The 72,089-nt window shown below is 38.6% G+C and overlaps 1 protein-coding gene, 1 long non-coding RNA gene and 1 pseudogene across 10 annotated transcripts in view; 1 reads left to right on the plus strand and 2 right to left on the minus strand.

The window, feature by feature from the left end:
- Positions 1-806: 806 nt before the first annotated feature.
- Positions 807-28,389, minus strand: LOC309868366. The gene is made up of 3 exons (XR_014313658.1): positions 28,128-28,389; positions 1,575-1,681; positions 807-1,367 (listed from the first exon to the last, which is right to left on the minus strand). It is a non-coding gene; the product is annotated as an uncharacterized lncRNA (long non-coding RNA).
- Positions 28,390-41,708: 13,319 nt separating this feature from the next.
- ADIPOR2 (adiponectin receptor 2) overlaps positions 41,709-72,089 on the plus strand; it is a 94,545-nt gene continuing 64,164 nt past the window's right edge. Inside the window, exon 1 of one of the 8 annotated variants that reach the window (XM_082738194.1) lies at positions 41,709-41,763. The gene's annotated coding sequence lies outside the window, so the exon portion shown is untranslated. Of the gene's footprint in view, positions 41,764-42,618; positions 42,827-43,126; positions 43,282-43,356; positions 43,474-44,481; positions 44,530-64,147; positions 64,290-72,089 lie in introns of those variants that run through there. The other 7 variants (XM_082738191.1, XM_082738192.1, XM_082738198.1 and 4 more) reach the window with 7 other exon arrangements.
- On the minus strand, positions 63,002-64,623 carry LOC309868359 (COP9 signalosome complex subunit 8 pseudogene; annotated as a pseudogene). The gene has a single exon. The product of its transcript is annotated as a COP9 signalosome complex subunit 8 pseudogene (transcript).

Below are 72,089 nucleotides of genomic sequence, written 5' to 3' on the forward strand. Positions count from 1 at the left end.
TTGGGGTAAATGTTTTCAGGGGGAATCAGCCATGCTAAAGGCCCATAGAAGATGCAGAAGGTCAACTCCTGAGAAGGGCACTGCAAAACAAAAAGGCTAAAGGAATTCACCATTCAGTCCAGAACAACTAATGAACTTCTTAGTTGTGGTTTTTTTTTTTTTAAGATTTTATTTATTTATTTGACAGAGATTACATGTAGACAGAGAGGCAGGCAAAGAGAGAGGAAGGGAAGCAGGTTCTCCACGGAGCAGAGAGCCCGACGCTGGGCTCGATCCCAGAACACTGGGATCACGACGCAAGCCGAAGGCAGAGACTTTAACCCACCAGCCGAAGGCTTTAACCCCACCGAGCCACCCAGGCGCCCATAGTTGTTTTTTTTCTCCAAGATTTTATTTATTTGACTGAGAGAGAGAGCGAGCACAAGCAGGGGGACTGGCAGGCAGAGGGAGAGAAACAGGCTCCCTACTGAGCAGAGAGCCTGATACAGGGCTGGATCTCAGGACCCTGGGATCATGACCCAAGCCTAAAGCAGATACTTAACCAACTGAGCCACCCAAGGATCCCTTTAGGCTTTTGTTTTTTTCTATTTTTTTTCACATTTATTTATTTATTTATTTGTTCAAGATTTTATTTATTTATTTGCGAGAAAGAGAGCACAAGCAGGGGGGAGAAGCAGAGGCAGAGGGAGAAGCAGACTCTCCACTAAGCAGGGAGCACGATGTGAGACTTGATCCCAGGACCCCGAGATCATGACCTAAGCTAAAGGCAGTTGCTTAACCAACTGAGCCACCCAGGCTCACCCTTATTTATTTATTTTCAATTTTTATTTTATTTTATTTAAATTCAAAGAACTAATTCAGGGTATAGTGTATTATTACGTACAGTGCATTTCTGAGGTAGAGTTCAGTTGCACAGCAAACCCAGGGCTTATTCCACAATGGCCCTCCTTGATGCCCATCACTCAGTCACCCCATCCCTCCACCCTGTTTTGTTTTTCTCCTTGGGTCTTAGTTTTTTAATCCCCCAGTGCTTTCCTGCAGCAGTTTCTATTTGTGATAGAAGAGCTGTGGGAGAGCCCAGGAAATAGCGGGCCACACCTCTGTCTCCACAAATGGGGGAGAGAGATTCAACGAAGAAGATGAAGAGGCTGTGTGTGTGTGAAACCTTTGAAGGCTGCACAAAAGCAGATTTTCAATTGTGCACGCAGCTGTACTATCTGTATTTCTCTCGATAGCTTTCTCTAGGGCTTGGAAATCATGACTTCACGCTGATAGCCAGATTCTAATTCCAGTGGACGCCATTAAAGTTCATTCTTGTTTTCTCTGACAGTGAGAAACCTGGCTCCAAGGAGGAGTATTTTAAGGAGCTGAAAAGAAGAAAAAAGAAGCAATAGGTTGACATGATCTTTGCTTCCCACATGCCAGCCTCTCTGCAGTCCCTTTAAGGGCAGAGGTCAGACGAGGACAGAGGCAGTGTAAGCAGACCAGCTTGGCCATGGGACACCCCCAGATTATAAGAAGTCCCAGAAGTGTTAGTGCCTCAGACTGATTTAGGACACCCTATAAATACACACCAGGGCAGAGTTGAGTCCAAGCCAGCTGGAACCTCTGTTTATATCAAAGCTCCAGGGTTCACCTGGATTATCTCTGGGTGACTTCAGTTGCTGATCTCATTTTAGACCTAGGAATATGAGGTATGATTAATTTTGGTATTTGGAGAAAATGGGAAGGGAGGAGGGAAGGAGAAAGAAGAGAAAGCAATAAATGTATCATCACTTCAAAGCATTCGTAAAGATGGATAAAGTTGACCACATACAGAATATCCATGGGACAAAAATAATAAGGCAAATCAGAACATCAGAAAATCAGGCAGTAAACTGGGAAAATCTTTGTAGTGTACACCACGAGAAAGAGCTAATTTTCATGTGCACATGCAAAGAACACTTGGAAGTCAGTAAGACCATTTAACCGAAAGAAAAGTGGGCAAAGGACCTTAAAAAAATCATAAAAGAAGAAATATGCAAGGCTTTCAAACCATGAAAAAGTGATCAGCCTCCTTTTCAGCAAAAGAAATGCAAATTCAAGTTAGAAGAGAGAATTTTTCGCCTAATCGATGAGTAAAGATGCATGATTTCGGTAAAATACTGTGTGAGAGAGGATGTGGAGAAACAGGTGCTCCATGTATTGTTACTGGGAGTACAAGTTGGTACCACTTCTTTGGAACAATCTATTAAAATGAAAAATGCACATATCCTTTGCTCCAGTGAACCCCCCTTTACAGAATTATCCTAAGCATACCCTCATGTGTCTGTACAAAGATGTATGCACAAAAAACTTCCCGCATCATTATTTGAGGAGGAAAAGTCTGAAAGAACCTGAATGCTTGTCTATAGTGGGAATGAATATCACACATGGCTATTATGTAAATTGAAAAATTACACAAAATGGTTCTTAGACATATATACCTGTTTGCATGTGAAAGTATACAAGCTTATTGAAAGGATATAACAAATTTATGATAGTGCTTACCCCGGGGGATGGAGAGGAGGAAACAGGATTGGCTGTGAAGGTCATAGAATTTTTTCTGTTGGTCATAGAATATTTCAATTTTTCTGAAACATTTTATTTCATTTATGTAAGAAAAAAAGAAACAGTTATGACTAAATGTTCTCACCAGCTCTGAAACTTCCTGTATTATACTCTCACTTTTCTGTGTTTTTCCATGAGGCACGATACAGATCAAGGGGTATAAGGTGATATCTTTTGTATAAAAGAGGTGCCCGTGTGCTTGTTTACATGGGATTGTCTCTGGAAAGACAGACAAGGTGGCAGTGGCTGACCGCTGGCAAGGGGAACAAGGAAGCCTGTCAGGGGTGGGAGGGAGATTTATTTTTCACAGCACATTCCAACTGTGTTCATAGTTAACCCTGTGAATGTGCTACTTACTAATTATAAGGAGCAAACAAACAAAAAGCCTGTGTTAAGAGCCAGTGGTACTTAGGAAGATAAGCATGGCCTGCCCTCCAGGTCTGGAGTCACCTCGCATTACCAAAGGAAGGAAGGGCTTCTCTGGGTTCCCCTGAGGTCTTTTGCCTGAGGAGAGAGTCAGGGGTGCACACCCTCCCATCTTCCTGGGGAGCCAGCCTGAAAACCAGGGGCTGCCATTAACACAGCCAGTACGTACTGGACAAAGCAGGCAAAAAACACTGAAAAATGTCCAATATGGTAAAGATATGTATATTTTAGGGTGGTGAGACGGAAGCCCCGTGGCCAGACCAACTATCAGGTGGCTATCCTGTTTTCAAGTCAGAGTCCTCAGCAAGAAAAACAAACAAACAAACAAACAAACAAACAACCCAATCCATGGAAAAGAAGCCATACAAATTTAAGGGCAAATACGGATGACCCTTAAAGCCTTTATGCTAAGTGAAAGACACCCATCAAAGAAGGACAGTTGCGGTGTGGTTCCACTTCTGTGAGGGATCTAGAGGAGTCGGAGTAGTCTCCAGAGAGAGTAGAGTGGGGATGGCGAGGGATGGGGTGGGGGTGGGGGGCGGGGAACTCACGTTTAATGGGGACAGAGTTTCAGTTGGGGCTGAAAAAGTTCTGAAGATGGATGGTGGTGATGGAGGCACTGCAATGGGAAGATACTTACACTTAAAAATAATTAAAACGATAAATTTTATGTTACGCATATTTTACACAATTAAGAAAGAAAGTTGCCTACCTAGCTGACAGACAATCCTAAAACCTTGAACTAGTCATTTATTTATTTTTTTAAAAGATTTTATTTATTTATTTGACAGAGAGATCACAAGTAGGCAGAGAGGCTGGGAGAAGAGGGAAAAGCAGACTCCCCGCTGAGCAGAGAGCCAGATGCTGGGCTGGATCCTAGGACCCTGAGATCACCCCGGGACCCTGGGATCATGACCTGAGCTGAAGGCAGAGGCTTAACCCACTGAGCCACCCAGGCACCCCCTAACTAATCATTTAAAGGTGGCAGTGCTTACCCAGTCTTGTTATTGCCTCCTGATCTTTAACCAAGCCCTCCTTTATTTTTTCCCTATAAATTTTCTGAGGACAGTGTGAGATACCACTTTGACACTCATACATAAACAGGGGAACCTGTTTGCTATTAACATAACAATGTATCTAGAACCAACAATGTATGTATAACCAAACTAAGCAAGCATGGCTCTTGAGTGATGAAGGCAGTGAATCTTACTTAGATTTCCTTTACAGAGGGAGGAAACATCCAAAAAATCCATTTCTGTTTTCTGTGATGGCCAAGAGAGGAGAAAATTTGCAGTTGTGAGAATAACCCTGCCCCCTCCCCCCAATCCTTCCACACAAAGCCACCCCTTGCTAACATTCCCAGGAAGATGAGATTTCACTGCTCTTTCTGACTTTTTCTCCAGTGTCCTAGCTGACTTTCTTTCCACAGACAGTGTCATCATCTGGGTGAGAGAGCCTATCTCCAGCTCTGGGCTTTAGGGAGAGGCCTGGTCTCTGGAGTCTGAACAGAATTAGGGCAGAGGGAGTCTGGTATGTGGAAGAGATATTGCTATCTACTTATGCCAGCCAGATGCTGGTTTTGTAACTTTGGGTAGCCATGACCCAATCCCTACTTGCCCTAATGCCCACTTTATTCTGCTTTTGAAATAACAGTCTGAGTGAGAAACAAGGTGTCTGGTGGCGTGTCACCCTATATGGCATCTACCAATGAGAGGACCCAACCCGTGTGCCCAGCCCAGGTCTGTGCTCTGGACTCTGAACTTTCCACTCGGCACCCTGGGGTCAGCGCATGGAAACACAGCCTACTGGCATGGAAATGTAACCTCCATAACCGAGACTCCGCCCAGGGAGAAACCGAAACACCCATCATGCATTGGCAAATCTACCTAAATCTAATGAAAATATTCCTCATCAGCCTTGACCCTTGCCTGAAAAGAACTTTTGTTTCACTTGGGGTTTATTTGTCTGGCAAATAGGAGCTCTGGCTCCAGGAGCAGGACTGGGAGAAAGAGACGACTGCAGCAATTGTACCTCAAATGATCTCTGCTTAGTTGTCAGAAACAGCACAAGCTTTGGCTCTCCCAGACCAAAGAACCCCTCAGTACATCGTATTTTTTTTCTGGTGTGAGAAAAAACAGGGCTCTCTCCACAGCCTTATAAACCTGCAAACATTCAGGCCACAGGTGATCCTTGGTTTCTTCCACACTCCCATCTGACTCTCTTTTTGGAAAAACACGGAGAGGCAAGTGCTAATATCACATCCTTTTCTTTTCTTTCTTTTTTAAAAGATTTTTTAAAAAATTTATTATTTGACAGAGAGAGAGGGATCACAAGTAGGCGGAGAGGCAGGCGGGGGGGAGGGGGAAGCAGGCACCCCACCGAACAGAGTGTCCAACGTGGGACTCGATCCCAGGACCCTAAGACCACAACATGAGTCGAAGGCAGAGGCTCAACATACTGAGCCATCCAGGCAGGTACCCTTTCTTTTCTTTTTTTTTTTTTTTTATATTTAAGATTTTATTTATTTATTTGACAGATAGAGCATACAAGCAGGGGGAGCAGCATAGGAAGAGGGAGAAGCTGGCACCCTGCCAAGTAGGGACCCCGAAGTGAAGTGGGGCTTCATCCCAAGACTCCGGGATCATGTCCTGAGCTGAAGGCAGCCGCCCAACCAACTGAGCCAACCAGGCACCCTCACATCCCTTTTTGAGGGATTGAGCCTCTTACCAGGCTTTCTGCTCAGGGGGGAGCCTGCTTCCCTCTATCTTTGCCTGCTTCTCTGCCTACTTGTGATCTCTGTCTGTCAAATAAATAAAATCTCTTTTTAAAAAGATTTTAAAAATCTCTTTTTAAAAAGAGATTTTATTTATTTATTTGACAGAGAGAGAGATCACAAGTAGGCAGAGAGGCAGGCAGAGAGAGAGGGGGGAAGCAGGCTTCTTGCTGAGCAATGAGCCCGATGCAGGGCTCGATCCCAGGACCCTGAGATCAAGACCTGAGCGGAAGGCAAAGGCTTAACCCACTGAGCCTCCTAGGCGCCCCAAATAAATAAAATATTAAAAAAAAAAAAGAAAATGAGATGGTTTACAACTCATTTGAAACTTGTTACATTTCTCACTTCAACTAAGTTATATATTTTTTTCAATATGAAGTTGTTGGGGTGTTATCAGATGCTGTCCAGTAGAATGTTGTGAGTCACACGTCTATACTAGACATCTGGCCAAAGGTTGGCCAGTGTATTTACACCTGCAATTACAGTGCTCATTGTACCCTGTGGTCCTCACTGGTACCAATGTCTTAATCTGGAAGATGGAGAAGTAGAACTTTTCCCTGAGATTCAAATATACTTACTTTTTCACCTTTAAAAAACCCCCAGCATTTTGGGATGCTTGGGTGGCTCAGTCAGTTAAGCGTCTGCCTTTGGCCGGTCATGATCTCAGGGTCCTGGAATCAACCCCCACATGGGGCTCCCTGCCCAGTACCTGCTTCTCCCTCTGTCTCTACCCCTCTCCCTGCTCTCTCTCTCAAATAACTAAATAAAATCTTTAAAATGAATAAATAAATAAAAATAAAAACCCAGCATTTTAATTTCACCAGTACCGCTAAACATGTATTGTTTTTCCTCCCATTGGCTCCTCAAGCTGGATACTCCTGGAGTTTCTTGTCTCTCCCAGGCCCATTCCTGTCCACAACAGGGATGGGAAATACACAAAGGCCTCAGTCCCATTGTTGTAACTCTGATTACAGCCCCGGGGTCTGCTGTTCCCTTCCTAGTTTTTTACATTGGTGCCATAGGTCTGGGTTTTTACTTGATTTCCCTGTGTAGCCTTCTAGTTTCCTATTGAGATTGAAGACTACAGTGTTTATGTCTTCCCAATATTGGTTCCTTTAGGCACCCCTCTAAAGTTTAAGTGATCCTGGTGAAGCTATGGAGGCTGACACCATCTCCTTCCTACTCCCCAGATAATAAAGCGTGGGTGTGTGGCCTCGGCTGGCCAGTCAGAGGAGTCTATCTTCCCTGGCTCTAATGGTTGGTTCAGGAATAGGTAGAACCCATGCCAGCCCAAACAGAGCCCATATTATACTTTTTTTCTTTTTCTTTTCTTTTCTTTATTTATTTTAAAGATTTTATTTGTTTATTTGACAGACAGAGATCACAAGTAGGCAGAGAAGCAGGCAGAGAGAGAGAGGAGGAAGTAGGCTCCCTGCTGAGCAGAGAGCCCGATGTGGGGCTGGATCCCAGGACCCTGGGATCATGACCTGAGCAGAAGGCAGAGCTTTAACCCACTGAGTCACCCAGGTGCCTCTATACTTTTTTTTCCTAATGAAAGTTACTTGGAAAGATTTTCTCTGTCCATTAGGACTGCCAAGCTTGGGAGACAGGAGCAGCTAACAGCCATCTTGCCTTTGGCCACAGAGCTAGAAGCAGGGAAAGACAAGCAGGGACAAGGAAATTATGGTGGATTGGATTATTGCTTCTAACTCTTTATGCTTAATTTGAAATTATATATAGAGATTTATCTATCAATATATCATCTATTTGTCCAGCTGTCTCTCTCTCTCTAATCTTTTGCAATTTGACTTTGCAGTGCCTCCCACTAGAGTAAATGGAATTTACATCCATGTTCATTGACTTTGGACTTAGTCATATGACTAATCTGAGACCATGAAGATTAACACCTATGTTTTCTCCTAAGAACTTTATCTGTTTAGCCCTGACATTCAAGTCTTTGATCCATTTTGTGTTAATTTTTTAAAAAATTGTTGTTAAAAAAATAAATATTTTATTCATTCATTTGACAGATAGAGGGAGAGCATAAACAGGCAGAGTGGCAGGCAGAAGGAGATAGAGAAACAGGCTCTCCACCAAGCAGGGAGCCGGACAGGATCATGACCTGAGCTGAAGGCAGCTTCCTAACTGTCTGAGCCACCCAGGCACCTCAGCTGTGTTAATTTTTATATGGTATGAGGTAGGGGTCTAAATTCATGATTTTGAATATGGCTATCTGTTGCCTGAGCACTGTTTGTTGAATTCTTTCTCCAATGAATGGTCTTGGCGCCCTTGTCAGGAATCAACTGACCATAGATATATGGACTTATTTCTGGACAAATTATTCTATTCCATTGATATATATGTCTATTCTTATGTCAATATCATGTTGTATTGATTATTGTAGGTTTGAAGTAAGTTTTGAAGTTGAGAAGTATGAGCCCTTTGACTATTCTTTTTCAAGATTGTTTTGGCAATTCCATGTCCCTTGCTTTTTCGTGTGGTTTTAGGATCAGTTTTCTATTTCTGCAAAAAGGTAGCTGGAATTCATAAATCTGATTCAAATCAACTCCTCAATAAGGCCTTGTTTAACTTGGTCATTGTATCTCCAACATCCAGCACAGGGCTGGACCCAAAGTAGATTCTCAATATTTTGTGCATGAATTTAAAAAAGGGTAGTTTTAAAAAGCAGTAATAGAGGGGCGCCTGGGTGGCTCAGTGGGTTAAGCCGCTGCCTTCAGCTCAGGTCATGATCTCAGGGTCCTGGGATCGAGTCCCGCATTGGGCTCTCTGCTCAGCAGGGAGCCTGCTTCCTCCTCTCTCTCTCTGCCTGCCTCTCTGCCTATTTGTGATCTCTCTCTGTCAAATAAATAAATAAAATCTTAAAAAAAAAAAAAAAAAGGCAGTAATAGAGTGCCTGGATAGCTCAGTCAGTTAAGTGTCTGCCTTTGGCTCTAGTCATGACCCCAGGGTCCTGGGATCAAGCCCCACATTGGGCTTCCTGCTTGGTGGGGCCCTGCTTCTCCCTCTCCTTCTGCCCATGACCCCCTTACTTATGTGCTCTGTAAAATGAATAAATAAAAATCTTTTAAAATTTTTTTTAAAAAACTGGCAATAATGTACCTAAGCCATGATATGGAACATTATTACACCTCAAAAGCCACTTGTATGCCACTCCCTGATCAAACTTCCTCATCATTTCTTTTTTCTTTTCTTTTTTTTAAAGATTTTTATTTATTTATTTGAGAGAGAGACGGTGAGAGAGAGCATGAGCAAGGAGAAGGTCAGAGAGAGAAGCAGACTCCCGTGGAGCTGAGAGCCCGATGCAGGACTCCATTCGTGGACTCCGGGATCATGACCTGAGCCAAAGGCAGTCGTCCAACCAACTGAGCTACCCAGGCATCCCCCGCATCATTTCTTTCCTTTTTTTTTTTTTAAAGCTGACTCTGTGTCTATCCCAAAATAGTACATTAGTTATTTTTGCCTATTTTTAAACTTTTATATCAGTGAAATCATATTGTATATATTTTACTGTGACTTGCTTATTTCAAAACACATTATATTTTGCAATTCACTTATGCTAACGTAGTTTTTAAAAACTGAAGTATAGTAGACATACATCACATTAGTTTTCAGGTGTACAACATGATCTGACATTTGTAATGTATTGCAAAATGATCACCATGATGTCTAGTTACCATCTGCAAAATAATCTTTTGCTGTAACTGGTCTATTCAGACTTTCTCTTTCTTCGTGAATCAGTATTGGAAGACTCTATGTTTTTAGCAATTTATTTTTTTCTAGATTGTCAAATTTGTTCGCATATAATTGTTCACAACAGTCTCTTATGATCTCTTGTATTTCTTTTAGATGCAAAATGTGACATCAAAAACAGAAAGTTACAGAGAGATGTAAAAATGTAGTGTTAGGGGGCGCCTGGGTGGCTCAGTGGGTTAAAGCCTCTGCCTTCGGCTCAGGTCATGATTCCAGGGTTCTGGGATCGAACCCTGCATCAGGCTGTCCGCTCCGCGGAGAGCCTGCTTCCTCCTCTCTCCCTTTCTACCTGCCTTTCTGCCTACTTGTGATCTCTGTCTGTCAAATAAATAAATAAAATCTTTAAAAAAAAATGTAGTGTTAGAATGCATTCAAATTTGTTATCAGCTAAAAATAGACCTCAGTTTGCTATCACAATTTACATATTTTTATTTTGTACATCCCTTAACTAATTACTGTGGTTGTAGTTATTTTTGCTACTTTAAAAAAATATATTTTATTTATTTGACAGACAACACAAGTAGGTGGAGAGGCAGGCAGAGAGAGAGGGAGAAGCAGGCTCTCCGCTGAGCAGAGAGCCCAATGTGGGGCTTGATCCCAGGACCCTGAGATCATGACCTGAGCCGAAGGCAGAGGCTTAACCCACTGAACCACCCAGGCACCCCTATTTTGCTACTTTTGCTTTTTAACCTTCATACTAGCTTTATAAGTGATTAACTCACTACCTTTACTACATATTTGCCATTGAGATTTTTACTCTCATATGTTTTCTTCTTACTAATTTGTACCCTCTCCCCCAACATTTTTTTTTTTTTTTTTCCTAAAGCAAGCAATTCCTCTAACATTTCTTGGAGAGCCAATTTACTGGTGACAAACTAGTCCTTTAACTTTTGTTTGTCCGGAAAGCTCTTTATGTCTCCTTTAATTCTGAATGATAACCTCACCAAATAGTGTGCTCCAGGTTGGAAATTTTTCCCCTTCAGTACTTTGAATATATCGTGACACTCTCTTCTGGCCTGAAGCTTTCTTTTACATAATGATTTGTTTTTCTCTTGCTGTTTTTAAGATTTTCTCTTCATCTTGACATTTTAATTATAATGTGTCTTGGCATGGGTCTCTCCAGGTTTATCTTTTTCTCAAGTCTTTGGCCTCCCTGCATCTGGATGTCTTTTTCCTTCTCCAGGTTAGGGAAGTTTTCAACCATTATTTTTTCAAATAAACTTTCTGCTCCTTTTACCTCTCTCTTCTCCTTGGGAGACCCCTCGAATGCAGATGTTATTCTGTGATGTTGTCTCACAAAAAATTATTTTTTCTTTTTGCTGCTCTGATTGGGTGAGTTCCACTTCCCTCTCTTCCAGCTCACTGATTCTTTCTTCTGCTTCATCGAGTCTACTGTTGAACCTCACTAGTGTATTTTTTCAGTGCAGTTATTATATTCTTTAGTTATTTAACTTCTGTTTGGTACTTTTTATATTTCCTATCTCTTTTCTCTTTGTTGAAGTTCTTGCTGTATTCCTCCATTCTCCTGAGTTCAGTGAGCATGTTTATGACCATTATCTTGAACTCTTTATCAGGTATGACACTTACATTAGTTTCTTTTCTTTTTTGTTTAAAGACTTTATTTTTATTTATTTGACAGAGAAAGAGCATAAGCAGGGAGAACAGCAGCAGAGGGAGAGGGAGAAGCAGACTCCCGCTTAACAAGAAGTCTGATTCGGGGCTCAATCCCAGGCCTCTGGGATCATGACCTGAGCCGAAGGCCATTCCTTAATCAACTGGGTCACCCAAGTGACCCCTTATCTTTGTTTCATTGAAGTTTTTCCTCCCTTGGGTTTTAGCTTGTTCTTTTGTTTAGGACATACCCCTATCTCCTTATTTTGCTTGACTCTTTTTCTATGCATTAAGTGAAACAGCTATCTCTGGTGTTGAAAGAGTAGCCTTTTGTAGGAAAGAAAGCTTATCATTTAGCTGACCTTAGCTCTTGGTTGTTTCTCAAACTTTAGTGATTGTCTAAGTAACCTGATTTATTCCTGATAGGTCCCAGTTACTGAGAGACTTCCAGTTCCAGAAAGAAGGGTCTCAGTCCCTAATTTCAGGCTGATTGGAAAGTAGACCCTCAGGCAGCAGCTTTTAAGGTAAATACGTTCCTGTGGTACCATAATTGAACAACTCTGCTGGCCTACTGGCCAGGTAATCTGGAGGTTTCTCCATGGAGATAGTTATAAAAAATTGGGGCTCCAGATGAGTCTTTTCTAAGAGGTATCAGAAAGCTTTAGTGAGGCCAAAGGGAAGTGCAAAGATGGCACCCCCTAGGCTATGTTCATTCCCAGAGAACATCTCTGTAGCCTCCGGATGTGTGGCAAACCTGAAATGTGCCCCTCAGGTTGAAGTTCCAGTAAAAATAAATAGGTGTTTTTCATAGAAGGACTGGAGATGTGTTTTGGTCTGATATCTATGAAGTGCCCTGGGGGGCGATAGCCTGCCAAGAATTGTGTCTTCAATTATCTCAGAACTGTGAGGCCCAGAAACACAATCCTCCCTGGCCACCAAAGCCAGACAATCAAGGGGCTTCCCTTATGTGGGCTACACATACCTGCTGGCTCTGGCATGGCTGTGAAGGTGGTATGGGAGTGGAGTGTACCCACCAGTGCTAGCGGGTTAGAGGGACAGTGCAAAAATGTTGCCTGCCTGTGCCTCCATTCCTGGAGAGTTTTAAGAGGACAGGTCCACCCAACATATAACTAAAGATAAGCAAATAAATCTACTACACATACAGTCTTAGAACTTTTCAAACTGGTACTTTCATTCTGGGTCCCAAAATGAGTGAGACTGCATACAAGCCTTTCATGAGTAGAAGCTCTATTCCCTGTAGTCCTATGCTTCTTTTGTATATAAGCCCTATTGGTTTTCAAAGCTAGACATTTTGGGGTCTCATTTCTCTAGGACAGATCCCAAGGCTTGAGGTGCCTAATGGGAGGCACAAACCCTTCACTCCTCAGGGAGAATCTCTATATTTGTGAGATCCCTCCTGATGGTGAGTCACTTCAGAGACCATGTCTCTGCCCCTCCTACCTGTCTCCATGTGGCCTTTTTATCTGTTGTGGAGGAGGTGCCCAGCTGTCTTTCAGACCTTTGTTGGAGGGAGTTATTTCATATGTAGTTGCAGATTTGTGTGGTCATGGGAATAATTGAGTTCAGGATCTTCCTAGCCCACTTTCTTGAAATTCCTCCTCCTTGTAGCTCTTGTTTATTCATTAATTTCCACAGTTTATTCTATTATGTAAATGTACAGGATCTTATTTATCCATTTGGGTTGTTCCAAGGTTTTTGCTATAATGACACATGATGCTAGATATTCCTGTATGTCTTTTAGTTACACATATAAGAGTTACTATACTTAGCAATGAAATTTCTGGGTCATAGGATATTTGTATATTAAACTATACTTAGTAATCCAAGCTGTTCTCCAAAGTGGTCATATAACTTTACACTCCCACCTTAAGTAGGTGAGAATTCTCACCATCGTCTTTTACATTTTATTCCTTCCTTCTGGATTCAGTATCCTTCTCCCTGAAGAATACACTTTAGTTGTTGGTTTTTGGTTTTTTTTGTTTATTTCCAGAGAAAATCTGCAAATGCTAAGCTGTCCTGGTCTTTATTTTATTGATAATGTTTTTGTTTTACCTGCACTCTGAATGAGAATTTATCTGAACATAGAATTCTATATAGACAGTGATTTTTATTTTTCTCTCATCATTTAAAAAATATTATCCCATCATCCTTGGGCCGTTATTGTTCCATCTGCTTGTAATTCCTGTCTTTTGTCTCAGGTACAGTTTAAGATCTTTGTGATACCTACAACTTTGGCTTGATATGTCTAGGTGTGCATTTCTTTCTTTCTTTTTTTTTTTTTTTTAGAGATTTAAAAAATTTATTTATTTGACAGAGGGAGACACAGAGATCACGAGTAGGCATAGAGGAAGGCAGAGAAAGAGAGGGAAGCAGGCTCCCTACTGAGCAGAGAGCCCGATGGGGGGCTCGATCCCATGACCCTGAGATCATGACCTGAGCCAAAGGCAGAGGTTTAACCCACTGAGCCACCTAGGTGCTCCTAAGTGTGCCTTTCTTTTTATTTATTTCACTTGGCACTTGTTTTGATCCTTGAATTAGAGGATTCATAGCTTTCATTAATTCTGAGAAATGACCAGTGAGTAATTTCTGAGTTTTGACTCTTTCTCCATTTTCTCCCTTTTCTCCTTTTTTAATTTTTATTTATTTTTTTTTAAAAAGATTTTATTTATTTATTTGTCATAGAGAGTGAGCACAGGCAGACAGAGTGGCAGGCAGAGACAGAGGGAGAAGCAGGCTCCCCGCTTCGCAAGGAGCCTGATGCGGGATTCGATCCCAAGACGCTGGGATCATGACCTGAATCGAAGGCAGCCGCTTAATGACTAAGCCACCCAGGCGTTCCATCTCCTTTTTTTAAATTTAAATTTTAATCTTTTTATTTATTTTCTAAAAGTTTTTATTTTAATTTCCCAGTGCTCATTGCAACAAGTGCTCTCCTTAATCCATATTCCCTATTTTGCCCAATCCCCACCTCCTTCCCCTCTGGTAACCATCAGTTTGTTCTCTTGGTTTGTCTCTCTTTTTTCCCCCCTATGATCTTTTGTTTTTGTTCATTCTTCTTTTTTTTTTTAAGGTCTTATTTGTTTATTTGAGAGAGAGAGAGCATGAGCTGGGACAGGGACAGAGGGAGAGGGACAAGCAGTGTCCCCACTGAGCTGGGAACCCAACACAGGGCTTGATCTCAGGACCCTGAGATCATGATTGGAGACAAAGTCAGATGCTTAACCAATTAAGACATCTAGGCACTGTGGTTTTTTGTTTGTTTGTTTGTTTTGTTTTTTCTTAAATTCTACATAGGAGTAAAATTGTGTGGTATTTGTCTTTCTCTGACTGATTTATTTCTCTTAGTTTTATACTCTCTAGCTCCATCTGTGTCATTGCAAATGGCAAGATTTCATTCTTTTTTATGGCTGAATAATATTCTTCTTTTTCTTCTTTTTTATTTTTTAAAGATTTCATCCACTTCTCTGACAGAGAATGAGATCACAAGTAGGCAGAGAGGCAGAGACAGAGAGAGGAGGGAAGCAGGCTCCACCCTGAACAGAGAGCCTGATGCGGGGCTCAATCCCAGGACCCTGAGATCATGACCCGAGCCGAAGACAGAGGCTTAACCCACTGAGCCACCCAGGCGTCCCGATATTCTGTTATCTATATATATCTCGCATCTTTATCCATTCATCTATTCACAAACACCTGGGATGCTTCCATAGTTTGACTATTGTACATAATACTGCAATAAACATAGGGGTGAATGTATCCCTTTGAATTAATGTTTTTGTATTTTTTGGATAAATACCCAATAGTGTGATTGCTGGATCATAGGGCAGTCCTATTCTTAACTTTTTGAGGAAACTCCATACTATTTTCCACAATAGTTGTACCAGTTTACATTCCCACCAATAGTGCAAGAGGGATCTCCTTTCTCCACATTCCTGTCAACACCTGTTGTTTCTTGTGTCGTTGATTTTAACCATTCTGAGAGGTATGAAGTGATATATCATTGTAGCTTTTTTTTTTAAGATTTTATTTTTAAGTAGTTTCTACACCCAAAGTGGGACTCGAACTCACAACCCTGAGACCAAGAGTCACGTTCTCCCCCGACTGAGCCAACCGGGCACCCCTCATTGTAGTTTTGATTTGCATTTCTCTGATGATAAGTGATGAGCATCTTTTCACGTGTCTGTTGGCCATTTGTATGTTTTCTTTGGAAAAATGTCTATTCATGTCTTCTGTCCATTTCTTAATTAGATTATTTGTTTTGGGGGGTGTTGTGTTTTACATGTTTTTTATATATTTTGGATTCTAACCCTTTTTTTTTTTTGATATGTCATTTGCAAGTATCTTCTCCCATTTTAAAGGTTGCCTTTTAGTTTTGTTGATTGTTTCCTTCCCTATGCAGAGCTTTTTATTTTGCTATAGTCTCAATAGTCCCTTACCGTTTTTGTTTCCCTTGCCTTGGAGGCCTATCTAGAAAAAAGTTGCTAAGGCTAGTGTCAGAGAAATTACAGTCTGTGCTCTCTTTGAAAATATTTGTGTTTTGAGGTCTTCACATTGAGGTGTTTAATCCATTTTGAATTCATTTTTGTGTATGGTATAAAAAAATGGTTGTTTCATTCTTTTGCATGTTGCTGTCCAGTTTTCTCAATGCCATTTGTTGAAGAGATATTCTTTTTCCCATTGGATATTCTTTCCTGCCTTGTTGAAGATTAATTGACCATAAAATTATAGCTTCATTTCTTGGTTTTCTATTCTGTTCCATTGATCTATGTGTCTGTGCTTGTGACAGTATCATACTGTTGATTACTTCAGCTTTGTAATATACCTTGAAGTCTGGAATTGTGAGCCTTCAGCTTTTTTCTCTTTTCCAAGATTGCTTTGGCTATTCAGGGCCTTTTGTGGTTCTATATAAAGTTTAGTATTGTTTGTTCTTGTTCTGTGAAAAATGCTGTTGGTATTTTGATAAGGATTACATTAAATGTGTAGCTTGCTTTGGGTATTATAGGCATTTTAACAATATTTGTTCTTCCAAGCCATGAACATGGGATATTTTTCCATTTCTTTGTGCCATCTTCAATTTCTTTTATCAGTGCTTTATAGTTTTCAGAGTACAGGTCTTTGTTTAGGTTTATTCTTAGGTCTATTATTATTTTTGGTGCAGTTGTAAATGGAATTCTTTTATTTTTACCAAAACATTTTTACAAAAAAATTATTTATTTATTTATTTATTTATTTATTTATTTATTTAACATAAGTAGGGGGAAGGCCAGAGGAAGAGGGAGAAAGAATTTCAGGTGGACTCCACACTGAGCTTGATCTCATGACCCTGGGATCATGATGTCAGCCAAAGCCAAGAGCTGGACATTTAACCAACTGAGCCACCCAGGTGTCCCTTGGGATCTTGGGATTGTTTTCTTAATTTGTCTTTCTACTGCTTCATTACTGGTGTATAGAAATGCAACAGACTTCTGTAGATTGATTTTGTACCCTGTGACTTTATTGAATTTATTTTTCAGTTCTAGTAGTTTTTAGATGGAGTCTTTGGGATTTGCAAATAGTGAAAATTTTACTTCTTCCTTACCAATCTGGATGCCTTTTATTTCTTTTTGTTTTCTGATTGCTGTGGCTTCTAGTACTATGTTGAATAACTATGGCGAGAGTGGACATCCTTGTCTTGTTCCTGACTTTAGGAGAAAGGCTCTCAGTTTTTCCCCACCAATGATGTTGTTAGCTGTGGGTTTTTCCTATATGGTCTTTATTATGTTTAGGTATGTTACCTCCAAACCTACTTTTTGGGGATTTTTACCATGAATGGATGTTGTACTTTGCCAACTGTTTTTCCTGCATCTATTGAAATAATCCTATGATTCAAATCCTTTCTCTTATTGATGTGATGTATCACATTGTTTGATTTGCAAATATTGAACCACGCTTGGCAATCCAGGCATAAGTCCACTTGATTGTGGTGAATGATTTTTTTAATGTGTCATTGGATTTTGTTTGCTAGCATTTTGTTGAGGACTGTTGCATCTATGTTCATCAGAGATATTGGCCTGTATTTTTCTTTTTTTGTTGTGTCCTTATTTGGCTCTGGTTTCAGGGTAATGCTGGCCTCATAGAATGATTTTGGAAGTTTTCCTTCTTTTTCCTATTTTTTGGAGTAGTTTGAGGAGAGTAAGTATTAACTCTTCTTTACATATTTGGTAGAATTCACCTGTGAAGCCATCTGTCCCTGAACTTATGTTTGTTGGGAATTTTTGGGGGGGGGATTTTTAAATTACTGATTTCTCAATTTCTTTGCTGGTAATTGATCAGTTCAAATTTTTTATTTCTTCCTTTTCATTTTAGTAGTTTATATGTTCTAGGAATTTATCCATTTTGTCTAGGTTGTCCAATTTGTTAGCATATAGTTTTTCATAGCAGTCTCTTATAATTGTTTGTACTTCTGTGCTGTTGGTTGTTAGTTCTCCTCTCGCATTTGTGGTTTTATTCACTTTGTGTCTTTTCTGTTTTTTCCTTGTCTTGTCTCTTTTTTTCTTGTCTTTTCTCTTTTTTTCTTGTGATTTTATTTACTTTTGTCTTTGTCTTTTTTCCTCTTTTTTCTGTTTTTTCCATTTGCATGATAATAGAAGTCCTGTAAGTGGTTTATGGGTCCCGTATCAGACTCCTTGCTCAGCAGGGAGTTTGCTTCTTCCTCTCCCTCTGACTGCTGCTTCCCCTGATTGTGCTTGTTCGCTCTCTCTCTCTCTGTTTTTCTCTGACAAATAAATAATAAATTTGTTGAGGCTTATCTTGTGGCCCTAAATGTGATCTGTTCTGGAGAATGTTCCATGTGCACTTGAAAAGAATATGTATTCTGGTGTTTTAAGATGGAATGTTCTGAATGTATCTGTTAAATCCATCTTGTCTACTGTGTCATTCAAAAACCTTTGTTTCCTTGTTGATTTTCTGTTTGGATGATCTGTAGGTGAAGGGTTAATGACCCCTACTACTATTGTATTGTTATCAATTAGTCCCTTAAGTTTCTTGTTAACTCTTTTATGTATTTGGGTATACCCATGTTGTGTGCATAAATATTTACAATTGCTGTATCTTGTTGGATTGTCCCCTTTATAATTATATAGTGTCCTTCTTTGTCTCCTGTTACAGCTTTTTGTTTTAAAGTTTACCTTGGTATAAGTATTGCTATTTTTGCTTTCTTGTGACATCTATTTGCATGATAAATTTTCTCTATTCCTTCTCTATCAATCTGCAGGTATCTTTGGTAGGTAGCATATAGATGGGGCTTGTTTTTCAACCATTCTGTTATCCTATGTCTTTTTTTTTAAATTTATTTTATTTTATTTTTTAAAAATTTTTATTTTTTATAAACATATATTTTTATCCCCAGGGGTACAGGTCTGTGAATCACCAGGTTTACACACTTCACAGCACTCACCAAAGCACATACCCTCCCCAATGTCCATAATCCCACCCCCTTCTCCCAAACCCCCTCCCCCCAGCAACCCTCAGTTTGTTTTGTGAGATTAAGAGTCACTTATGGTTTGTCTCCCTCCCAATCCCATCTTGTTTCATTGATTCTTCTCCTACCCACTTAAGCCCCCATGTTGCATCACCACTTCCTCATATCAGGGAGATCATATGATAGTTGTCTTTCTCTGCTTGACTTATTTCACTAAGCATGATATGCTCTAGTTCCATCCATGTTGTCGCAAATGGCAAGATTTCATTTCTTTTGATGGCTGCATAGTATTCCATTGTGTATATATACCACATCTTCTTGATCCATTCATCTGTTGATGGACATCTAGGTTCTTTCCATTATCCTATGTCTTTTGATTAGAGCATCTAGTCCACTTATATTCAAAGTAATTATTGACAGATATGTATTTATTGCTGTTTTATTCCTTGTTCTGTGGTTGTTTCTGAAAGTTTTTCTTTTTTTTTTTAAGATTTTATTTATTTATTTGACAGAGAGAAATCACAAGTAGATGGAGAGGCAGGCAGAGAGAGAGAGAGAGGGAAGCAGGCTCCCGCCGAGCAGAGAGCCCAATGCGGGACTCGATCCCAGGACCCTGAGATCATGACCTGAGCCGAAGGCAGCGGCTTAACCCACTGAGCCACCCAGGCACCCCTGAAAGTTTTTCTTGATCCTTTCCTGTTCTTCTCCTTCATGGTTTGCTGGTTTTCTTTAGTGGTATATTTGAATTTTTTCTCTTCGTTCTTTGCATATCTATTAATAGTTATTGGTTTATAGTTATAATTTGGTTTATATATAATATCTTCTGCATATAGCAGTCTGTATTAAACTGATGGTCATTTAAGTTTAAGATTTTATTTATTTATTTGATAGACAGAGATCGCAAGTGGGCACAGAGACAGGCAGATACAGAGGAGGAAGCAGGCTCATGCTGAGCAGAGAGCCTGATGCATGGCTTGATCCCTGATGCATGGGATCATGACCTGAGCCGAAGGCAGAGGCTCTAACCCACTGAGCCACCCAGGCTCCCCTGTGGTCATTTGTGTTTGAGCCAATTTTTACTCCTCTTCTCCCCATGTTTTAGGTATATGATATCATATTGTACATCCTCTAATTTTGTGACTTCCTTGGCTTGTTTTTCACAGAAATATTCATTTTTTACTGCTTTTTTTTGTTTCCTACCTTCATACTGTCACTTTTGGCCTTTCCTTTCCGCTCAAGAGTCCCCTTTAGTATTTCTTGCGGGGCTAGTGTAGTGTTCATAAACTCCTTTGGTTTTTGTTTGGGAAATTATCTCTCCTCCTTTTCTGAATAATAGCCTTGCTGGATAGAATATTCTTGACTACAGGGTTTTCCCTTTCAGCACTTTGAATATATCATGCCAGTCCTGGCTTGGAAAGGACTGTCTTCTTTTATCTTGTAGCTTTTAATACTTTTAAAAATCACTATATTTTGCCATTTTTAAAAAAGATTTCATTTATTTATTTGAAGGAGACAATGATAAAGAGCATGAGAGTGCAGAGGTCAGAGGGAGAAGTAGACTCCCTGTGGAGCTGGGAGCCCAATGTGGGGCTCGATCCCAGGACTCCGGGATCATGACCTGAGCTGAAGGCAGTTGTTGCCTAACCAACTGAGCCACCCAGGTGCCCTATATTTTGCCATTTTAATTACAATATTTATTGGTGTGGATCTGCTTTGATTGATTTTTTTGAAGGTTCTCTGTGACTCTTGGATCTGGGTATTTATTTCTTAGCCCAGATTAGGAAAGTTTACAACTATTATGTCTTCAAATAAATTCTCTGCCTGCTTTTCTCTCTCTCTTCTTCTTCTTCTTCTTCTGGGACTCCTATAATACAAATGTTATTACATAAGTCTCATTTGCATAATTTCTTTTTTTCCTCTTTTATCCACTTAATTACTTTCCATTACTCTGTCTTCTAGGTCATTGATTTGTTCCTCTGTTTCTTCCAGCCTGATGTTTATTCCATCAAGTGTGTTTCTTGCTTCATATATTTATTTTTTTAAAGATTTTTATTTATTTATTTGAAAGACAGAGATCACAAGCAGGGAGAGAGGCAGGCAGGGGTGGAGGGAAGCAGACTCCCCGCCGAGCAGAGAGCCTGACATGGGGCTTGATCCCAGGATCCTGGATCATGACCTGAGCTGAAGGCAGAAGCTTTAATTCACTTAGACTCCCAGGCGCCCCCCCTCGTTTCATTTATTGAGTCTGTTGTCTCTACTATGTTATTCCTTATTTCTGTATTAAAGTTCTCATTCGGGGTGCCTGGGTGGCTCAGTGGGTTAAAGCCTCTGCCTTTGGCTCAGGTCATTTTCCCAGGTTCCTGGGATCGAGCCCCACATGGGGCTTTCTGCTCAGCAGGGAGCTTGCTTCCTCCTCTCTCTCTGTCTGCTTCTTTGCCTACTTGTGATCTACATCTGTCAAATAAATAAATAAAATCTTAAAAAAAAAATAAAGTTCTCACTCATGTCCTCCACTCTAATCAATTCCAGTGAATATCCTTATGATGATCGTTGTAAATTCTCCATCAGGGATGTTACTTACATCTGTTTTGCCTAGATCTCTGGTCATGGCCTTGTCCTGCTCTTTCGACAAATTCCTCTGTCTTCTCTTTTTGTCTCTCTTTGCCTATTTCTCTGTGTTAGGAAAGTCAGCTATGTCTCCTGTTCCTGAGGGTAATGGCTTTATGAAGAAGACGTTCTGTAGTTTCCTGCAGCATAGCGTCCTCTGTTCTCCAGGGCCCGTCACTTCCAGGAACATCTCCAACATGTGGTACATGTGATCTGCTGTTGTGTCCTGGCCACTTTAACCTGGCCAGTTGTCTGTAGAGGCTCTCTTTGCCTGTTGTGGGCAGTGTTTGGTCTCTGGCCTGAATGTGGTGAGTCTTAACTATGCGTGCTCTGGTCTGCTTGTAAAATGAGACTCATCACCTCCACCACCAGAACCAAGGCCTCAAATAACTCTTGGGTCAGGAGACACGGTGTTGGGAAGGGTTTGGGCTGGTCTTCTTGGAGAGGGGCCCACTGCATTGGGAATGAGGTAAGTGTAACTGAAAAGGGTGGTTCTTCTGAAGTGTCTGTGGGGGTGGGGTTTGTTGTAAGCAAGTGAGGTAGTGAGTGTGGGTGCTGTGCTGATTCCTACAGGTGGCTCTGGGGTTATGCTGGGTGGTGAGGGAAGGAAATGGCACCAACTATCTTTTTGTTTCTGAAGAGGTCTCTCCATGTATGCTGCCTCTCTGGGATATGCTCCAAGATGAGCAACTACATCACTACTGTGTGCCCCAGGCATTCTTTAGGTCACGGTTTCCATGCTGTATGTCCATGAGTTCTTTGCTTGTCTTCTCTCCGAGAGAAGCCCCAATGGCCTGTGAGCTCTCCTAGAGCCAAGCATACTGACCTTATGAACTCCAGGCTTTAAGCCCCACTGGCTCTAAGAACTCACAAAATGTGGGTCCTTTCACTTTACAAGCCAATTGTTATGGGGATTTGTTTTTCCATGTGCTACCCTGTGTGCTAGTTTGTTTCTTTATGTGTTTCTCTAATTACTAGCTTTTGTTCATCATGTGACAACTTGCATTTCATGTATTTCACATTTTTGGTGTATTTGTTCCATGGTGCCTTTTAAATTCATACCCTTGATGCCTAGCATGGTTTTTATTACATAACAAATATTCAACAAATCTTGTTAAATAAATGATTGAATGAGTGAATGCTATTATAAAGAAGTTGAGGGGCACCTGCTTAGCTCAGTTGGTAGAACATGTGACTCTTGATCTCTGGGTTGTGAGTTCCAGCCCCACATTAGGTGTAAAGATTACTTAATTGATTAAAAAGAAATCTTAAAACACAGAAGGTGAATGATATTTTGGAATCACATTTATGACACTACTAAACAACATTAGGTTACCTTTATCCTTCTTTTCTCCCTTTGCTTTTCTCTATCAACATTTATTGAGTTCTCAGTTCAGGTAAGCACCTGTACATGCTGGAAATTACAAGGATTTATTCTTTCATCTTGAAATAGTTTGACAATTGATGATAAGCTTTAAAGTTTGTTATTTAAAAATACCCAGTTCTTGTATTTGATGACATGGTAAAAGTGTAAGGCTATAGATTTATTGTTGCTCTGAGTCTACACTTCACAGAGCCATTAGATTTTAAAAATATTTTTGTTTTTGATAGTGACAGCTATTTTACAATTTTAAGTGACTAGTGTCTAGAGTAGTCATTTTTAGCTTGAGACTGAGTCATAAAGGTAAATGTATGGTCTTGAAGGAACAAAGGCAGTCCTATGGCAGTTTGTAAATATGTGGTGTATGTATTTATTTTTCTGAAGGATATAGACTCTCAAAGGAGTCCATAAGCCCAAAAATGTTAAGAGCAATTCTGTTTGCCTTGTTTCTTTAAGTTCCCTTTTTTACACTGTCTAGTGGTTAAGTACATGGTCCCCATGTTTGAATCTTAGCTCTGTTATGTATTAGCTGTGTGACCTTAAACAAGTCACTTAATCTCTTTGTGCATCAGTTTCCTCATCTGTAAAATGGAGGTAACAATAGCACTATGTCATAGGTTAATATGCATGCATAAATAACTCAGAAAATACCTAACACATAGTATATATTCTAAGTATATAGCCACTATTATTATAATTATTACATAGATGTGGCTTGGTGATAATGATGGTGAAAATTATGATGACTTATACCTTCCCGAAGCCACTTAAGAGTGAATGAAAATGAGCAATCATAAGAAATGTTGCATAACCTGTTGCCATTCTGGGTAAAGCTAATACAGCTTTTCTCTTCTTATTCTACTTTAAGGATAGCCAGACTCTTAAGCCTGGGTAATCTGATTCAACTGCTGAGATTGAATGACAGTGACAAAAGCAGTTTGCCTCTTAGATTTAGCTGACATGTATATTGATTCTGTTTTTTTAAAGATTTTATTTATTTATTTGGACGGGAGGGGCAGAAGAAGAGGGAGAAGCAGACTCCCTCACTGAATAAGGAGCCCTTACACAGGGCTCCATCCCAGGACCTAGGTTTCATGACTTCAGCTGAAAGCAGGTGTTTAACCAACTGAGCCACCCAGGTGTCCCTAAACTGATTCTATTTTTTTAGCCCGGGATGGAATTGACTCATTGCTGTGGTTCTGTTTTTTTTACCCCATGGAATGTGCATTGTTGATGTTTTACCAGTGATAAACAATGCATGGGGAAACGGGAACCTTTAATAGCTGTCCTAATTGGTCCCAGTTCTCCCACAAAATACTGTGGCAAACTGACAAACATTTTCTTGAAGTCCCCATCTCCACCCACTGACCTTTACTGCTGAAAGGGTTAGTCAAATTAGATTAGATTAGAATTTTTTTCCAAGGTCTTCAACTTTTTCTAGCCTTCTTTTTTGTTTTTTAGGATTTTATTATTTTTTTTATTATTTTTTGCCAGAGAGAGAGAGAGAGAGAGAGAGAATTCACAAGCAGGGGGAGCAGCAGGCACAGGGAGAAGCAGATTCCCCACTGAGCAGGGAGCCTGATGTGGGACTTGATCCCAAGACTCTGGGATCACGATCTGAGCCAGAGGCAGACACTTAACTGACTGAGCCACCTAGGCATCCCAACCTTTTCTAGCTTTTAATGATCAAAGTTTTCTTTAAATAATTGAATTTTAGGATTATCTTTTTTACCTTTGTTGGGTCAATTTTGTCTCCCCTCAAATGCTTGAGAGTGATTTTTTACCCCCTGTGTATTGTTTTTGAGGTCTCTATTTTCTTGCTTCCTTGTACAAATAATTTCCAATTCCTTTAACAACTGCCCCTAGGAATTTACCTCCTGTAGTGATGGCTATTTCTCTCCATGGGCTCTACTTCTAGAAACAATCCCACTCAGGAACCCTGGATCCAAAAGTGCCAAGTAGAAATTGTGTAAAGTGGTTTTATTCAGATGCTGGGTATCTATCAGACTTAAAATACAATAGATCTATAGATAATTGCCTGAATAGTTTCAGTAGTGAAATCTTGAAGCCTAAGATCTAACCCCTATTGCATTTTTTTTTTTTTTTCAAAGTGTGGTCCATGGAGACAGGACAAGTTCCATAATTTTCAAGACCCATTATAAAATGAACACTGAAGGGAGGGTCTTTTGTTCAAAAGGTAAGAATTTCAACAGCTGCAAGAGAGCATTAAACCCAAGAGAAGAGTCCTTTTGAGCAATAGCCTGTGTCAAGACATAGGGCATGAGTCCATGAGACCAAGCCTGTGTGGAGCCAACTGTATCAGAAGCTCTGGAATCTGGTAAATCTGACATCTAGAGCCTACCAGAGAATTAATGAATTAGAATCTCTGGAGTTAGTGTTTGTGAATCATCATTCTTAACAAGCTCTCCAGTGTTAATTTTGTACAAAATTACCACAAAAAGTTGATAAATTCTCACCTATTTCTTTCATCTGCTTGGAAAAAAAATAAAAACAAATCTGTCTTTTAAAAGTATGTGGCTTGCGTGCCCTGATAGCTACCTGAGGCAACTACTTTTTGGCTTTTCTTTTTGCTTTCTTTCCTCTTCTTTTCTTTTCTTTTTCTATTTTATTCTTTTCTTTTTCTCTTTCTTCCATTTCCTCTTCTATTCTACATTTGTTTGGGTCCTGTCCGTACTATGCCAGGCATGGCTAAACTTGGATGATGACACTGAAATGAAATAACTAAACAAAGAAAATTTGAGAGGAAACGGTAAGACTTCCAGTGGTCTAGGCCCTTTTTCTGTAGGGATTGTGGTGTGTGTGTTTTTTGTTTGTTTGTTTGTTTGTTTTTTGTCAAAGCCAACTTTGCTTTTACTTCTAAAAACAAAACCAAACCAAACAAAACCAGAAAAGGAAAAAAAAATCAGAGAAACAATGCTGTGAGAACAATCCAAGTCCCACAGCCTCACCCTCAGTGACTATTTGGTCACATTTACTGGAATTCAATTCCAGATCAGTCCATTTACTCTGCAGCAAATGCCTGTCAGTTCTTGGAATTTATTTCTACAAATTGTCTCTTCACTAAATTGTAACCCCAAGGGCTCAGGAATCCTGGATAACTTCATGAGAGAATTATTATCGAATTACCTTAAACATTTGATTTTCACTTTTGAGTTTAACTGTGTATCATCAAAATAATTCAAGATTAATAAACCTCTTTATATTACTTTATAAACTTATCAAAGTTTAGCATAATAAAGGCTCTTTCCCCCCGCCCCCCTTTTTGGCTCACAGTTTTCTCTGTGTGGGTGATTGCTGGAGTAGTCACTAAGAGCAACAGATGCTGTCTTGAATTTTTGCTTAATAAAAAGCAGACAGATTTTTACTAAGAGGTGCTTCTAAATTCCTTATGAAATTACTTTCTTCTTTATTGATTTTCACATCTTTTTTCTGTTTTCCCCCTAGTATTTGTAGTTTTTTTTAAACACAGAGCTTTATTACTCTGTTTTTAAAGTAATGTAAACTTTTATGTTTCTATTTCCATTCTCAAAGCAAATGAGAGACTAAATGAAAACAATTCTTTGTAACTTTGAAATATTATGTAACCTTGATTTTTTAAAAAGAATTATTTATTTAAGAAAGAGAAAGAGATAGAGAGAGCAAGCTCACATGATTGGGAGGAGAGGCAAAGGAAGAGAATCTCAAGCAGATTCTGTACTAAACCTGGAGACCAAATTGGGGCTTGATCTCATGACCCATAAGAACATGATACCAGGAGTCAGACACTGAACTGACTGATCCTTCCAGGTGCCCCTATAACCTTGAAGTTCTTCAGAAATATTTCCTGTTTGCTTTTTATTGTCACAAAGAACTTCTATAGAAGAATGCATAAAGAACTTTTACAACTCAATAAAAAGAAGGGAAACAACTCAGTTTTAAAAATAGGCAAAAAATTGGAATGGACATATTACAAAAAATATATAAGCATGGCCAATAAACACATGAAAAAGTTTCACCATCATTTGTTGTCAGATAAAGACAAATTACAATAAGCTAATATTAACATAGCCCCTGGAACAGCTGAAATAAAAATATCTGACCAAACCAAGTGTTGGCAAGGATGTAGAGCAACTGGGAATTTCATACATGGCTGGTGAGTGTATAATATGATTCAATTATGTTGAGAAACAATTTGGAAGTTTCTTATAAACCTAAGTTTAAACATAAAGTTATCATATAACTGAATTATTTCTTTTCTAGGTATTAACCCCCCAAAGATGAAAATATATGTCTTTTCAGAGATTTATACATGAATGTTCAAAGCAGCTTCATTCATAGTGGTCAAGAACAGGAAATACTCCATAAATTCATCAATGGGGGAACAGATGAAACTGTGGTATATGCATACTGCTTAGCAATAGAAAGAAATGAACTACTGATATGTGCAATAACATGAATGAATTCTCAAAAATACTATGCTGAGGGGTGCCTGGGAGGCTCAGTTAGTTAAATGTCTGCCTTTGGTTCAGGTCATGATCCCAGATCTCCCTCTGCCTGCCGCTGCCTCCTGCTTGTGCCCGCTGTCAGATAAATAAATAAATTCTTTAAAACAAAACAAAACAAAACAAAAACATTATGCTGAGATAAAGAAGCCAGACCCAGAGGAATACATATTGCACAATTCCATTGACTTGAATTCTAGAAGAGGCAAAACTAATCTGCAGTGACAAACAGAAGATCGGTGCTTGGTTAGGGCCAGGTTTGGGAGGGGGCTACTGAACTCCAAAGGGGCATGAGGGAATTTTGAGGGGTGTTGGGAGCATCCAATATTTAATATTTCAAAGATTTTGCTCATTTATTTATTTGAGAGAGAGAAAGGCAGAGAGAGAGAGAGCATGAACAGTGGGGAGAAGGAGAAGCTGGCTTCTTGCTGAGCAGGGAGCCAAATATGGGGCCAATCCCAGGACTCTAGGATCATGACCTGAGCTGAAGGTAGATGCTTAACCAACTAAGCCACTCAGGTGCCCCTGGAAATATTCTATTTTTTGACTGAAGTGATGCTTCCATGAGTGTATATCTTTGTCAAAACTCATTTGAATTTGAAAGCTCTTGAACTCCCCTCCTCTCATGGACACACCAAGTGCATAACTACACACAGAGCAATACCTCTGAAGGAAATCCAGAAACTACCTACACATCAGGTGAATGAGGAAATACCATATCAGAATGTGTAGGAAAGGGTGATACATGCTCACCATAAATTCCATCCCCAGGAGAGAGTCCCACAATTTTGGAGGGAACTCCCAACTCCCAGTTCCTCCATGAGGAGCAAAGGATTTGGACTTCATATTTAGTACCCCAACTTTTAAGATTCCCACCTAAGGGATGGGCTTCCCAAACACCCAGCTCTGAGAGCCAATGAGGCTTGCATCCACAAGACCCATAAGAGTAGCAATCAAAGAAGCAGTTGTTAACTGGCATTCAGTACTCACCAAATGGCAGAGAGAAGGCAGAAATGTTCACGTATCTGTCTTTTCCTGAAAGGGACCCATTTGTATACTTTGAAAGCTGCTTCCTGAGGGTCAGGCTTCTAATTTAGCACACATCTAGGGGCTGTTTGTGACCTCCCTAGAGACCGAGGAAACTGGTGGACACCTCCCACACTATCTCCCTCCAGACTACTTAGTATCTCTCAAAGTATCTCTTTGAGAGACTGTACACACTGTGCTCCAGCTTTTAAAGCTGTTGCCCAAATGACAGGTTTCTGGATTACCAGTCTTTCTTACCCAATAGGACTTCCACTTATGAGTTCCATTGGACTACAGCAAACAAGAAGGAAGACCTACTTGGGTACAAGAGCACATTCTTGTAACTTTAGACAGGGCCCAGTGCAGAAAGAACAAACAAAAATGCCTGTCTCCTAATTTCTCCCTGAAGGGGATTAACTGCATACTTTTCTAACTGCGGCTTGAGGCTCTGGCTTCCAATCAGCCCTTATCAAGGTGCTGAATGAGATCCTTCCCTTTGGAATACTGATGGGTCTTCACAAATTCTCAACTACTGGGAGCCACTAAGAACAAGGAAGGTGGCTTAGATAATCACAAGGGTTTGGGAGACAATAAGGAGCTCAGGCTGGGCTGATTTACAGGTTTGATGTCCTCCATGGGACCACAAGAGGTGGCTGTTTAATCTAATATGCAGAAACCATCACAGAGTGTCAAGGAAAATGATAAAACAGAAAGATATGTTTTTAAAAAGACACACATTCCCAGAAACATATGTAAATGACATAGAGATAAGTGATGTATCTGGTTGAGAGTTCAAAATAATGGCCATAAAGATGCTCAGCAAGGTCAGGAGAGTAATGCATGATCAAAGTGAGAATTTTAACAAAGAGTTTGAAAATATTAAAAAGTACCAAACGGGCTGCCTGACTGGCTTAGTCAGAAGAACATGTGATTCTTGATTTTGGGGTCATGTGTTCAAGTCCCATGATGTGTGTAGAGATTACCCAAAATAAATAAATAAATAAATAAACTTAAAAAAAAAAAGTACTAAACAAAAACTATAGAGCTGAAGAATATGATAGCTGAACTGAAAATTTCAATAGAGTGGTTTGACAGAAGACTACATCAAACAGAAGAAAAGGATCAGCAACTAGAAGGCAGGGCAGTGGAATCCATCCAATCAGAGAAGCAAAAAGAAAAAGGAGTGAATAAAAGTAAAGATTCCTTAAAGAACTTATGAGATAGCATCAAACAGACCAATATATACATTATAGGTGCCCTAGGAGAAGAGACACAGAAAAAGGCAGAAAGCTTATTCAAAGAAATAACGGCTAAAAACTTCTTTAATCTGGAGAAAGACACAGACATCCAGATCAAGAAGCTTGGAACCTAAACCAAAGAGACCCACACCAACCAACATTATAATGAAACTGTCTAAATTTAAAGAGAAGGAGAGAATCTTAAAAGCAGCAAGAGAAAAGCAAGTTTTTAGGAACAATGGAGCCCCCATGAGATTTTTAAGCAGAAACTTAGTAAGTCAGAAGACAGTGGCATGATAAAAATGGTGGGAGAAAAAAACTGCCAAACCAGAATACTTTACCTTCCAAAGTTGTCTTTCAGAATCAAAGTAGTTATAAGGTTTTCCAGACAAAAGCTAAAGGAGTTCATCACCAATAGGCCAGCCATACAAGAAATGTTAAAAGGAGCTCTTTAAGTTAAATCAAAAGGATCCTAATTAGTAACAGGAAAACATACGAAGGTATAACACTCACTGATAAAAGTAAACATATATTGACCCCTGAACAACATGGGTTTGAATTGCACAGACCCACTTATAAGTGGATTTTTTCAATAAAGACAATATAGTACCATAAATGTATTTTGTTCCTCATGATTTTATCAATAGCATTTCCTTTCCCTAGCTTACTTATTATAAGAATAGAGTATATAATACATGTAACATACAAATGTATGTGTTAATTGACTATGTTATTGGAAAGGCTTCCAGTTAAAATATGCTATTAGTAGTTCATTTGTTGGAGAGTCAAAAATTATACATGGATATTTGCCTGCACGAGGATTCGGTGACTCTAACTCTTGTGTTGTTCAAAGGTCAACTGTATAGTTAACTTTAGAATACTCTATTGTTATAATTGTTGTGGTAAAGCTCTTATACTCTAGTAAGATTATTAAAAGACAAAAATATTAAAAATAATTATACTACAATAATTTGTAAATGAATACACAATATAAAAAGATGGAAATTACAACAGAGCATGAGTTTCACAAAATGGGGGGAGTGCATCATAGTGTAAAGCTTTTGCATGCATTTGAAGTTAAGCTGTTATCAGCTATAAATAGATTTTTATAGAGATAAGAGTTTTATGTAAGCCACATGATAACCACAAAGCAAAAACCTATAGTAAATACACAAAAGATAGAAAAATAACTCAAAGCATACCACCATAGAAAACAATCATACCACATGCACACCTGAAAACTCATGCAACATTGTGTGTCAACTATACTTCAATGATAAAAAAAAAATCATTAAGACATGAAGGAAGGAACAAATGAAATAAAATAATTACAAAACAAACAGAAAACAATGAACAAAATGGCAATAGTAAATTCATATCTTTCAGTAATTATTTTAAATATAAATAGACTAGATTCTCTAATCAAAAGACAGGGTAAATGAATGAATAAAAACAAGACTCAGCTATATGCTGCCTAAAAAGAGATTCATTTCAACATTTTTAAAAGATTTTATTTATTTATTCACTTGCAAGAGGGAGAGAGAGCGAGCATGAGAAGGATAGGCAGAGGGAGAGGGAAAGAGAGACTTTCAAGCAGATTCCCTGCTGAGTGCAGAGCCCAAGGCAGGGCTCCATCTCAGGACCTTGAGATCATGACCTGACCATAAATCAAAAGTTAGATGCTCAACCAACTGAACCACCCAGGTGTCTCTCATTTCAGCTTTAAACACACACATAACTTGAAAGTGAAGAGATGGGAAAAGATAGTCTATGCAAATGAAAACCTAAAGAAAGCAGAGTTAACTATACTTATAACAAAAACCAGACTTTAAGCCAAAGACAGTAACAAGAGAAAAAAGCCATTATATAAAGGGGTCAACTCATCAAGATGATATAACATAAGTAAATATTTATGTTCCCATCGTAGGAGAATGTAAGTATATAAAGCAAACGTTAACAGATTGATAGGGAAAAATAGACAGCAATACAATAATAGTAGAGAACCTCAAGACCCCTTTTTAACAATGGACAGAGCATCCAGACAGAAAATCAATATGGAGGGGTGCCTGGGTGGCTCAGTGGGTTAAGCCTCTGCCTTCGGCTTAGGTCGTGATCTCGGGGTCCTGGGATCGAGCCCCGCATCGGGCTCTCTGCTCAGCGGGGAGCCTGCTTCCTCCTTTCTCTCTCTGCCTGCCTCTCTGCCTGCCTCTCTGCCTACTTGTGATCTCTGTCTTTGTCAAATAAATAAAATATTAAAAAAAAAAAAAAAAAAAAAAGAAAATCAATATGGAAACTTTAGATTTAAACTACATATTTGATCAGAAGGATCTAACAGGTTATTTCACAGAACATTCCATTGAATAGCAGCAGAATACACCATCTTCTCCAGCACACATGGAACATTCTCCAGGATGGATTTTATTTTAGGCCACAAAATAAGTCTTAATAACTTCAAGAAGACTTAAATCATGTGAAGCATCTTTTCTGACAATAATAGTAAAAAACCACAAATCAACTACAAGGAGAAAACTGAATAATTAGCCCAATACGTGGAGATTAAAGAACATGCTACTGAGCAATCCATGGGTCAAACAAATTAAAGAGAAATCAAAAAATATCTTGAGACAAATGAAAATGGAAATAAACATACTAAAACTTATGGGATGGAGCAGAAGCAGTTCTAACAAGGAAGTTTATGGTGATAACTGCCTACATTAAGAAAAAGAAAGATATCAAACAATCTAACTTTATACTTTAAGGCACTAGAAAAGGAAGCACGAATGAAGTCAAAGCTAGTAGAAGGAAGAAAACAATAAAGATCAGAGTGAATATAAATAGAGACTAAAAAAACAACAGAAAAGATAAATGAAACTAAGAGCTGTTTTTTTTTTTGAAAAGATAAACAAAATACACAAACTTTTAGATAGATTTACCAAAGAAAGAAAGAGAATGCAAACAAAATTATAAAATAAAATTGGAGAAGTTATAACTAATACCAAACAAATATGAAGGATCATAAAAGACTGCTAAGAACAATTGGGTCCAATAAATTAGACCTAAAAGAACTGGATCAATTCCTAGAGATATAGAACCTACCAAGACTGACTCATAAAGAAATAGAAAATCTGAAGAGATAAACTATTAGTAAGGAGATCAAATCAGTAATCAAATACCTCCCAATAAACAAAAGTCCAGGGTGAGATGGTTTTACTAGTGACTTCTAACAAACATTTAAAGAATTAATACCAATCCTTCTCAAAGTCTTCCAAAAATTGAGAAGGAAACACTTTTCCTCATTTAATACCAAAACCAGACAAGGGCACTGCATGAAAAGAAAATTAGAGGCATGGGGTGCTTGGGTGGCTTAGTTCATTAAGTGTCTGCCTTAGGCTCAGGTCATGATCCCAGGGTCCTGGGATGAAGCCCTGCCTTGGCTCCCTGCTCAGTGGGGAGCCTGCTTCTTCTCCCTCTGCCTGTCATACTGCCTGCTTGTGCTCTCTTTCTCTGCCAAATAAATAAATAAAATCTTAAAAAAAATAAAAAAGAAAATTAGAGGCCAATATCACTAGAGAACATAGATACAAAAATCCTGAACAAAATACTAGCAAACCAAATTTGACAGTACATTAAAAGGATCAAACTCCATGATTAAGTGGTATTTATTCTAGAGATGGAAGAATGGTTCAACATCCATAGATCAGGGCCCCTGGGTGCCTCAGTCAGTTAAGCATCTGCCTTCAGCACAGGTCATGATTCCAGAGTGCTGGGATCGAGTCTTGGGTGGGGCTTCTTGCTCAGTAGGCCGTCCACTTCTCCCTCTGTTCCTTACTCATGCTCTCTCTTGCTATCTGTCACTCTCCCTGCCTCTGTATCAAATAAATAGGTAAATCTTTAAAAAATCCATGAATCAATCAACATGATACACTACGGTTAATAAAATGAAGGATAAAAATCATATGATCAGCTGTTGTGTCAAGCCCACAGCTAACATTACTCTCAATGGTAAAAAAGCTGAAAGCTTTTCCTCGAAGATCAGGAACAGACAAGTATGCCCACTCTTACCACCTTTATTCAACACAGTATTTGAAATCTTAGAGCAATTAGGCAAGAAAAAGTAATAAAAGGCATCCAGAGGAAAAAAATTTGTCTTTATGTGCAGATGACATGATCTTATATTAGAAAATCCAAAGACCCAAAAGACTGCATCCAAAATCTGCTAGAACTAATTAATGAATTCAGGAAATTATCAGGATAAAAAATCAGTATACAAAAATCAATTGCATTTTTATACATTAATGATAAACTGAGAGAGAAATTAAGAAAACAACCTTATTTACTATAGCATCAAAAAGAATGAAACACAAAAATAAATTTTTTTTAAAGATTTTATTTATTTATTTGTCGGAGAGAGAAGGAGAGAGAGAACACAAGCAGGGGGAATGGAAGGCAGAGGGAGAGGGAGAGAGAGAACCAGGCTCTCCGCTGAGTAGGGAGCCAACATGAGACTCAATCCCAGGACCCTAGGATCATGGCTCAAGTCTAAGGCAGACACTTAACTGACTGAGCCACCCACCTGTCCCCATTTAGGAGTAAATTTAACCAAGGAGGTAAAAGTTCCAAATGCTGAAAACTATAAGACATCGATGAAAAAATTGAAGACGACAAAGATAAAAGGAAAGATATTTCATGCTTATGGATTGGAAGAATTAATGTTGTTAAAATATGCATACTATCCAAAGTGATCCACAGATTAAATGTAATCTCTACCAAAAATATTTTTAAAATTTTATTTATTTGAGAGAGAGAGAGAGAGAGAGAGAGAGAGGCAGACAAAGAAGCAGAGGGAGAGGGAGAAACAGGCTCCGCAGTGAGTAGGGAACTGAACTTGGGGCCCAAACATCCTGGGATTATGACCTGAGCTGAAGGCAAAGGCTTAATTGACTGAGCCACCCAGGTGCCCCTTTATCAAACTTTCAATAACATTTTTCACAGAAGTAGAAAAACATTCTTAAAGTTTGTATGGAATCACAAGAGACACTGAATAGTGTCTTGAGAAACAATCTTGAGAAAGAACAAAGCTGGAGAGATCACGCTTTCTGGCTTCAAAAACTATATTATATAGTATTGTATAATTTTGACATAAAAGACATAATAGCCAACAGAACAGAGAAAAAACCCAATGCATATAAGCTAAATTAATTTTTGACAAAGAAGCCAAGAATATACAAGAAAAGGATGGTCTCTGATAAATGGTGTTGGAAAAACTGAATATCCATATGCAAAAGAATGAAATTGGACCTTTATCTCACATGATATAAAAATGAAATCAACTTCAAAGGTATTACAGACTTGACCATAAGACCTGAAATCACAGAACTCCTAGAAGAAAACAGAAAGCATAAGCTCTTTGACATTGATCTTGGCAATGAATGTTTGGATTTGAGGCCAAAAGCAAAGACAACAAAAGCCAAAAATAAGCAAGTGGGACTACCTCAAATTAAAAAGCTTCTGCTCAGCAAATGAAGCCATCAACCATGAAATGAAAAGGCAACCTATGAAATGGCGTAAAATATTGGAAGTCACATATCTGTAAAGTGGTTAATATCCAAAATATAGAAGGAACTCCTGCAACCCAGTAGGAAAAAAAAAAAAAAAAAAAAGAAAGAAAGAAAAAAGAAAAAAGTAACCCAATTTCAAAATGATCAAAGGACCCAAATATATATTTTTCCAAAGAAAACATACAAATGGCCAACAAATACATAAAAGTCTCAATATCACTGATCTTCAGGGAAATGTAAATAAAAGCTATAAGATATAACCTCACACTTGTTAGGATGTTTATTATAAAAAATACAGGAGCTAACAAATCCTGTCAAGAATGCAAAAAAAAGCGGAGCACCTGTGTGGCTCAGTTGGTAAGTGTCTGACTTCATCTCAGCTTGGGTCTTGGTCTCAGGGTCATGAGTTAAAGCCCTGCATTGGGCTCCACACTGGGCATTGGGCTGCATGCTGGATTAAAAAAAAAAAAGAAAGAAAGAATGTGGAGAAAATGGACCCTTTGTATGCTCTGGTTGTATGCTGCTGATAGCAATGTAAATCAGCATAGAGGTTCATCAGGAAATTAAAAGTAGAACTACTGGGACACCTGGGTGGCCTAGTTGGTAGAACATGCAACTCTTAATCTTAGGGTCATGAGTTTGAGCCCCACATTGGGCGTAGGGTTTCCTTAAAAAAAAAAAAAAAAAAAAAAAGTAGAACTACCATATGATCCAGGTATATCCAAAGGAAACAAAACCATTGTCTTGAAGAGATATTTACACTCCTGGGTTCATTGCAGAATTATTCATAATAGCCAAGGTGTAGAAACAACTTTAAGTGTCCATTAATGCCTGAATGGATCAAGGAAATATGCCATATATATATATACAGGGAATATTACCAGCCTTAAAAGAAGAAAGAAAAGAAGAAATTTTCTTCTTAAAAAGAAGAAAATCTTATCATTTGCTACAGCATGGATGAAGTTGGAGTTCATTGTGCTAAATGAAATAAGCTAGAGAGAGAAATACAAATACTGCTGCATCGTATCACTTACATGTGGAATCTTAAAAAAAGTTAAACTTGTAGAATCATAGAGAGACAAGAGGTTGCCTCGGACTGCAGGTAAGGGAAATAACGAGAGATTGGTAAAAGGGTACAAACTTGGGGTGTGTGGGTGTCTCAGTTGGTTAAGTGTCTATCTTCAGCTTGAGTCATGATCCCAGGATCCTGGGATGGAGCCCCACATGGGGCTTCCTGCTCAGTGAGGAGCCTACTTCTTCCTCTGCTCCCCCTGCTTGTGCGCTCTATCTCTCTCCCTCTCTCTCTGCCAAATAAATAAATAAATAAAATATTTAATAAAAAAGGTACAGCCTTTCAGTGAAATGATGAGTTAGGTCTGAGGATCTAAGTTATAACATGGTGACCATGGTTCATAACACTGTGTTTTATCGTTGAAACTTGCTAAGAGAGTAGAACTTAAATGTTTTTGTCAAGACACACAAAAGTAAATATATGAGGCAATGTATGTGTTAATTAACTTGCTGTTGGGGGGGGGGGATCCTCTCAGAACATACATGTATATCAAATCATCATGTTGTAAACTTTAAATGACTTACAATTTTGTTTGTTCATTACACCTCAGTAAAGTGCAGAAAAACCTATGATCTGAACTGTGCACAAACAATCATGCATTTTAGTGTACGCAAAGTATGCTTCAATGAAGGTGATTTTTCAAACTACACAAAAATGTTTAGAGAAGGAGAGCCTAGATGGCTCAGTTGCTTAAGCTTCTGACTCTTGATTTTTGGCTCAGGTAAGGGTTGTGAGATTGAGCCCTGCATTGGGCTCTGTGCTGGGCGTGGAGCCTGCTTAAGAGTCTCTCCCTCTGCCCTTCTGCACCCTATCCCCCCCCACCCGCCCCCGTCTAAAAAATTTAAAAATAAATAAATAAATAAAATGCTTCTTACTCAAACCTGTGTTTATAAAAATATTTGGAGAAGACTCTAACACACACCCATGTAACGCATCACCCAAGATTAGTAAATGTCAAACATTTTTCATTTGCTTTATCTGTTTTCGTATAATAGAAATGAACTGTTACCAATGAAGGTAAATTCTTAGTTCCCAGACCTATTTTCCACCCCTTCCCACAAGAGAGCACCTTCATAATGTGTGTTTCTTTTCTCTGTTCTTTTAAAAAATGTATTAACAGACATCTTCATTTCATTGATGATGATATCAAAGCATAAGAAGAACTGTGCATAGGTCACAGTAAAACACTGAGTCAGCAGCACAACCGGGAGTAATGTTCTCCCGCTCCTGCTCATTCCCTAGGGCTATGTTACTTAACCTGTGTTTGTGGAGCTGGTATTATGATTTATGTAATTAGGAGAATGTTTGTACTGTTCTTTGTCCTCAGTTTTATTTATTTTTTTTCAAAGATTCCATCCATTATTTGAGAAAGGGAGGTAGAGATAGCAAGAGAGAGCATGAGCAGGGAGGAGAGGGAGAAACAAGTTCCCCGCTGAGAAGGGAGTCTGATGTGGGGCTTGATCCCAGGGACCCAGGATCATGATCCGTGCCAACAGCAGATGCTTAACCGACTGAGCCACCCAGGCGACTCATCCTCAGTTTTAGATGTTACTAAAATGTGGCCTAAATGGAAATTCAGTGTGTCATGATGTTTCTCTGTTTCAAATATGTATTTTTTGAGATTTTATTTATTTATTTGACAAAGAAAGAGAGATCACAAGTAGGCAGAGCAGCAGGCAGAGAGAGAGGGTGAAGCAGGTTCCCTGCTGTGCAGAGAGCCCGATGCAGGGCTCCATCCCAGGACCCTGAGATAACAACCTGAGCAGAAGGCAGAGGCTTAACCCACTGAGCCACCCAGGCACCCCTCTCTAAGTGTTTTAAATGGCCTCCTTGAAAACTTTCAAATCTAAGACTAATATGATATTTATCAATATATATTTGATACCATTTTAATTACAGTTAAGAATACAGATATTTTATTTTTTGCACTCTGCTATATAGATTACTGGATTATTTTTAAAGCAACTAATACCTTTGAATCCCAATGCTTCGAAGTCCAGTGAGCTGGCTGCATTTGACTGTTTTACCCTGAAGGGGTCCAGAACGTGCCATCCCAAAATATGACACTTTGGTATATTGATTATTTTGAGTTGAGTGCACTTGACAATCAGCAGATGCATGAAGTGTTTTTTATCCTTCCCCTTTCTACCTGAAAACATAGAATTTCCCATGAGAAAGGTAGCCTTTCTTTGTCAGAAGGAGAACATTTTTTTTTTCCTCCCAGTTTTATTGCGATATAACTGACATTTAACATTTAACATTTAACATTAACATTTAACATTTAACATTGTGTGAGTTTAAGGTGTAAACATAATGATGGGATAAATGTATACATTGCAAAATGAACACCACTATATGTTTAGTAGATATCCATCCCTTGACAGGAACAGTCATATCAGAGATTGGGATTTGATGCTAATAAAATGGGACATGTACACACAAACCTACTAAAGTAACCCTTAGTTTCCCCAGTATAGTTCCCAGTCATTGCCCCACAATTTACTGTTCCTAGCAGAAGTCCCTTTGTCTTGTCACATCCCTACAGTTTTTCATTATTTGTGTAAAAAGTGTATAAGCTTTTGTGTCTAAAGTCTTCCTCAGGGACACTGGGTGGATCAGTTGGTCAAGTGTCTGACTTTGGCTCAGGTCATGATCCCAGGGTCCTGGGATTGAGTCCGCGTTGGGCTCCTTGCGCAGTGGGGATCCTGCTTCTCCCTCTTCCCTGGTGCCCCCCCCTGTTTATGCTCTCTCTCTGACAAATAAATAAAATCTTTAAAAAATGATAGTCTTCCTCAGGCTTTCATTTTCTTTCTGAAGATACCTGCGTACATGTAAAAATATTAAATACATTTGCATGCTTTTCTCCTCTTAATCTGTTTTATGTCGATTAATTCATAGGCCAGCCATGGAACGCAAGTTTATAGAAGAGTTTCTCCTTTCCTACAACATATATATGAGGTAGCCACAGGGACTGGTTTGATATTCCTTGTTCTTTCTTTTGGTTTATCTGTTTTTATGGTCCAACTTCTATATTGTCCAAATTTTCCCTTCAGTTTTAATCTTTATATTTCAAAAGCTTTTTTCTGGGGCACCTGGGTGGCTCAGTGGGTTAAAACCTCTGCCTTCTGCTCAGGTCATGATCTCAGGGTCCTGGGATCGAGCCCCGCATTGGGATCTCTGTTCGGTGGGGAGCCTGCTTCCCTTTCTCTCTCTGCCTGCTTCTCTGCCTACTTGTGATCTCTCTCTCTGTCAAATAAATAAAATCTTTAAAAAAAAGAAGCTTTTTTGTTTTTAAAAAGATTTCATCTATTTGACTGAGAGAGAGTGAGCAAAAGCATGGGGGAATAGCAGGCAGAGGGAGAGGCAGAAGCAGGCTCCTTGCTGAGTGGGGAGCCAGCTGTGGGGCTCTAACTCAGGAACCTGAGCAGAAGGCAGATGCTTAATGGCTAAGCCATCGAGGCACCCCTCAAAAGCTTATAGATATTGACAGAGAAAAGAAGAATTCGAAGACCTTTAAGTATTTTGTAATAATTAAGCTGATTTTTCTTTCTAGTCTTTTGAGGGAAAGTCATAGAAACAATTCTCTCAAAGAAGACTACTAATTTTGGTTTTCTCTAGCAGATAATTTGGCTTTTTTTTTTTCTTGAAAATAGCAATTGTTCTGATTAGAAAAATTATGAATGGAATAATTCCTCCTCTCTTTTTATAGAAGTAACAAAAATCAGTTGTGAACTCAAGTTTTAGTTCACAATGTAGTCCAGAGTGCTTTTTTTTTTTTAACCCTTAGAATTTGAAAGCTGCATCTTCATTTGCTTATTGTTTTAGATACATTTTCAACTCCCATTGGCTATTGACTTGCACATCACAATGGAAGTTAAGTCTGTTCCTAGAGCAAGTTCAATATCACCAGTTCAGCAACATATTGTAATGTCACTGAAGCCCCATTCTGGGATGGCCACAAGTAGATTATGAATTTTACTCACCCAGTGATGCGTTCTCCTTGTCAACAACACCTGATAATTGCAGAGATTCTACTTCATACTAGCTGTGCCACAGGGTACTGTTGTGTCACTGGTGACTAGTATGGGGCATAGGGGTGGAAGGGACTCTTTTCTTGGTGCTGCAGACGATGAAGAACTACACTCTCCTCCCATGGGGAAGTGTGACACGATAAGAATGGAGACAGCAGAGATTCTAAAGATCCACAGCTGACACTGGAGGACACAGAATTTTACTGAATTCTCCTTGGTTTTTGGACAGCTAGTCCTAAGATAATATATATAAGGTCTAGTAACTGAAGTACAGTTTGGGAGAGAGGTCTGAGAAATCTGCTTTGGAACACTTAATGGTGACATTTAGGTGAGTGACATGGGTGAAGCCAGCATAGATATCGGGTATGTATGGGAAGTATGGTGACAACATCTTCATCAGCTGAGAAGATGTGAGCATTCTGAGAAAATACTGTGGTTTATTTTATCTTTGAAAGCACCAGGAATTGGCAATAGTGATCTGGGAATGACATCAAGGTGACAGAGAATGAGAGGTAAAATCTTGGTGGGGAAATCAGAAGACTCTTTCTCACATGTTTTAGCACGCAAATTCCAGAGGGATTTTCTTAGAGTATAGCACTTTGTCAAAGCAAATCATTAAGAGAGAAAGACGATTTGAGAAAAGATATGAGATCTTGGAATAACCTCTACTTTAATTATCTTTCTTGTATAGCTCTGTCACCTTTAGCAGTCCTTTTATTAAGCCTGAGGCTCTCGTTCTTCTTATCTTTTCCCTATGTGAGTTGGTACACTGGGTCAAGTTTGCTATCCAAAAGTGTTTTTTTTTTTTTTTTTAAAGATTTTATTTATTTATTTGAGAGAGAGACAGTGAGAGAGAACATGAGCGAGGAGAAGGTCAGAGGGAGAAGCATACTCCCCAAAGAGCTGGGAGCCCGATGCGGGACTCGATCCCGGGACTCCAGGATCATGACCTGAGCCGAAGGCAGTCGTCCAACCAACTGAGCCACCCAGGCGCCCCCCAAAAGTGTTTTATTTCTGATGTTCTGTGGAAGTGTATGAATGTCTTCCTTGATTTCAATCTCAAAAGCCTTATGTCTTTATGTCTGGAAAAACCAAAGTCATTATTGCTGTATCCTTTACAAATTATGCAAACTTAAAAAAAAAAGGTAATTCATATTTTCAACATAAATTACTCCTTGAAGGAAATTTTGTCCTTTAAATTTAATTTCTGTAATTTAATTTGTATTAATTTTATCTCTTGCAAGCTTAACTGGGTGGGCAAAAATACTAGTATTAAGACCATCTTATTCATGCATTTTGTGATTTTAGTAACTTTAATCACTTCTAGAATTTACATTTCCAGGATTGAAGAGTTCCCTATTTTGGGGGGGAGGGGTGTTTCCCTATACATCAGACTCTAGGCCTTTTGATAGGAGATCTGTGCAGCTTTTTCCAGAATTCTTTTTTTCTTGTTGTTGTGGATCAAGGGAAGGACAAACAAGTTATGGGCTTAAGCATTCTTGAAAGCTTATGATGTTCTCTAATCATTAACAAGAGTTTTTACAGTTAAGACAATAACCTGTTCAGAGTGTGATAAATTCATCTTAGTGCTGAACGTGAGGAAAACATTTTTATATGCCAATCAATTTCTATCCAGGTTTCATCCGGTTATCCGAAAATACAGCGCTTTCTTAAGAAGACTTTCTCAAGCTCAGGCTAAAGGTAAGGAAAAAATTACCATTTGGAAAAGCGAAAACCTTCTTTGTAATTTTTTCGGTTAGTGAAAAACCTAACTTTCGGATGGGGGCTGGAGGGCTCCTACTTCCTTTTCTTATAGAAAAAGTATGTAACCAAACCATTCTTTGATTTCTAAGAAGTTAGAGCTCAGTCTCAGTTGAAGCCTCACATGCAGAAAATCACTCACTCTGGGAAATGGACACAGTATTTAATGCTGAATTAGTTTCTGATCTGCTATTACACCAAGAACATTTCACAAATCATTCTGAATTATATGTATTCTAAGTGTGAGTGGGTTCACATTTGTTTTTGAGGAGTAGGACATAAATCACAATACCTTAACAAGGTAATAAAAGGCAGAAGCTATTGTTTCGCACAAGACTTGGCTAATGCTTTCGGATTTATTTCGGAAGCTTTCAGAGACGACACCTAGCAATATATTGGCGGTTGGCAGAAACACGATCCAAACACGATCCAGCCTAAATCCCTAAATTTTGGCTTCCGCCCAAGGAGTGTAGCCCGTATCCATAGAGACCGGAAAAAGCGTCCCCGAACTGGGGCGGGCCCCTGCCTTGTCTAATCTAAACTGCTTCCGCTTTTGGTGGGAGGAAACAAAAAAACCCCAACAAAACGGAGAGGATTTGTGTGCGCGCCCAAGGAGCGCTTTTTCTCTCGGTCCCTTGATGCTCAGCACTGTTTTCGTTGAGTTCCTGGTCGAACCACAACTCCCAGGATGCATCCACGTTCTAGAGCGGTCAGAAGAGCTGTTTCCGGTTTGGGCCAGTGCGCCTGCGCACGAACTGTGCTCTTATTGGTTCGAACCGCCTCGTGCGATGTGCGTCACGGCAACGTGCAGTCGTGGGGGCGGGAAGACGCGGCGGCGGCTGTCGCGGCGGCGCGAGCAGGATCTCAGGCGCGGTATCGCGGCGGCGGCAGCGGCGCGGGTCCACCGGGTCCCCTCCCTTCTCCGCTCCCCCTTCCTCCCCCTCCCCTCAGTTGTGGTTCCCGAGGAGTCCGAGACCTGCGACGAGGCGGCGACAAGCTCTGGGTGAGGGTCTCTGGAGTGTGTTAGCGCCGTTTCCCGGGCGAAGGGAGAGAGCCCGGGGTCGAGGAGGCGGTGAGGGGTCTGAGGCGGAGAGTGTCCTCGGCGCGGACCGGGGAGCGCGCGCTCTTCCAGCCTTCAACTTGGCCTCCTTACCTGACCCGCCGCGGGGCACAGTTTGCCGTGCAGTGGCCCCAGGGGCCGACCATGAGGGGCCTGGATCCGCCCTCCGTTCAACCGCTGTCTGTAGCGCTTGGCGCCCCCTTCCCGTCTCGCCCCTCCCAGCACGGGGTCCGGAGTCCTCTCTCACCTCTTCTTCGCGTGCAGTTGTCTTTCCTTACTGCCGCCGAGAGTCTCTACCCTCCCTTTCTTCATTTCCGTCCCTTTTATTAGTTCTAGGAATTTCTTTGGTGGCAGGCTTCGAATGGGTTCTGCTTGGTACTACTTTTATGGTCCCTGGGGTACGAAGATTTTCCTTACCTTTTCTTTGATGGCGCTCCAGGCAACCTTCTTGGGATAGTACCTTGGGCCCTTGTTTCCCAAGCCCCGTTTGGCTTTTTGTCTTTCACTGTTTGCTTCTTTTAAAACTGATGGTAACAGGGTTTAAATCGATGCCAGGGGTCTATGAGAGAGTTCGGATTGGAAACTAATAGGTAACTTCTTTTCTCCTTCTGGATTTTGACAATAAGTGTAAATACGTTTGTCTCTGAAATTTGACAACTTCACCAGACTGCCCAACTGTTACTTTTGGTAGAAAGATTCAAATGTCCGACCGGAATTTTGCTGGGTATGGTGACTTCAGTGCAGGTTCTTGGCATTTAAAAAAAAATTTTTTTTTAGTAGGATGGCCTTTTAATATTTTATTTTTAGATCTATATTTCTCAGCCTTCTGTTAATCCCATTAGATCTCTTCCAAAAACAGGCTCCCCACCCCCAAGAAACTGTTTAAACTTGAAGAAATCTTTTTTGTAATATTTAAAATCATTTGCTTACAAAACTTGTCAGTAAGGTGTTAAAAACAATTCCCTTCAATCCAAAGCTTTACTTTTGGAGGGGAGATCTTCAGCTGTCATTTCTGAAGTTTGAAGTGTTCTCTTGACAAAGGCCACCCATTGTCTACTGTTATCATGCTCTCACTCTCATTCTGTTAGAATTTGATAGATTTTTCACTCCTGGTTTTTTATTTCATAGAAATGAAGATTTTCATTTGCTGACTGACAGTTTGTAACTAAAATAATTTCATCAGTAGATGGTACTTCACTCAGGAGGTGGCAACTGCTTGGTGGTTAATTATTAGGAACTTTGAAAAAATTTCAGATTGATTTAAATATGAGGCATTTCTTTTATCTTCTATTTGTAACTGTATATCTACCAGTATATGTTCATATCTATACTTAATATAGGTAAGTATATATCTATGCACTCATATATCTGCTACTTAATAGCGTATTTTCTCTTATCTGAACATTACAGATGAGAAGAGGATTTCCAGAACCTAAAAGAGAGTTTGTGTTTTTCTATCCCTAGACGAGTAAGAATAAATAAATGGATGAATCTTTTTCCACCACTAGTATCAATTTAGCTGTGTACTTTCTTCAGTATAAATCACATCTTGTGTTCCAAAATGAAAATAATTCTATTCTGTTCTTTATTCAGGGGTCGGCAAACTTTATAGCTTGTGGGGCAAGTTTTGCCAGCTGTCTGGTTTTGTAAGTTAAGTTTTTAATTGGGATATAGTTGTCTGTATTCATTTTGATGTTGTTTGTGGTTGTTTTTGCAGTGCAGGGGTAGAATTGAGTAGTGGGACAGAGACTCATGTGGCCTACAAGCCTAAAATATTTATTCTCTGGCCCCTGCTAGAAAAAGCTTGCTGACATCTACTTTATTTTATTAATAGTCATGCATATGTAATGTAGAAAATTAAAATGAGTCAAAAAAGTATAAAGAAGAAAGTAAAAATTGTCCAGAATCACACCACTCAGAGGGGTTTGTTTTTGTGATTATTACAGAAACGGTTAGCGATTATTTTTGTATAACTGGGCTCATACTGTTAAGTGGTGATTTGTAATTTTTTTTTAAAGATTTTATTTTTTTTAAGGTAATTTCTACACCCATTGTGGGTCTTAAACTCATGACCCTGAGATCATGAGTTGCAGGGACTGAGCCAGCTGGGCACCCCTGTTAGTAATTTTCTTTTAAAAAAAACCCCTCAGATTATTGTTATTTAGCTCTTGGATACATTTGTATTTCTGCATAGTAGAGCTTACTGCATAAAGAAGATTGATGAGCTGAGTTTTCGTGATTTGTCTTAACCAGTTAAGATTTAAGGAAAAAAAAAAGAGGAATAATAGACACTTTGTGGTAGTGGTGGTGAACTCCATTTATTGAGCACTTACTGTGTGCTAGGTAGTTTTTCAGTACTTGACATGTATTAAGTTTTACCTGCAGCAGCTCTGTGGATACACAAACTGGTATCCATATTTAAAGATGAGGGAACTGAGACACAGAGAAATTAACTCCGCAAGTTCATCAGCTAGTTAATGGTACAGTTGGAATTTGAATCCATACATCCTTCAGTACCCAGGCTCCCAATATGCTCCAGAGCCTCTCATTAGAGCGTTGCTCAGTATAGGAAAGTTGAGACAGTCCAGAGATTTATGATGTAAAAATTTGTCCTTACGCCTTTCTTTCCAGTTTCATTCTCTGTAGAAATTCACTGCAGCTTGATATAGAGATTTCCAGCTCTTTGTCTGCTTATACAAATGTTTATTCACAAATTTGTTTATACATGCCGATTTTAAAAAAAATAATAGACTTGATTTTTTTAGATCAGTTTTAGGTTTACAGAAATTTTGTGCAGATAATATAGAGTTTCTGTATCACTTGCTTTCTATTTTCTGTTATTAAAATAGCATGCGTTAATGTGTATTTGTTACAGTTGATGAACCAGTGTTGTTACATAGTCATTAATTAAATCTGTATTTTATAATAGGTGTCCTTTTTATGTTGCAGAGTTTTGTTTTAAAAAGGGATTCAACCAATCTTGTCTGCGGTGTGCTTTTTTCGGATGGTTTTTAAAATATAGTGCTTCTGGACTTTGTAGTGCAAAAAATATCATTAATTCACGAATTTTCAGATTAATAACACAAATTTAACAGTTTTTTTGGAATGGAAAAGTTGCTAGGAAGTTATTTGATTCTTTTTTTCTTTTTCAAAAGTTTATGTTGTATGTCAGTTGCTTTTCTTGGAAGGAAGAATTCTTATTTTTTGACTGGACATTTCATCTTTTTTTTTTTTTTTAAAGATTTTATTTATTTATTTGACAGAGTGAGAGAGCACAAGCAGGCAGAACAGCGGAGGGAGAAGGAGAAGCAGGCTCCCGACTGAGCAGGGAGCCCGATGCGGGGCTCAATCCCAGGACCTTAGGATCATGACCAGAACCAAAGGCAGTTGCTTAACCAACTGAGCCACCTAGGAGCCCCACATTTCGGCTTCTTGAAGCTCTTCAGCTTCTTGGAGATTTTCTTGCTGTTCTTCATTAGAAAAGTGATGCAGACCAACCTAGTTACCATTAACATCCTCCTCACTGAAACAGTTTCTTCCCCACCCATCTTTTTTGTTCTAAGCATTCTCTTCCTCTTTCTCCATTTCCGCATTTCTATTCTTAGAATGTAAATTTAAGCATCTAATTCCGCATATTCTTGTACTCTCGATTTTATCTAATCTTAACCCTGGGATTTCTTCATCTGAGGGATTTAGTGCTGGGAAGAACTGAGTCAAAGTTCTAGCAGACATGGTCACTTTCTTAATGTTGTGTATTTTATGCTGGGCCAAGCCTTGAGGAAGTTAGTCATTCAGCTGTTATCTCTTTCATTGATTCCTGCTGTCATGATTTACCCAGAGTTCTTGTCCATGATGAAATGGGTGTCCACAGTCACGAGTGACTGAATGATCTCTGGGACTATACAGGTGATGAGATGTTTGTGTGTTGGTGCACCAAACAGAAGGATTTTACTAATTGTCTTTGGTGCTGCTGTAGAAACCTTTGCACAAAGGAATAGAAGTTAGAAAAAACTCATGAATTCCCGCCAATCTGGAGATAAATTTCTAGAGTATCATATTCACTTTAGACATCTCTTTAGAGCTGCAGTAGTAGTTTTCCTGCAAAATCTTGGAGAATCATGAATCAGATAGGTAACTGAGAAGTAAAATACCTCTTATTTTTTCCTTCCCTTTTGTTTGTAAACACTTTAATGACCTTTCAACCTTTCCTAGTGTTTGGAGCTTCTTTTCTCTGTGGCATACTACACTAACATTCTTAGTTGCTGTCCTGTTTCTCTTGTATATCTTTTCCTAGGAAGAAGGTCAGGGCAGCATCTAATCATTTGGTGACCTCAGAGAAGTATGAATTGGGACAACATTGACAGTCTTGGCATCATTTCAGATCTTTCTTCTGAAGAGTTTAGTCATCAGTTTAAAAGATATCTTGGCTGTGGTTGCATTGCTGTCTCTTAACGTGCACATGAAATTCTGTAATACTTTATCATTTTATTGTATTTTGTACTTTTACTCTAATCGGTCACAAAATGAGTGTATTAAGTTTTTAAAGTTTGTATGGCAATGTAGAACTTCAAAGAAGAGCAGTAACAAACTTGATGGATTGATGAGATTTTCCTCCCAGAGATCAAAGCTTTGCAAAATGTTATTGGAAGGTCTACAAGACCGTGTAATTGTAGGAAAGCAGATCTTTCAGCTCTTGAGGAAAGTTGTTGAGATGTTTTTGGTAGTAGTGACCAATCAGTGCCATAAACATCTCCAGCTTTGCCAGTTCTTGGCTAGTTTTATTTAGTTGCAATTTGAGAATCTCCGCTTGGATTTGTAGTGGATATTCTAATGACTCTCAGCATAGGCAGAGGGTCCACTTTATTAATTCTGTAACTGCTGCAGGTTGCTGGGCAGCTAGTGTTTGTTTCTGCTGGACATAATGGGTACAGATTGGCTGGCGATAAGCAGCTCTCAGAAAACCTACACCCGAAACCAGCCAACCCTTCTCAGCTGTGGGTCGGAATAATGCTTCTGGGTGTGACTAGAAATAGCCTTGGAGTTCGGCAGGTGGCGCCATCTTGGCTCATAGTAGCGTGCTTTAAAAAATTAATATTCACAGTAGCTTCCCACATCAGTACATTTGCATCTACTCTGTTCTTTTAAGTAGTATTACATGGGTGAGTCATAATTTAATAGTGTTCCTATTACTAGATATTTAGATTGTTTAAATTTACTGTGTTATGTACATACACATATGTACAATTGCTGATGCTAATGACTCTATAGGATAACTTTCTAAGAGTCTAGTTACTGGGTTGAAGGAAGTACATGGTTTTTATTTTAGTTTCTTAAATTTTTATTTAAATTTTAGTTAACATACAATGCTACATGGGTTCATTTTGATACGTGTTACCAGAATGCCATCCAGAAAGGTCACAGCACTGTAAACACTCACCACAAATGTGGGTGAGGTCTAGTTTCTCCATGCCATTGCCAACTTTTTAAAAAAGGTCTTTATCTTGTTAGTATATTATGTCTCTCTCACTTGGAGAGGTGTTTTGTTGTGATGTCATTATTTGACGTTGATTTAGAATTATTATAGATGGAGCCTACATTCTGTAGTTGTTCTTCCTAGTACTCTTAAGATCTGCTCACCTATTTATACTCCCTGTCCAGCCCTTGAAAGCAGTATGGTTTTGCCACCCCTGTTAAAAGAGTTTGAGGGGTGGGCCAGTAGACTATATATTTTTTGAGGGTAAGGAGAATGTAGTTTTCTTTTCTTTTTTTTAAAAAGATAGATTTATTTATTTATTTATTTATTTATTTATTTGACAGACAGAGATCACAAGTAGGCAGAGAGGCAGGCAGAGAGAGAGGGAGGGGGAAGCAGGCTCCCTGCTGAGCAGAGAGCCTGATTCGGGGCTCCATCCCAGGACCCTGGGACCATGATCTGAGCTGAAGGCAGAGGCTTTAACCCACTGAGCCACCCAGGCGCCCCAGAATGTAGTTTTCTTATATCAAACAGCAGTCCTGGCTTATAGCAAGTGGGAAGTAATGGTCTTTTAAAACCTAAATTGGATTGTGCTCTTGTGTTGAGTGAAGGGCTTTAATTTTGTTAAAAATAACCTTTTCAAAGTCTTAGTGAAATATAAACTTGAAAAATTGCAGCATAAAATTGTCATTTTGGGATATGTTCTCTATTTCATCCTTTAATTCTAAAATGAGATAAATAAGGCTGATGACTATCCTAGGACCTGTTTGTTAGGAATAATTAACCTATTTAATATGTAACATTTGGTATTCAGTTTTGAAAGTTAAGGAATGGATTAAATATGGTATTTGTTTCATATAACCCATGATTTTGGATTTTCTGTATTGCAGTATACCATGTGTTAGAGGGTATGTATGCTGTCTAAATGATTTTATAGCCTGGCTTAATTAGACATTATAAGTGTACAGAGAGAAGGAAAAGTGAAGCTAAATTCTAGAAACCGCCAGGATATCTTCAGGCATGGGGAAAATACCTGTTGGAAAGGACACTTTGTAGTTTTTTAATGGAAGAGTACAGAAAAATAGAATTTTTTAATAGCTGATTTATAGTATTACATATTTTTTAAACAAATTTTATCTTTAAAAAAAATTTGAGAGACAGAGCACAAGCATGGGGGGGTAGAGGGAGAGGGGAAATAGATTCCTCACTGAGCGGGAACCCCTGAATGTGGGGCTCAATCCCAGGACCCTGAGATCGTGACCTGAGCTGAAGGCAGACGCTGACTGAACCACCCAGGCACCCCAGTATTACATATTCTTAATAGATTTATATATTTTCTGTGGTATCCATGTACTAGAAAACAAAGCATATAAAGCATATGGTCTTAAAGAGACAAACTTACCTTACTAAATTACCTTTGGTCGTCTAGGCCTTTCATATGCATTTCTTTTGTTAGTATATTAGCTAATTATTTTTCATTGGCAGCCTATTCACTTAAATCCTGTATGCCCTGGAATCTTAGTTTAGTGAGCATATTATACATAATTGTATCTATTACACTCCTTCCTTTGGTCATGGAAGAAAGTGATGTGGTGAAAACTCTTCAGCATGGTGGAATAGGCAGGTTACTTTTTATTTGCTTGGAATTTATTTATATCCTGTGTCATCCAGAAGTGTAATAAAATATAAGGAGGAAAGGAGGAAAAGAAAGAAGCATAATTCAATGACTAAGAATAAAATTTGGATTTGAGTTTTCTTGGCAGCAAGGGTAAAGATGGAAATATGGTAAAATACATAGCGTTAAACTGGAAGGAGGAACAAGACCCAATTTTCCCAGGGGTAAATCTTTTCTTGACAGATTTTAAGGAACTATTTAAGTTGGGAAGTACATAAAAGCTGTTCTTTTTGTTTGTTTGCTAGTTTTTTTTTTTTTTTTTTTTTTTTGCTAGAGGCCCTAGGGTGAAGACTAAACATTAACATTTCAGGCCCGTGAAAGAAATTTTGCATGGTGTTTGATTTGAATTTAGTTTGCATATGTGCATTTTATTTGGGTAATAGATTTTTTTCTTTAAAATATCTCAGACGTTCAGGAGACTACAGAGACCAATATAATTAACATTCATATATCCACAACACGGCTGTATAAAATTTCAACATTTTCTCATATTTTCCATTTCAGAAAAAAATTGCACATACATTTAAGCACCTTCTTGGATTATATTTCGCTTGTTTCCAGAACTAATGATTATTGTGAATTTGGTGTTGATCATTCCTAATGCTTGATTTGGGTAATAGAAATATATTCATAAGCAAATCATAATATTGTTTTGTATATTTTCAAACTTGGTGTAAACAGTATTCTGCTTATTCTGTAACTTGTTTTTCTTGAAACATGTATTTTTGATTCATGTGAAATTCCTGATACATTACCATTTTTGACCTACAAAAATGACAGTATCATATGGTTCAACCTAATTATAGTCATCACTTTTATCTGGGGTATAGTTACATTATTCTGTTAAATGAATATAGCCATTTTTAGTTTATTAAAATGTTGATAGGTATTTAGGTTGTTCCCTATTTTTTTTTCTTTCTTTCTTTTTTTTTTTTTTTTTTTTAAAGATTTTATTTATTTACAGAGATCACAAATAGGCAGAGAGGCAGGCAGAGAGGAGGAAGCAGGCTCCCAGCCAAGCAGAGAGCCTGATGCGGGACTCGATCGCAGGGCCATGAGATCATGACCTGAACTGAAGGCAGAGGCTTAACCCACTGAGCCACCCAGGCACCCTGTTTTTTTCTCTTTTAAAAACAATGCTACATTGAGTATTCCTGATGAGGAATCCTTGTACACATATTTAAGGTATTTGGCGAGTTTTTTAAACTGCATGTTGGAAGCCATTAATGAATGGCTTGTGAAATCAGTTTAGGGATTAAAATAGGATAGAAAGTGTCAGTTTGTATTGTAAGCAGTATGGATAAAATGCTTTGTGAAATTTTTGTTTCTTTGTGTATATGTATGTATGTGGTTACTAAGTTTTGTTTTTTCTAAGTTTCTTTATTTTTATGTAACTGCACCAATGTGGGGCTTTTGAACTCACAACCCCAAGAATCTAGAGTCACATGCTATTCTGAGTCTGCCAGGCCCCCTATGATTACTAAATTTGAAATGAAATTCTGTAGTGAAAATTACCCAGAAGTGAAGTTAATGGGTTGGAGGTTATAAATAATGCAGAAACTTTTAACTCTGTCAGATAGTGCCAAATTACCCTCCAAAATTGTGTCACTTTGTTTTTGTGTGAGAATATGAGAATTTGGTGTTTCCAAATCCTGTGATCCATGGCATTGTCAGATATTTTACTTGTTTACAAATCAGATGAGATTTTTATAGATAAGATATCACATCATCTTAATTTTTAATTAAGATTTTTCATGAGGAATTATGAAATTGAGCATTTTTTCAAATGTGGAGTGCTCAGGTTTACATTTCTTTCTTTCTTTCTTTTTTTTTTTTTTTAAAGATTTTATTTATTTATTGAACAGAGATCACAAGCAGGCAGAGAGGCAGGCAGAGAGAGAGGAGGAAGCAGGCTCCCCGCTGAGCAGAGAGCCCGATGCAGGGCTTGATCCCAGCACCCTGGGATCATGACCTGAGCCCAAGGCAGAGGTTTAACCCAATGAGCCACGCAGGCGCCCCAGGTTTCCATTTCTTGAATTGAGTGCCTGCTACAGGGCCCCCTTTACTCCCTGCTGCAATGCCTCTTGCTCTATTGCTTTGTCTTTTTTTTTTTAAAAGAGAGGTAGAGAGTGTCCATGAGAGAGTGGGCATGTTTGCGCTGCCAGCAGGGCAAGGGCGAAGTTGTGGGAGTCTGGTAGGGGGAGAGCCAGCATAGAGAGAGAGAGAGAGAGAGAGAGAATGAATGAATCCCAAGCAGGCTTCACACGCAGTGCAAACAGAGTCCCACATTGGCTGGATCTCACAACACTGAGATCGTGACTGGAGCCCAGATCAAGAGTCAGATGCCTAACCACCTGAGCCACCTAGGCATCCTTGTTTTGTCTTTTTAATTTGATTTTAGGAAATTATGTATTTTGGTTATATCTGTTAAGTGAATTGCAAATATTTTCTTCTAGTGTATGTGGTTTATCAGTTAACTTTTTACATGGTTAAATAGAGTGATTATTAAATGTATCACTATTTTCCTTATTCTTTTGTGTCTTAAGAAATCTACCTCAAGGTCATTAAGAGTCTCCAAATTTTTTTCTTTTTTTAAAGATTTGTTTATTTGACAGAGACAGCGAGAGAGGGGATCCAAGAAGGCAAGGGGAGTGGGAGAGGGAGAGAAGCAGGTTTCCTCCTGAGCAGGGAGCCCAATGCAGGCTCCATCCCAGGATGCTGGGATCATGACCAGAGCTGAAGGCAGACACTTAATGACTGCTCCAATCAGGCGCCCCCCCCAATTTTTTTCTAAAAGTTTTTGAAGGGGCCCTTGGGTGGCTCATTTGGTTAAGCATCTGACTCTTGGTTTTGGTTTTGGCTTAGGTTGTGATCTTGAGGTTGTGGAATAGAGCCCTGTGTTGGGCCCTTAGCTCAGTGTGGGGTCTGCCTCAGATACTCTCTTTCATAAGTAAGTAAAATCTTTAAGAAAAATTATTATTATGATGATTTTTTAACATTTAGGTCTTGATTCTGCCTGGAGAAAAGTTTTTTTGTGTGTGTATGGTGTGAGGCAGGAGGCCAGAATGTAATTTAGTTTTTTATATGTATAGCCAATTGACTACAGCGCTGTTTAACAGTGTGTTTTAAAATTTGAATTGTTAATCTTTTAAGCAGTTTTTGGTTCAGCACAGTAACAGCCTTTTTGTCTTTCCTCAGGCTGCTTCACATGTTCAAGTTTGTGACTTCTGTGCAAGACTAATGTGATTCGGTGATTACTTGATTCAGAGATATAACTTATAGGAGTAGATGGAAACAGAGCACATTTTTGTAGATTTCACCCAAATGTCATTTCTCTCAACCACTTTTCTAAGAAGCTGGGTTGCAGATAGTTTGAGGCTACATTTTGGTGAGGAAACAGATGGCTGGTTTTTGCATTGCTGGTAAACATCCACAGACTTTGGAAGCTAGATAAGCAGGTGTTCAGTTGATTTTTTTTTTTTTAAGATTGATTTATTTATTTGAGGGAGAGCAGAGAGAGTGACAGAGAGCATGAATAGGGAGGAGAAGGAGAAGCAGGCTCCTTCCTGAGCAGGGAACCTGATGGATCCTAGGATCCTTGAATCATGACCTGAGCCGAAGGCAGACACTTAATGAACTGAGCCACCCAGGTGCCCCTCGACTGACATCTTGATACTTGAAATACAGAATACAGCTGACCCTCGAACTGTGCAGGTATCATTATGGTTGAATTTTTTAATGGTACAGTACTTTAAGTGTATTTTCTGTTATGATTTTCTTAAAAAGCTTTTCTCTACCTTAACTTTATATAACAAGACAGTGTATATAGTGTGCCTGGGTGGCTCAGTCAGTTAAGCATCTGCCTTCGGCTCAGGTCATGATCTTAGGGGTCCTGGGATCCAGCCCCGGATCCAGCTCTCTGCTCAGCAGGAAGCCTGTGTCCCCCTTTCTCACTGCCTGCCTCTCTGCCTACTTGGGATCTCTCTCTCTCTGTCAAATAAATAAATAAAATCTTAAAAAAAAAAAAAAAGATTTGTATTAGGCATAACAAGAGACCAGTTGTGTGGTCAGCTCTACTGGCTTTTCCCACAACTGTGCTTCAGGTGATATTTGTCTTTTTTTTCCTCAAGAAGATTGGCGGGTGGGATGTGGCAGTTAAAACAGGTTCCATGTGATTTTACTTAAAAGTTGGCCCACATGCCAGGGTAAAAAAAAAAAAAAAAGTGTAAATGTTACAAAGTGTTGCCTGTGTTTGTATATCCCCAGTATTTTTTAAAAAACAGATTTGACATGTGCTTATAACAGTTACTATGTTATGAACATGAAGGCTTGAGAATGCCTGTCTTAAAAATTGAGGTATTGCCTCTTCTCAGTTATCAACTGTACAATTTTCTTAAGGGCTGTATCAGTAACATATGTTGGGAACTTTTCCCATTTTATCTCTTCCCTTTTCAGTTACCAGTTTTGTTTTATTGACATTTTTCTACTCAGAAATGTTCTGAGTGTTTAGGGAAGAATTCCAGTTTTGATCAATTGCTTTATTGCTTCCAGTATGTAGCAAGGCTCTGTGTTCTTCCCTAGTTTTTGACTGTTTCATGGTATTTTCAGCATTATTAAGTATGATGTATTATTGGTATTGAAACTCCTGGTTTTGGTACTTAAGTAGTATTGTGCATTTATTTGAGTACAGCTTATTGTTCATGGAAACAGGGCTGTGGATAAGAGCATTGACTTGGGTGTTAGTTGATTAGGTAGATTAGTTTGCCACTTACAAATATAGTTAACTTAGGCAAGTTATTTCTAACTTCCCTGAGTGTTTTGTCATTTGCAAAATTTAGGAAATAATTTTACGTGTCTCCCAGGATTATTGTAAAGATTAAAGATAATTCATGGGAAATGTTCTTTGCATGTAGTAAGTACTCAAGTGCATGTTAGCTGTTCTCCTCCATATTCAGCAAAGGTTTTTGAGCTCCCACTTTGGATCCAAACTATGCTTGGTGTTGTGATTCAAAAATGGATTCTAAAGGCTTCCTGACCCTAAGAAGTTTCACTGTTCAGGAGGGGAAGGACAGGCATGTAAACAGGTAAATGCAATAAATTGTGACAGGTACTCTAATAAAAACATTAATAAGTGAGAAGAATAAAGGAGTTAGTGTCAGGAGCCTGAGGAGGTCAGGGAAATTAATTTCTGCTTCTGAGCTTATGAAGTATGAGCAGTAATTCCCCATTCATTTATTTGGCTAATACTTGATTGAATATAGGTACTGTGTGCCAGTTGCTATCTTAGGTGCTGGGAATATAGGAGTAAAGAAGGCACTGTCTCTTTCAGAAGCTTTTATTCCAGTGGAAAAAAGTCACTAATAAACAAACAAACAAAAAATCATGGACAACTGCTGTAAAAGAGATTAAACGTTCATGTGATAAGGAATGAGTTGAGTTAGGAGGTACTTCAGATTTTACCGACAGAAAAGGATTCTTTGAGTAAGTGACCATGAAGTTGAGATCAGCCTGTGAAGAGGGAGCTTGTAGTGGGTGATTATCAGAGGGGTGAGCATTATGGGCTGGGAAACCAGGTGACATAAAGCCGTTTGAGCTTTTGGAGTGTTTGGAGGAGCGGTCAGTGTGGCTGGAATGTAGCGTGCAAGGGGGAGAGTGGTATCAGATGAGGTCAGAGGTAGGGGGTAAGTCATTTAAAGTTTTGTAAGACAGAGTAAGGGTTTCCTAGTTATAAAGGAAAGTTACTGGGGAGTGCTGGGTGGCTCATTGGGTTAAAGCCTCTGCTTTTGGCTCAGGTCGTGATCTTAGGGTCCTGGGATTGAGCCCTGCATCTGGCTTTCTGCTCAGCTGGGAGCCTGCCCCCCCCCCCACCCCCTCTCTGCCTGTTTGTGATCTCTGTCAAATAAATAAATAAAATCTTTAAAAAAAATTTTTGGAAGGCTCAAAGCAAGGGAGTACCTTTCCATAAAGATCACTGTGATTGCTGTGTGAGGAGTGGATTCTGGATTCTGAGGATAAGGAGTGGTGGTAGTTGGGTATCGAAAATGGAACCAAGGAGACCTTTATAGGCTATTGTATTTAGGACAGGTGAGAGAGATTTTATTTTCTAGCTTGAACCAGAAAGTAGTAGAGGAGAGAAATGGGTGGATTTGGGACCTGTTTTTTTCTTTCTTTCTTTCTTTCTTTTTTTTTTTTTTTTAAGATTTTATTTATTTATTTGACAGACACAGTGAGAGGGAACACAAGTATCGGGAGTGGGAGAGGGAGGAGCAGGGTTCCCGCTGAGCAGAGAGCATGATGTGGGGCTCCATCCTAGGACCCTGGGATCATGACCTGAGACGAAGGCGGACACTTAACGACTGAGCCACACAGGCGCCCCTGGGCCTTATTTTGAAGACTGAATTGGTAGGACTTGTTAATTGAATTAGGACCAGCCAGAGAAATCCTAGGACTTAAGCAAATAGAAGGCTGAGAGTTCAGTTTACTGAAATGGGTAAATCTAGAGAGGTTTTGTAGGAAATCATGAGCTCTGTTTTGTTAAGTTTGAGGTGCCAGTTAGACATCTGTGTAGAAATTTTATACTTGTTGATAGATTGTAGTAATTATAGGTTAAGGAGTTAAGTGAGAGATAAATATTTGGCAATCACTGATTTATATCTGCTACATTTGGTGAGAAAGATGACCCAAGGATGACCTTGGTAAGTGTGGCCTCAGTGGGAATAGAAGATAGTTTGTAGAGAGCTATTAGGTGAGGGGTGGAATGAGAATGTGAGGTTGGCGAATGGAGACGGCAACCGTAGATTCCTCGTTGAGAAATTGGTGGAAGGGAAGCAGAATAATAGTTGTATCTACAAGTAAGGCCTAGATTTGAGTCTTGTTTTTATATTTGCCTGGGTGCAGTTATTATTTGAGTGTATTCTAAAGATTTAAGTTTTTTATGTACCTTACCCAGTCATCTCCATAGTACTGAGGTAAATGGTATTTTTCCTCTTGTAACAGAGATTTTAGTCTGGGAAAATTACAATAGTTGAGGAATTTACAAGACAGTGGAATCTGTATTTGTATTCACTTACTTTGTATGTATCATACCAGGGTACTTCTTGATATACCAAAATGCCCTTTAAACTTTTATGAATTTGGTTCAAAGTTCCATCTAAGAGTTTTTGAAAAGATTACAAGGTGAGAGAAGTGAAAATTCTTTTTAAGCTGTGAATTGTCACAGAATTCTTGGGGAGAACTTTACTTTTCTTGATTTCCTCTTTTGTAAAATGAGAAACTTCAGTAGGTAACAGAATACAAATGTAGCTACTTTTTAAAACAAAAAACTGATTCATTATAGTTAATAAAATTATACAAACAACAGTTAGGAAATTTAGCAGAAACTTTATTACAGGAATGCTCTTTGATGCTTAAATAATCATGTTTTATGGGCATATGTTACCTATCACATGGTAATAATTGTAATCATGTAAACATTTTATTAGTATTGTATCTAATTTTGAGCTTTTTATGCAAGATAGGATATGAAAAATTTGTGTAGACTCTAGTAAAGTCTCCAGGAAATGATCACAAATTAGAAAATGGATCCTTTATGGAAAAGTTTAATGAATAAGAATTACTTTTTTTTTTTTAAGATTTTTATTTTTAAGCAGTCTGTACACCCAGTCAGGAGCTCAAACTTAAAACTGCAGCATCAACTGGATGAGTCATCCAGGTGCCCCTGAATAAGAATTATTTAACCTGGATAAGTCAAAGTTGAATTAATAGTAAGGATTTGCAGCAAAGTGTTGGATATTACCATTGTGGAGAACAAAAATGGATGATGTCTTTTGACATTCACTGTAAATAACAATTGATTTCTAGAACTTAAGGACTATTAAACATTTAAAGAAACACTTGTAGAAGATCCCCATCCTTTGAGACCTTTAAAAATGTATTGAATGATTTTCACTTGGTAATATAAAGAATTGAAGCCATCATATATTTTGAAATCTTTTATTTGGTTTGATCCTTCATATTGCTTAATGGAAGAAGTTTAGGTATTGGTTATTTAATTATATTTCTGTACTTTTCCAGTCCATCATACGATTATGAGCTAGGGCCTCAGCCATTTATTTTAAAGGTTAAGTTTATACTTAGCTATATATATTTTTTTAATACTGTGGGTACACTGTCTTCCAAATAAAAAATGGCAAAGGGAAATGCAGAAATTAAGGATGAAATAATATTAAAGTGGCTTTTTAATGCTTCTTATTAGTGTTTGTTGTGATCGGAAACTTCAGAATCTTCAAGTATGACTACCACTACTGCGTGTGTTTATTTGGCTAGGCTTTCTCACTAGTGATCCTAGTCTATCACCTGCTGCACAGTGCATGGTTTAAATTAAATCTTGGTGTTTTGCCTCTATTAGCCTGTTCAGTTCTCACAACCACATATGAAGTGTAGAGATTGTTAACGCTTTACAAGTTAACTTCCTATCTGCTATGAACCTTTGAGGTTGTTAACAATTATGATATTAAATTTTCACATTCTGAGGGCCAATAGTGCAATATCTCTTTATATTAGTTGGACACAGTGAGTAGGGTATAATCGTTGAAACCTAGTGGCATCACTTTCTAGTTTTTTTGTTTTGTTTTGTTGTTGTTCTTGCAAAATGGTGGTTTTATTAAAGCCCGTAGACAGGACGTGTGGGCAGAAAGAGCTACTGCCCATCACTTTCTAGTTCTACTATCAGATTATTCAGTGGTAGAGGATGGGCTGCAAAATAGGTTCCAGGATTTTGATTGGCTTCCTCTAAGGTGAAAGTAGCCAATTTCACAGTGACTTGAAAGTTGAATATGTAAACTATTCTTGTGTGGTCTGTCATTCCGTTCTGAGGTATGCCTTTGAAGTTGGTACATGGTTAATGAGATTTCTGATATCAAGTTCATGCTTTTCCTTTACTGGAAACCAGAGTGGTACAAAATGTTCTACATGGAAGTAGTGGTATGTTGTATCCGTCATTACCTCTTCTTTCCAACTTCAGTGTTGAAATGAAATATAGTGGATACAAATCTGAACAGTTGGTGGAATGGGATTTTTTTTTTCCTAGGATGGGATAGTTTATTTCGTCAGTGGGACTAGCAAGGATGTTAAAGGTACCAGATTTTCTTTTATAACATTAGCTTTTTTTTTTTTTTTTTGCTTTCTTTTTTAATCACTATCAATCACAATACTAGATGTATGTTCCATGACTGGCTTAAGTCGTTCCAGAATTTGGATGGGAGATTTCTCTCATACTAACTGGCAAGGAAAGTGGTCGATCTCAATATTAATACTTAAAAAATTGTACAGTGATCGGGGGAAAGGGGTCATCTGGATACTAGCATGTGTTTTTTGCTGGTTACACAACATTTATACTTCATGTTCTTTGTGAACTTTACTTTCTGGAATATATTTTTTTCATCAAAAGTTTATTAGATAGGGGCGCCTGGGTGGCTCAGTGGGTTAAGCCGCTGCCTTCGGCTCAGGTCATGATCTCAGGGTCCTGGGATCGAGTCCCGCATCGGGCTCTCTGCTCAGCAGCAGAGAGCCTGCTTCCCCCTCTCTCTCTCTGCCTGCCTCTCCATCTACTTGTGATTTCTCTCTGTCAAATAAATAAATAAAAAAAAAAAATGATTGACTGCTTTAAAAAAAAAAAAAGTTTATTAGATAAAGAGGCAGTGTAGTACTGCAGTATATTTTCCTGAATTGCAGCCTTGGTTATCATACTTCACAGCTCTTAAAACTTTAATTTGGTACCTTTTTCTTAATTTTGTAAGCTGTGAACTTTATGGGCTTTAAGCTGAGCACATTTTTTGAAATAAATTTGTTTTCTTTACTCATCCAATTTTTAATGGTAGTTTGACTTCTAAAAAAATTTTTACTTCTTTTCATGAATCAATGAATCAATGAATTGAGCTTTTCTTTGCTGGTATTAATCATTTATTAATAAAGTTATCGAAGTAGCATATGTTAAGAATACCAGGAGTGAGACTGACTAGGTTCAAATTCTAGCTTACCAGTTACTAGTTGTATGTTAGTTATGCACACTGTCTTGCTTTATTTCCTCATCTCTGAAGTGGGGATGGTACCCATCCAACAGGGTTTTAACTGAGTTAATTCTTAGGTATTATTTAAAAGACACTGTGCTTGGCATACAGTAAAGCACTAAATAAGCTTTAGTTGCTATTACTGTTTTTCTTATTATGATGAAATACACATATGAAGCTTACCATTTTAACCATTTTTAAGTTTACATTTCAGTAGCATTAAATACATTCACAGTGTTTTGTAGTCATCACCAGTATCCCAAAACTTTTGTATCACCTAAAACAAAATTAACCATTAGGAGTAACTCTCCTTTACTCCCTCCTACTAGCCCTGATAACCTGTATTTTACCTGTGATCATTCTGTAGGATGAATCTGAACTTCATTCTCTTTTGTTATTATTAATAGCTTAATATGTCATTGTATTTTTATACCACATTTTGTTTATCCATTCATCTATCCATGGATGCTAGTAGAGTTTCCATGTTTTGGTGCTTGGGAGTATTGGTGTTTGAATCCCTGTTTTCAGTTATTTTGGCTATATATCTAGGAGTGGAATTGCTAAATCACTGTAATTCTCTTCAGCTTTTTGAGGAACTTGTCACTTTTTAATTTTCTATTATTTTTTTTAAAAGATTTTATTTATTCATTTGACAGGCAGAGATCAAAAGTAGGCAGAGAGGTGGACAGAGAGAGAGAGAGAGGTGGAAGCAGGCTCCTTGCTGAGCAGAGAGCCTGATGTGGGGCTTGATCCCAAGACCCTGGGATCATGACCTGAGCTGAAGGCAGAGGCCTTAACCCACTGAACCATCTGGGTGCCCCATCACTGTTGTTTTTATTATCATTATCATCATTTGGTAAAATTATGGATGACTTTTTTTTTTTTTAGAAATTATTTTTATTATTCAGGGGCTATTACCATTGTGGTATGCATGTTTGTTGGAAGCTGTGTGCATAATTATCCACTCTTTGGATTGAAATTTCTGGTGTGGAGTATTACATTTAAAACTGTGGAGCTGGGCTTGTCTGCTTGCTCGCTTGCTCTCTCTTTTTTTTTAAAGTAAGCTCCATGCCTAGTGTGGAGTCCAAAACAGTGCTCAAATGACCGTGAGATCACAACCTAAGCTGAAAGCAAGTCACTTGGCCAACTGACTGAGCCCACCCAGACACCCTAGAATTTCCTTCCTTTTTGAGACTGAGTAGTATTTTTTTTTAAATTAAATTTATTTATTTTCAGCATAACAGTATTCATTATTTTTGCACCACACCCAGTGCTCCATGCAATCTGTGCCCTCTATAATACCCACCACCTGGTACCCCAACCTCCCACCCCCCCACCACTTCATTCCCCTCAGATTGTTTTTCAGAGTCCATAGTCTCGAGACTGAGTAGTATTTTATTGTGTGTATGGATTCCATTATTGACTCATCTACTGATAGATGCTTGGGTTGCTTCCATATATTAGCTGTTGTAAGCAATGCTGTTATGCACTAATGTATAAATGTCTCTTCCAGACCCTGTTTTCAATTCTTTTGCATATATATACAGAGATAGAATTGATAGATCATATAGTAATTCTATTTTTAATTTTTTTGTGGAACTGCCATACTGTTTTCCACATCTTGCCTGCTCTTTTAAAATTGAGGGCAAAATAAAAATCAAAATTACAAAATAGGTGAAGTAATACATTGTACTAATAACAATCTATCTTGACAAGCCCAACTGAACTATGAGTAAATATAAATAATTTTAATTCCTTTACTTTTTCCCTTTTTTCCCCCTGGAGAATGGGTCATTCATTCATTCATTTATTCAGGCAACCTATATGGAAGGTCTACTGTATATGTCTTGAAGTTTGGGGTTTCAGCAGTGAAAGAAACAAATCCCTGCCCTCATGAAACATACAAACTGTTGGTTTTCTTTTCTTTCTTTCTTTTTTTTTTTTTAAGAGTTTATTTATTGACAGAGACACAGAGAGGGAACACAAGCAGCAGGAGAGGGAGAGGGAGAAGCAGGCTTCCCGCTGAGCAGGGAACCTGATGCAGGGCCAGAGCCTAGGACCCTGGGATCATGACTTGAGTGGAAGGCAGACACTTAACCATCTGAGACACCCAGGTGCCTCAAACTATTGGTTTTCTAAAAATACTTTTTCCTAGAATAGAGTATTACTAGAGATGAAGTGTCAAACAATTTAGCAATTTCTTCAGGTAGAAAAAATTGCTTTTGAGGTACATTTAAGTAATTGTGGTGCTTTTAACCAATGTAGTAACTTTATGAAGTAATGTCTAAGAGGTGGGAATTTAAAATTTTCCATTGCTTTCCCATTAGGAAAGCAACCTGGTTTTAGTACATTTGACTGGGAGTCAAGAGGTCTAGGTTCTAGTCCTGACTTTATCATGTAGTATTTGGTATTTGCCTGGAATTTTGTCCCTCCTCACTTTTTTATATAACTTTTTTTTTTTTTTTAATGTAAGTTCTGCACCCAGCATGGAACCCAATGCGGGGCTTGAACTCTATAATCATGAGATCAAGACCTGAACTGAGGTTTAAGAGTCAGATCCTTAACCCACTGAGCCACCTGGGCACTGCTCACCAGGGAGGCTCTCTCTCCCTCTGCTGCTCCTGCTGCTTATTCTCTCTCATTCTGTCTCTGTCTAATAAATAAAACGAAAGAAAGAGAGAAGGAGGAATGAAGGATTTCTTTCTTTCTTTCTTTTTTTTTTTTTACTGTTCTTAAAGGATTTTGATTACTGTTAGGCTAGTAACTATTTCAGTATCATTTTTTATACTGGTAATATCCAGTATATCCTCTTGATTTGTGTTTCCTGATGTGAACTGAATATTTGTCACTTCAAACTTCATTTCTAAAGACAAATTCATTCTTTTAATTAATTAATTAATTAATTTTGCAATTAAATATTTATTGAACAAATGCAGAATAAATGAAACAAGGGGGGCTTTTAACCTGAAGATATAATGAACACCTCCCAATATTTAGAGGGCATCACACGACAACTGAAAGACTTGTTCAGTATTTCTCCAAAAGGCAGAACTTACACCAAAGGATAAACAGAAGCAATCAGTAGGCCGCAGGATAGTTGAACAAAGTGGATCACTTATTGTTATAGCTTCTTTGCCGGTAGAATGCATTCCACCCTAGGTTTCCCTTCTTCTGAAGGGAACATTATTACATTGAATATGTCACCTGAAGGTCTTAAATAGTTACCTTTTCATGGCAAGCCCTCCACTGTCAGCAATGTATGTACTCCCACTATCAAGAAGAAATCTGCAGTTCACAAACAGGTTTACTGAGGAAATGGTCTTTGGTTCCTCAGCTACGCTTCAGCCTTCCATAGGAGTGATGTGCAGGAGGTGAGGAGAAAGGAGAGCATCTTCTCTGAAGGGGGGTGCCTCAGAGTCCCCAGCAGCTCAGAGACTGCCTCTGGGGACTGTCCTTCTCAAACCGCAATGAACCGCTGTAATGAGCTATGGGTGCAGAGGGGAGTGTGTGGTGCGCTGGAGCAGAGGGACAAACAGCTGACAACCACTGACTACACGAAGCAGGAGAGCTGTACTTTGTAAGTCACTAGGAAATATAAACTGCGTAATACTGACGGGCTCCATCCAAACTGTCCAATATTACAAAAGGAGAATTGCTTCAACAACTATTCCGCATAGTGTTTAAGGACAAAATATATATAATATACTTTATATATGTATTTTATCACATACTCAGTAAGGAATGCTGAGGTGCTTCATCCGTCCAAAAAATTGAAAATAAAAATTTTACATTTCTCTATCTGTCAGTATACAGGATTCCGAAGGTGGATCTTGAACTCAGAATGATGTATCAGTTTTCGAGGAAAGCCGCATAATCGGTCAGTCTGGCTAACTGCTGTTCGTTGGGGATCGGGGCCACTGGGGCAGGCTCTGATAAGGGAATAAACCGGTTAAAAGATGCATCCAGGGCCCCTGCAACTGGCTTTTTGGGCATAACCATTCTTGTGGTGGAGTTGGCTTGCCATCCTTGTTGTAATATACCTTTCACAGCCTCTTCCACAGGGAGCCCGACAAAGGCTGCGAAGTCTTCAGCGATGATGGAGGTGTAGGCTTGTGAGACCAGGGCGAAGGCTCTTCTCCTCGTTGCGTCTCTAAGTGCTTCCATGATTGGCTGGACCGTCTCAGACCACTGGTGTGCGTTGATGGTTGTATAGATCCCAGGGAAATCTCTCTGCCAGATTCTTTGTCCTACTGACCAAATTCCCCCAAGTTCAGAATTGGCAGATTTTATAGCAGGTGGTATCCGTTTCCAAAGATATCTTGCATTATTCATGTCATTGTGGAGCAGATACAAAGCTAACAGCTGACCATACACTGGGGGAGTAGCAATTCCTCCAGGAGCCTCGAGCTCCTGGTTCTTGCACTGATCCAGCAACTTTTTGAAGCTAAAGGCACTTTCCGCCATCACCGCCACTGGTATCTTCCCGGCCGGTCCCCTATTTATTTATTTTTTAAAAGACTTTATTTGTGGGGGCATCTGGGTGGCACATGGTTGTCTGCCTTCAGCTCAGGTCATGATCCCAGTGTCCTGGGATCAAGCCCTGCATTGGACTCCCTGCTCGGTGGGAAGCCTCCTCCTTCTCCCACTCCTGCTTGTGTTCCCTCTCTCACTGTGTCTGTCAAATAAATAAAATCTTAAAAAAAAAAAAAGACTTTATTTGTGGGTGGGGGGTTTGTGGGGAAGTACGAACAAGCAGGGAGAATGGCAGAAGAAGAGGGAGAAGCAGGCACCCTGCCCAGCAGGGAGTCTGATGCAGGGCTGAATCCCCAAACCTTGGGAGCATGACCTGAACTGAAGGCCCATGCTTAATGGACTGAGCTACCTAGGTTCCCCCAAACAAATTCATTATTGTTCCTTATTATTTTGCCTTTATCATCCCTTCATCTCAGCGAATGCCATCCTCTAAATACACTCAGCCTAAGCAAAAAACCCGAGTCATCTGATTTTCTATTGTTTGATCCTTATTTAATCAGTCATCCATATGTTTTTTCTCTACCTCTTATATCTTGAATCTGTCCCTTGTTCTCTAATCTGTCCTTGTTTGTATATATTCTTTTCTTTGTACAGAATATCTTTCATTTATTGTGATTGGCAAACCTCCTCTATAAAACCTTCAACATCTCTTTTGGCAGAGCAAAATAAATGACTCCTGAGTCTCTGCTCCTAGACCACGTGAGATCAAGTCTCTGTTGTACGTCTGTAGTTCTATAGTTTCATATTTGATAATCTATACAAGAGACTCTATTACGTTTTCTGGGAACATAGCCACAACAAATTTCAAAAGTAAGTCTATGCCTATGGACAAGTTAGTTTGCAAGAATGTATTTTCTTTCTTTTCCTTCCTTCCTTCATTTCTTATTTTCTTTTTCATTTTATTTATTTATTAGACAGGGATAGAATGAGAGAGAACAAGGGGAGTGGCAGAGGGAGAGAGGGGCTCCCCAATGAGCAGGGACCCTGATGCAGGGCTCAATCCTAGGACCTGAGGTGAAGGCAGATGCTTAGGTGACTCAGCCACCCGCCCAAGAATGTATTTCCTAAAAAGAAAAGTAGTGGAATGTATGCTTAAACGATTTTATACAGAAAATGAGTCTCGGGGCACCTGGGTGGCTCAGTTAAGCATCTGACTTCGGCTCAGGTTATGGTCCCGGGTCCTGGGATCGAACCCCACATCAGGCTCCCTGCTCGGCTGAAAGCCTGCTTCTCCCTCTCCCACTCCCCCTGCTTGTATTCCTTCTCTCCCTGTCTCTCCGTGAAATAAATAAATAAAAATCTTGGGGGGGGGGGAAAGAAAGAAAATGAGCCTTTTCAACAAACATTGTAAGCATAATAATTCACTCAGTAAGAGAGTATTTACTCTAGATATTGGGAAGGAGGGGCCTAGCAATCTGAGGAGGAAGTGTAGGATTTGAAAAACTCAGTGGTATTTTCCTGGCCACCCAAAGATATTAAAAGACCCAGATGTGCTCTATTTGTGAAAATGCAGTGGCCAAATTTGTATAGGATTTCTGCACCTATTCAGAGACTCAAGTACCTCTTACTTACTTGTTTCTTCCTACCAGCTATTTTCCATCTGTATTTTTTTTAAAGCTCTTTGTGATACAACACAGTATTCATAGAATCTTGATGAGTGAAAATTTTCTGTATAAGTAGAATAAAGATTAACTCTTCTTATTGACAGATACTCAGAAGTCTTACTTTCCTTCTCCTGTATTACTCCCTTTACTGTTAAGACTCTTAGAACAAATTAAAGCCTAGTTTCAAATACTTTTCCAGTTTTTTACTCTTCCTCACTAGATAGTCATTTGTTTAATGGTGGGACAGTTCATTGTTTTAATACTTTTGTTCTCTGTGGCTTACCTAAATCTTTTTTCTCCTTCACCCATAATTTCTTTTTGCAACTTGCAGTAGAGCATCATGATAGATAATAATATTACACCACAGGCCTATTTATCTTTCCCATTATCCCTAGAATGTGCTGGAGGCCATGAGGCTGAGGTTAGTTTTTTGATTCCTAATATACTACAATAAATATTTGAACACTGGCTTTTGTGTATTGTTTGAGTATTACTTAGTTTTTGGAGGAACTAAAAGTTCCTGATTTTTTTTGACTTGGAACGGTTTTTTCTTTAATAGTTTAAAAATCATTAGGCAATCTTTTTTTTTTTAATAGTATTTTTCTTTAGGATGACAAGCATAGGAAATGGATATATATTACCATATGCTTTTTTATTTTTTGAGTGATGTTTGCTCTTAATACCTTCTAATTATTTTATCTTACCCTGAATAGTTATCTTCTAAATTTAGTTTCCATTCCCCCCAAAACCTGCTTATATTTTCTATGTATTCTATTCTTTCTACTTATTTCTTAAGAGAAAGAAATGTCATCCATATAACTATCTCTTGCCTTGTAGTAAAACTGTAGTAAGAAATCAGGGAAAAGCACAAAACTTGGCATATAGTAAACTTCATTTGAAGAAATGAGTGAATGAATAAGTAGGGAATAAAGCTGAACTCACATGATAGGAATGTGGCCTTGTTTAATGGTACAGTTTATCCTAGGCTCCTTAGCTAAGAGCTAAGGCACACTGGAAAGGAGTGAACAAAAAAATGTGGAGGAAAAAGTATTCTATATTGCTTAAGTAACTGCCTTATGCCACTATATAGTATGTCCCCATTTCTGAAAGTGCATTGTGATTCTCACATTTTAAGCTAATTTATTTCATTGTTTAGGAGAATTCTGAGGCATCTCTAGAGATAATTGGATATATCTCTAGATCCTTACATAATCATAATTACTGTAGTTACAGATATTAAAGTATTCTTAACAGAGCTTAGGCAGAAAAAGTTATGCTTAGTAGGTCTTTACCCTTAGCAGTGAATTTTACTCAGAATCCTAGGAGACAAATTTTTTGAGAAGACTGTTAATATGGTTTTAGTAGAAACACTTGGAAGATCTCATTATATTGTTTATAGCAATATTTGATTACCTGGGTTTTCGATGATCTAAACTCCTGGCATTTTGTTTCTTTACAAAATTTCCTGGTCAGTTTGCTGATCATTAGCACCTCTACAAGGAGATAAGCACAGAGTGGAAGAGTGTAAATTATAATTTTAAAAGATTTTATTTGACCTTAATTAAAGGTTTGGGGGAGAAGCAAGTTAAAACTGTGGCTAATTATTTACAAATTTCAATGATCAGGGGCGCCTGGGTGGCTGAGTCCTTAAGCATCTGCCTTGGATCAGGTCATGATCCCAAGGTCATGGGAAGCCTCTCCCACTCTCCCTGCTTGGGTTCCCTCTCTCACTCGCCCGCTCTCTCTCTCTCTGTCAAATCAATAAATAAAATCTTAAAAAAAAGCCCAACAAATTGCAATGATCAGTCCTCTTACTAGTATAAATTATACCATAGATTTTAAGTTTTTTTTGGCTACTGTGACAAATAAATGACGCTTACCTTATTAAAAATTAGTTTATACCATATATATTTATTTGAAAGAAATTGTACATTGATAAAGCTAACAGTAAAGCATTACACATTTTAATACTCTAGGTTTCTTTTTAAAAATTGTGGAAAAATCACTTTTTAAAAATTTAATTTAAAGTAATCTCAGCAACCAGCTGGGCATGGTTTGGGGCTTGAACTCATAACTTTGAGATTAAGACCTGAGCTGAGATCAAGAACCGTCAAATAACTGACTGAACCACCCAGGTGCCCCCAAATTCATCATTTTAAAAGTATACAATACAGTGATATTGAGTACATTCATAGTGTTGTGCAACTATCACCACAGCTTGGTTCTAGAACTTTATCACCCCAAAAGGAAACCCCCATACCTATCAAGCAGTTATTCCATTTTCTCCTCAGTCCAGCCCCTGGCAGCTGGTAGTCTAGCTTTCTGTTCATATGGATTTACCTATTCTGGATATTTCATATAGATGGAATCATAAAATAATACAGCCTTTTTTATTTGATGTCTTTCACTTAGCAAATGTTTTTCAGATTCATCCATGTTTTAGAATGTATCAGTACTTCATTTTTTTTTTTTATTGTGGTGAAAAATATGTATCATAAAATTCACATCTTACCCATTTTTAAGTGTACAATTCATTGGTATTAAATATATTAGGAGTGTTTTGTAATCATCACTGCTATTTCCCCAACTTTTCTATCATTCCAGAAAGACAATGTTTACAGTTAACCAATAACTTCCTACTCCTTCCTTCCCCCACCTCCTGGTTACCTCTGTTTTAGCTTTAGTCTATGAATTTGCCTATCCTGGTAACCTCATTTAAGTGGAGTCATACAGTACTGGTCTTTTGTGTCTGGTTTTTTTAATATGTAGCATATAGCATAATGTTATGTTATTCATTCATTTGTAGCATATATTAGAATTTCGTTTCTTTCTATGGCTGAAGAATATTCTCTATTATGATTATATCACGTTTTGTTTATCCATTCATCTGTTCTTGAAGCTTTTTGGCCATTGTGAATAGTGCTCTGCTACGTAGATTCCTTCTCTGCCCCCTCTAGCTTTACTGAGGTTAAGTGAGAAGTAAAAAATTATATATAATTTAGGAGAAAAGGATGATTTGGTTGATATATATACACACACACACACGTGTGTGTATATAGATACACACATGTATATATATAGTGAAGTGCGTACCACAGTGAAATAATTAACATATCCATTACCTCACGTAACATATTCTCACCTCCCTTTTTATTTGGTCCTAAAAACACTTAAGATTTACCCTCTTAGTAGATGGCAAGTATGCAATACAAAATTATTAGCTGTAGCTACCATGCTGTATATTAAATCTCCAGAACTTACTCATCCTGTGTATCTGAGATTTTGTACCCTTTGATTAATGTTTCTCCATGTCCCGCATTACCCAGCCCCTGGCAACTGCCTTTTTACTTTGTTTTTATGAGTTTGATTCTCTTAGATTCTGCATATAAGTGAGTTCATGTGATATTTGTCAGTCTGTGTCTGGCTCATTATACTTAGCATAATATCCCCCCGTTTCATCCATGTTGTTGCAGATGGCAGGATTTCCTTCTTTCAGTGCTGTGTGTGTGTAATGAAATATTAAATATATTCTAATTTCTTTATTCATTCATCTGTCAATGGACACTTTGTTTTTACCCATACATATATTGGGAGTAATGCGTCAAATGAACATGGAGTGCAGACATCTTTTTGAGATCCTGGTATCTTTTCATTTTCTTGGCTATACCCAGAAGTGGAATTGCTGGATCATCCTCGTCAGCTCATGTTAACTTTGTCTTCTTGATAATAGCAGTTCTAACAGGGGTGAGGTAATATCTCCTGGTTTTGATTGGCTTTTCCCTGATGACTAGTGATGTTGAGTACCTTTCCATATACTATTGGCCATTTGTGTGTTTTCTCTGGAGATATGTCTGTTCAAATCCTTTGCCTATTTTTTAGTTGGATTATTTGTTTTTTTTTGCTTTTGAGTTGTTTGAGCTATTTGTGTATTTTGAATATTAGCCCCTTATCAGATGTATGGTTTGCAAATATTTTCTCTCTTTTCATAGGTTGTGTCTTCACTCAGCTGATTGTTTTCTTTGCTGTGTAGAAACTTTTTAGTTTAATGTAATCCTACCATCTTTTTTGTTTTTATTACCTTTTGGGGTCCTATTGAAAAAAATCATTTCCTAGGCTAATGTCAAGAAGCTTTCCCCCCGTTTTCCCTCCTGTTTTATAGTTTCATTTCTTACATTTAAGTCTAATTTATTTTGAGTTGATTTTTGTGTATGGTGTGAGAGAATGGTCAAGTTCCATTCTTTTGCATGTGGATATCCAGTTTTCGCAACACCATTTATTGACGAGACCATTGTTACCTCATTGTGTGTTTTTGGTACTGTTGTTGAAGATCAGTTGACTAGTTGCTTGGGTTTATTTCTGGGCTCTATTTTATTTCATTAATCTATGTCTGTTTTTATGCCAGTACCATATGTTTTGATTACTGTAGCTTTGTAATGTATTTTGAAATCAGGAAGTGTGATACCTTTAGCTTTGTTTTTTTAGCTCAAGATTGGTTTGACTACTTGGAGTTCATTTTGGTACCATATGGATCTTAAGACTTTTTTTTCCTATTTCTGTGAAAAATGCCACTGGAATTTTGGTAGGATTGCCTTGAATTTGTAGATTGCTTTGGGTACTATGCACATTTAACAGTGTTAATTCTTCCAGTCCATGAGCATGGACTAACTTGCCATTGATTTGTGTCTTTTCAATTTCTCCCATCAATATCACAAGAGTTTTCAGTGTATACATCTTTCACCTCCTCAGTTAAATTTATTCCCAAGTATTTCATCTTTTTTAAAGCTATTGTAAATGAGGTTGTTTTCTTAATATTTTTTTGATGCTTCAGTGCAATTAATTGATTTTTTTGTATATTGGTTTTGTATCCTGCAAATTTACATTCAGTAAATTGTTTATTCTGACAGTTTTTGGTGGAGCCTTAATTTTTTTTTTTTTTTTAAAGATTTTGTCTATTTGGGCTAGAGAGAGAGAGAGAGAGAGAGAGAACCAGCTGGGGGAGGGGCCGAAGGAGAGGGAGAAGCAGACTCCCAGCTGAGCAGGGAGCCTGACATGGGGCTCCATCCCAGGACCCCTGGATCATGATCTAAGCCGAAGGCTTAACCGACTGAGCCACTTAGGCACCCCTTTGCTGTTTTTTCTACACAAGGTCTTGTCATTTACAAAAATATTTTCTTTCTTTTCCGATTTGGATGGCTTTTTAATAATTCTTTTTCTTGCCCAAGTACTCTGGCTTCCAATGCCATATTGAATAGAAGGGGTGAGAATGGGCATCTTTGTCTTGTTCCTGATCCTAGATGTAAAGCTTTGCAGCTTTTTACCATTGAATATGTTAGCTTGTCATTAGCTATTGAGGTGTTAGCTGTTGAGTTGATCATATGAACTGTGATCATATTGTTCCTGTTAATGTAGTGTAATACATTTGTTGATTTGCATATGTTGAAACATCCTTTGCAACCCAGGGATAAATTTGACTTGATCATGGTGTATAATTGTTTAAATGTGCTATTGAATTAGGTTTCCTGTTATTTTGCTGAGGATACTTGCATCTATGTTTATCAGGGATATTAGCCTGTAATTCTCTTATCTTGTAGTGTGTCCTTGTCTGGCTTTAATATTGGGGTAATGCTGGCCTTGTAAAATGAATTTGGAAGTGCTCCTTTCTCTTCAGTTTTTTGGAAGAGTTTGACAAGAAATGGCATTAATTCTTTAAATTACTGAAATAATTTACCAAAGAAGGTCATAGGCATTCTTTGTTTAAAGATGTTTGATTACTGTTTCAGTCTTCTTACTTTTTCGTTACTGGTTTGTTCAGATTTTTTATTTTTTCATGAGTAAGTCTTGGTAGATTGTATGA

The sequence above is a fragment of the Mustela nivalis genome, assembly GCF_964662115.1.
Source record: "Mustela nivalis genome assembly, chromosome: 7".
Classification (NCBI taxonomy): Eukaryota; Metazoa; Chordata; class Mammalia; order Carnivora; family Mustelidae; genus Mustela; species Mustela nivalis.